At 39.7% G+C, this 72,089-nt stretch overlaps 1 protein-coding gene across 2 annotated transcripts; it reads left to right on the forward strand.

Moving 5' to 3' along the window:
- The first annotated feature begins 1,104 nt into the window (after positions 1 to 1,104).
- jag2b (jagged canonical Notch ligand 2b) lies at positions 1,105 to 52,641 on the forward strand. 2 transcript variants are annotated; one of them, XM_079584353.1, is made up of 26 exons: positions 1,105 to 1,353; positions 1,818 to 2,138; positions 19,577 to 19,631; positions 26,922 to 27,179; positions 28,481 to 28,541; positions 32,542 to 32,672; positions 33,256 to 33,375; positions 34,139 to 34,252; positions 35,912 to 36,025; positions 37,681 to 37,794; positions 38,129 to 38,175; positions 38,270 to 38,446; positions 41,812 to 41,974; positions 42,108 to 42,272; positions 42,919 to 43,032; positions 43,120 to 43,233; positions 43,317 to 43,430; positions 44,141 to 44,257; positions 44,408 to 44,435; positions 45,121 to 45,206; positions 45,567 to 45,680; positions 46,372 to 46,487; positions 46,579 to 46,830; positions 47,587 to 47,718; positions 50,109 to 50,259; positions 51,366 to 52,641. In XM_079584353.1, the coding sequence occupies exons 1-26, from the start codon at positions 1,285 to 1,287 to the stop codon at positions 51,887 to 51,889; spliced, it is 3,771 nt and encodes a 1,256-aa protein (XP_079440479.1). In that variant the 5' UTR covers positions 1,105 to 1,284; the 3' UTR covers positions 51,890 to 52,641. The 2 variants fall into 2 exon arrangements, with proteins under 2 accessions (XP_079440479.1, XP_079440480.1); XM_079584354.1 differs by lacking the exon at positions 37,681 to 37,794 and having other exon boundaries at positions 1,128 to 1,353.
- The last annotated feature ends 19,448 nt before the right edge of the window (positions 52,642 to 72,089 follow it).

Raw genomic sequence — 72,089 nt, forward strand, 5'->3', positions numbered from 1 at the left:
AATTCCTTTATCTGACACACACAATCCAGGTCTTTCAGCTCTTTATTAATGAGCTGATTATATAAATCAGGGGTGATGTATAGGGTAGGGGAGACACACAGCATGTTGGAGTCTGGCCAAGCTGGTGTTCAGCTGGTTTAGCTGGTCTCCCGGTTAGACCAGCTGAAAAGTGTCTATAATAAACTCCTCTAAAACCAGCTTAGGCTGGTTTAAAAAAGGGTTTTAATCTTTCTTTCCAGCAAGGATGACTGATAACCTCTGCCTTTAAGGTAATTAGACCTTTAGATTACCCAGTTATATCTATAAACTAGTTCAATATATTTTTTTAAATGTTCAGATTAAGATGTTTTTCAACGTTTGTCTTCTCTCTTTTGGGGGTCTCTCTTTTCAGGTTAAAGCACACATGAACAGTAGAGGGCGCTCTCACCTGTGTCAAACCACACTAGCAGGCTGAGCACGCATCAAACTGCAGCGAGGAGAGACAGCGTGCCTGAGGATCGGACTACTTTACGTGGGTTTTCGCATACTAAATTGAATTTGTGAATTCAAGTTGAGTTTTAAAGCACTTTATTGACTTGATTGTTTGGTTTATAACATTGCCAAATCACACAAATACACACAATAATAAAATTAAGTGCTAGTAATGTTAATGACTATGATCTTGCAAATAGAAAATAAAACAAGATAAGGAATACGAATAATCAAACGTTAACTTGGTACTGTGTCAATTTAATTGTAGCCTAAGCCTACACATATATCACAGTAGTTGAATCGAATAGCCATGGTTTGATAAATGCAGATGGATACATTTGTGTCATGTGTTCGCACTCTGTCACATTTGAGGTGTGATTGTCACTAAATGTATTTAGGAAGCATTCAAGTAATGTATTACAAATTCTGCATTGTAAGAATAACAAAAATGTACAAATTCTTGATGAAAAAAAAAAGAACATGCGTTGTATTGCTCGTTGTGAAACAGGGGAATCGACAGCGTAAGTTTTGGTAATGCTCCGCCCTCGAGTGGCGGTTGGCCAAGCGAATCAGCAGGAGGCTTTGTGATTGGTTCAACCAGCTGTCAATCACGCGAGATCTCCTCAGGCGTGTGGTAGCTGTGAAACATATCATTTGCTGTGTGAAGTGATCAGACCGAGGGAGAAAGATCAGCCTAGACCATCACCGCGCAAACACACCACGCTTGTGAATTTTTGCATGTCAGGAACGGAGGATCCTGTCGCCGGTCAACGGCCGTTTCCATCTTGTATTCATAACGCATAAATCAGCGGCATGTGGAATTGTATCAGGATTAGGAATTGGCTCCCAATCGCGTGCCTGCTGTTAACGATATGGACGAAGGTGAGAGCGCTGATTGTTTCTAGTCTTGCAGATCGATTTAATTGCCATAGCAGTGATCGGCAGGCAAAAGTTGATGGGTGTGGGCTGATGATTTCAATGAATTCTGCTCAATGTAATCGATATTTGAATTACGCAGCCACATGTGCTCATGCAATTGGAAATGTCATGTGTAAGAAATGTTAACTTGCACCACGATTCCCCGTCAAAAACGATAAAATGAAGGGTGGATCAGTTAGAGGGTTTTTTAAAAATATAGCTACATTTCTCTCTGATACGCACTAACAGGTTAGCAAATTGTAGACTTATTCTCTGGAGACTTGGATGCACAAGCACACGCTACACATTCCCTCAAATAATATTACCTCAGTTTTGCAAGCACGATCTGCATTTTACTAATGAACAACTAAGCATTATGGCTCCTATGTTTATTTATTTATCTATTTGTATTCAAATGTTGTTTTTAGGTGTCCCATTCCTCTGGCTATTTTGAGCTGCAGCTGATTGCTGTAGAAAATGTGAACGGTGAGTTGTGGGACGGGGAATGTTGCGACGGCACGCGGAACTCCCAAGACCAGCGCTGCGTCCGGGACGAGTGCGATACTTACTTTAAAGTGTGTCTGAAGGAGTACCAGTCTGAAGTCACCACCACTGGCCCGTGCACCTTTGGCTCTGGATCTACTGACGTTCTCGGTGGAAATATATTTTCTTTAAAGACTGCAAAGAACAACCCCAGCAAAACGAGCGATGTGGGAAAGATCATCATCCCCTTTCACTTTGCTTGGCCGGTAAGTGCGCGTCTTTTCATGAGCTATATTAATAATAATGCGCCGCGGTGAGCTGTCACTGCTCGGAAGTTGAGTGCACTATATTGTTACAGTGATGACAGGGTCTCTTTTTTTAATCATGGTTGCTGTGTCCTAACGACTTTTTATTGTTTAGGGGAAAAAAGGTTATTTGTTACAATGATGAAGAACGCTCAAATGTATAGCCTACATTCACTTTGCAGTGCGTGTTTGAAACTGGCTTCTTTAAGGTGAAACACACATGCACACTACTTAAATCGTTCGCGCACTCTTAAATTACCGTTCTGTTATGTGCTCACACTCATCCTATTGTTTTAAGCCTTGCATTAGGCTACTTTTTTTCTTCCGTGAGCAAGAGATGTTAGACAGTCACCATTCGCTTACATTGAATGGAAAAAAGATTCAATGTGAGTCAATGGTGACTGATTAGGCCCATGGCATTCTGCCTAACGGAAGAAAGTCCATAAGTTTTGAAACAACATGAGAGAATATCTGGCTGTCTCAAATTGTGAGCTTTACTATACTAGACATCAATTCTGGATATCATATGCGCGTGCATCACGATCTTGGTAGGCATGCAGCTCTATAGAACTGACACAGCTTGTGCGTTGGTTTCAGTTGGCTTTTCATTGCGACTGATGCGAATCTTTCCCAAAGCTTCAAGTGTAGGTAGGCTACTGTTGTTCAAATATGACGCACAAACCAGCAGCGACAGTTATTGTGTCGTTACTGGTCTGCGTGATTTAGTTAAATCGCTCTTTAGTTGCTTATTAGCCTACCACTAAAAAAAATATATGCCACGGTAAAACGTTTCCGTTAAAATACCATAGTTACTTATTGTTGGGGGTTAAGGGAGTGTTGTTAACACCATTCAACGTCTGACGCATTGGTTTAGTCTCAAACTTTGTTTATTTAGTTAATGCTAACTTGGTTGAAACGTTTATTAATAATAAATTATCACAAATTCAGTTGTGAAATTACATATTAAAATAATGGCGTTTGTTTTAAGAGGTTAAACTGACAATGTTACAACCTTCACAGACTCCCCTTGCTCTGCCCCAACTGTACAACGCTAACAAATGAAAATGGAATCTCCTTTTTAAACCATGTTAGAAGCTTCTAGATTTTTTATATATTATAAAAAAAATGTGTCAGTGTTGGCCAATATCATACTTTTATAGTAGTTTAGCAACACTAACTTTTGGGATTTTAGTGGAAAAGTATAGTTACCATGGAAATTAGTTGTAAGGGTAGCTGTGTACTGGTTGTCTCCCTTGTGTTAATGTGAAAAACTTATCAAGTGTCTTTCCAGACACGCAGGTACATTACTGATGCTGATATCAGGTGGCAAATCGCTGCAATGTTTTATGCAGTTCAGTGTCACACCCGCAAACAACAACAGCAACAACAAAAAAAGAGATATTGCATAGTATTGTCTGTCAGCTTTGGACGACAGCCCAGTTAGGCACACACTCACCTGTGCTTGATGGCAAACCTGCCCTTCTGTAGGCATGAGACCCCCTCCCACCCCAACAATACTCAAACAATCAACCGTTTAAGTTAATGTGTAACATGCTATCAAACTGACCCTTTTGGGGCCGGCTTTGATGCTACACCTGCTTCTCTTCTGACCCCGGCTTGAAATTTCACCTAGATATGTCCCTATATAACTCTGATCACATGATCTGTGGCTCTAGACTCGCGTCTCTGAAAGCCTGTGATTGAGTTTGAATTTCCAATGCCATGTGTTTGCAGTTTCTTAGTGTCCCATGGAAGCTAATGAAATTGCTAGAGGAATGTGTTCCTGAATGCCTCTGCATCCGGACATCTGTTTGATGTGCTCAGTGTAACATCATCTAGGGTGTATTGTATCTAGCACCTCATCCAGCGTCTTGGAGATGGAGTCCGCCACCTTTCGGTGTAATTATTAGTTTTTTTCTCTCAGTTTTTTCTTGTTTGGTTGTTGATGTCTGAGATACTGTATCAATACAGATTTCCCGATTTGATTAGATAAAAGTTTTTGATTCTATTTGCTACTTCATATCGAATTAAAGTAAACTTTAAAATGCATTTTTTGTGTAAATCTTTTTTTTATAACAATATCTAAAATCATCATAAAATCACACTTAAGTTTAAACTCTTGTGAAAAAGAATGACAAGTCTTGTTGAATGATTCATTAGAAGGACCCGTTCAAAAGAATCATTTGTTGTTTGAATCAGACCGCACTAGATGCGCTGTTTGTTTTGATTCACTATGAAGAACTAGTTCATAAGAGTTGTTTATTCGTGAAGCACACCACACTGGTTATTGCATGCAAATACATTTTTGGCCAATATTTTGTTCTACTTGGCTTTTTTTTTTTTTTTTTTACCATATTGCATTTAATTCAGACCGCAAACTAGGGTAAAATGCTTTCTTTTGCTGTGTGGTTGGAGATTCAGTGGCGTTGATGCAGGAAACACTTGCATATCCTTATCAAGATTAATGAAATCCTTATCAAGATTGTTCTAATGTAGATTGTGATTAATCCCAGCCCTACTTATTATGTGCTTTAACTTATCATTTTTAGAAGTTAATAGAAAGCCAAGCTCTCAGTTCCTTGTTTAAAGTATGAAACTGTCTTTTTGTGGTAATTTTTTTTTTTATGCAGACTTGGATCTAGTAGGTTAGTAATATCCTCACCTGTCAGTTCTAGTCCCTTGCAGTTGTTTAACATAGATTTGTTTTACAATTTTAGTGGCTGTGTAACTCCACAGCGCACGAGTGTAAGAGACGGTACCCACGAGAGCCTCTGTGGTGGCACAGTGAATGTTTTCGATAGAGACGGCAGCTGTATCCGTCCGTCAGAGTGGAGGACCACTACGCTTCAAGGCTAAACCGGCAGCGTCAGCCACACCTGATTGGGAGCTTGCTGGGCAGTTGCTAGGAGACTGTTACATGGGCCTTTAGTAAACAATTATCTATTGCCCTCCGAGTTCCCTTCCCCCTTAACTGATCTTTCAGTGGAGCCACTCGTTCTCATCTCACCTGGGAAAGGAGTGCTAGAGCCTCACAACTGATTACACTATTGACTGCGTAATTAGCCAGTCACAGCTGGCTGCGTCTCCGGTCAACAAAAGCAGTAATTGTCCAGTTCAGCTTTAGAGCAGGTGGCTGCTGATTGGGACTGATTATAGATCGCTGCTCCCCCAAGGCCCCAAAATGTCCAAGTAAGCAATGTCCATCTTTTGTTGTTGTTGTTGTCTTTTATGGGGGTTGACCAGAAGCCAGTAAAGTTGTGGGTGTCACGTCTTCACATGCTGCATTGTGAAAACGGTGCCAAATTAGTAATAAATAAAGAAGGGTATGACCGGTACAAATTAGATGTATGCAGTTGGATGTGTTTTTTAGGGAGCATTTACGTGAAATAAGTTCAAAAACAGCTAGAAAGAGTGTGACTGTTAATGTTACTATTGTATTTTTAACATGATGGCTTCTTAAACATAATGCTTGTGGTGGGACACTTAAAAAAACAGCACAAAAAGCTATACAATAGCCAAAGATATCCGTTGTTGCGATGTTGCAGTGGTCCCCCTTAAATGGTTGAGTTTAAACACCCTTATGAGAATTGTATTAGCTATTAGCATGCTAATTAATGCATCACACATATCAAAACGATGACCGCACTTTACATTAAGGTTCTATACAATAACATTGGTAATAGTGATGGCTATCATGGACAATAAACAAAACATTAATCTAATTAATAAATGCTGTAACAGTTACCAAAAACATATAAACCCTCACTAGAAGACTAGTCAGTTATTGGATGACTGGTTGACCGCTGTGACACATCCCTAGCTCGAATAAATGGGTCAAGGCAGAGTCGCTATTGTTTTAACTGGCTGCAGTATTCGCAGTCATCTGCAGTGGTTGTGATGTTACAGGAAGAGCCAGTATTGATTCCTCTCTCTCCATGGAGACCCGCTGTGGTGATTCACCAGGAAGTTTAAGATCATGAGGAATCTCTAGCTGGATGTGAGATGCTCTTTCTCTCTCTCTCTTTCTATCTCTCTTCCTCTCTCTCTTCCTGACCCTGAAATAGCTTTTTGTTCTGCCACAACAATAAACATTTTCTTTCTTGTGACCTGGGGCAGAGCAGGGCTTTTTGAACCAATGTCTTCCCATTAAATGAAGGGAAAGGCTGCATTTTTCCCTCTATTGAATGTAGCAGTCATGGTAGAGGTATTTTTAGCAGCAGAGAGACCGGACCAATTAAGAGGCGATGTGCCCGAGGTGACTTTATGAAGCAACCTCTTATGGTACAACGTTGTTTGGAAGAGTTTGTCTTAGGATATTTTGCAGTCTGTGAACACAGACTAGTTTTCACCAGGCGTTTAAATTGTGATGAAGCATATAAAGAGAGAACATCTTTGTGAGGCATACAGGCACTTCCTACTCCATCACTCCTACACGATGGACTCCTTAAAAACCATAAAAACAGTCTACTTGGAATAGAGATTGCAGAAGCGCCTCTGCCAAAATGCTGCTAATCCATTAATGAATAAAACGGTTGAACTGGAAATACACTTCATGTTAACATGACTACAATGGTTGGGTTCTTCTGACGAGGTTTAAGGCCCATTCACACTGACGTTGATATCTATACCGATACCTATGACAAAAAAAGTTTCAATAATTGTGAGAAATTACATTACGACAGCAAATTAGAATCCACACAGCTTTAAAAAGCTTGTGAGCATTTGAGGTGGGAGAATGACATGGTTTTCATTATCGTTCTTGGTGTGAACAAGCCTTTAGCCCTGGCATCGGGAGGGAAAGCTGAAGGTAAAGCACTCTTCTTTTGTGCAGTACTTCAGCTGAGTGCCCAAGAAAGCATGTGGGTGCTGCTTTTAGTCTATGTTGAGATCTTGAGCGTCGCCCTCATGAAGAAGTGCAAGATAAACAGGTTCCCAACAGAAGAGCTTCCATTAGGTTGAATGTACCAAGCCACCAGTGGTGGACATGATTGTATTAGGCAGTGCAATTATAATGGACTTTCTGTCTCCCCTGAGAAGGGTCATAGAAAACATGGGGTCCTTTCAGTGAGAAGAGGTGGGAGTTAGCGAGCTTAACCCTGATGTCCCTTTCCAATAACACTGGAAGCTAGTGTGTGTGTGTGTTTCTATTGTTAGCTCCTGGTGCTCAACTAATTGTTTTCAACTACCCATGATGCTCTACCTCCCTTGTACTGGGTTCCTCCTTTGCTTCAGCACAGTTTCACAATTCACAGTGTGATTGATGACTTGCAACTACATGAAGTGTGTGTTTGTTCTTTCTGCCTGTATGGATTTGTTCAGGAAGAGCCTGATTGTTTTTGCCATGTTGGTGTACGTGGATGTGGTGCATGTGCGATTGTGTCTGACTAATGCATGCGCACCTTCCTGAGAGAGCCAGTGGACTAATGAATTGCGAGCAGGTGTGCTGCAGTGATTAAAGTGCATTACCACACAGCAAGTTTAATTCCCGCTTGACCCCTGACCTTGTTCAAAATGATAATGATTGTAATGGAGTGGGAGCTCATGTGGCCGTTACCTCGCTGGAGAGACCGGCGCCATACTAGCTTGCTATACTGCAACTAGGTCTTTTCACTGAGACATGAAGCTACTTAGCAATGGAGTAATAGGCAGTACAGTAACTGGACAAGACAGACAGAGAGACAACTGGCTTGTCAGATGGTTTGATGATGAGCTAGCAGTCTAGGGTGTCAAATGGCCGTCTCACTGTAGTAACCGAGGGACTGCTTGCCAAATGGGTGGATGCCCATGTGCAGTTTGATTATGGAGTAGTGTTATTCCATATTCGGGCTCATAACACTAGTGTAAGAGCAGCTATCAGGTGCAATAGTTTCACAGATGTGGTTGATGTTTAGATAAAAAAATTTTGGACGCTTGCTTTAGATTAGTATGGCTGGGCAACTGTGCAATACACATTTTGGAAGGACTGAGAGCTGTGAGAATTGATCCAGGCCGGCGTCTTTGGGAGATCTGTGAGCTGTGCCCACTGGGATATGGCAGCTTCCAACCTCACAGCCTGTTTCTGTTGCTGCCAAGCAGCCATGCTAGTCTCCGTTTCTACAAATGCTGCAGTTAAACCGAATCTGAAATTGAGAAGATCTGAATGGTCACTGCTGTGCATATTGGTGATTGATGTAACTTGCCTTTTTTGTCTATGCTATGCTGGGCTGTTCTATACTACACATCTTAAAATATATATTTTTACACTCTTTGTACAGTCAAGTACATTATAAGAGTATATTGAAATTCCTTGCTTAAATCTTTTTATCCAAAGTTTTAAGTCGAATATTATATGATTATATGATCTTCGATAACATCAGAAAAATAGGGATGTCCTGAGTTGATCTCATGGGTCGCTATCGGGGCCGATTAAGCATTTTTTAAAAACTGATCTGTATCTGTGATCCAAGCCCAATCCTTTATTTTACGTCAGCTGTCACACGTGTCGTGCAGTAGATGGCGGAAAATACACCTTCAAGTGGGTTTAAAAAGAAACCTTTAAAATGAAAAGAAGCTCGAATGTGCGTGAGGTCTGCTCGAGCGGCTCACACACGCTTGTTCGAGCTTCCGTGTTTCGTGCACACTTAAATAAATAAATGACTTTTACTAATGCAGTCTGAGACATCATTGCAATTATTCTGATTATTGTACATACAAGAAGTTTATATCAGTAGAGTAGCCCCATGTTCATGATAATTGTGACCATTGATAGACCGTTGATAATTGTTCATAAGCCGTTTACCTTCTCTACTTTTGTAGCAGATGTTTACAATGTCTTCAGGGGCACACAAAAAAAACGTGATCGGGACATCCCTATCAGGAGAATTTATATATATATATATATATATTAGGGGTGTAACGATACCTTCATTTCACGATTCGATATATATCACGATAGTGTTGTCACGATACTAGAATTTCTAACTTCGATACGATACCTTGAAAAATATCGATATTCGATACCATTTTCGATACCACAGAGAAAAAAACTGCCACAATATTAAGGGGGTATTTTTTTTTTAATTTAAAGCTAAATATAAGTCTAGAACATGACAATGAGGTATATTTTACAGGAACAAAAATGTCCTGAGTTCTATCTGTTAATATTTTTTAATTGGACCAGGGCTAACATGACCCGTTGTATTTTTATAACCTACTGTTATCAAAGATTAAAATATAGCCTGCTGTAACAAAAAAGCACGTAACAGTATCAAATTGGAGGATAGAGTGTCAGTAATTTATAATAATAAGATTAAACATTCAATTTTCAGTTAAAGGCATTTCATTATTGAATTCAGAGATGCCATTGTCTAGCTGTTTAGTTTAATTAATATCTGTGTAATCAAATTGATGATAATCGCTAATGAAGGCAAATTGCAGAATTAAATAATAATTTTCTGAATAAAGTTAAATAGGCACAAGTTAATTTACATTTGACCACAGTTAAAATATTTACTTGTCTAAGATTCCTCAGTCAGATTATGTTAACTTTAAGAATTACGGTGAAAAAACGAGACAACACTCATATCAACAACAATACTAGGCCATCTTGGTTAATGTTTCAGAAAAGTTAAAATGAGAAGAGTTACAGTGTTTCCTTTAGGATTTTTTTAGCAGTGGGGAAAGGTCTGTCCAAACAACAAACACCCCTGATGCTGAGCGTAGCCTATGCTTGCTAAATGGTACCCCTGGAGCCTGTTCCTTAAGTCTGTTTTCACCTATAAAATAATTTAAAAAATGAGTGATGTGAGGGATTATTGATTGTCAAACAATCTTTTGGGTGCCCGCAGCCCGCTCGCAGTGTGAAGCGCGTGTCTGCGCTATTCTCTGACATACCCGCTCGCAGTGTGAAGCGCGTGTCCGCGCTATTCTCCGACATGCCCGCTCGCGGTGTGTAGCGCGTGTCCACGCTATTCTCCGACTCCGATATGCCCACTCGCGGTGTGTTTTTACGCGTGTCCGCGCTATTCTCCGACATGCCCGCTCGCGGTGTTTTTTATCAATCAACCAAAGCCGGTCGCGGGGGCGCCGCCCTCGCCATCTTTCCATTCACTTCACTTTTGCTATTTAACCAGAGCGAATGAGACGAGTGCGTCACGTGTGGTGTTTGTCAACGCGCCTTTGGAGAGTGAAAGTGAAAGTGACCGCTCGGCTAGTATCGATACTTCGGGAAATTAGTATTGGTACCGTTCAGATATTTCAGTATCGATATTTATCGAAATATCGATATTTTTGACAACACTATATCACGATACTGAACTCACGATACGATATTATTGCGATACGAAGACATATGATAAAAGGTTAACAAAAAATGTACTGTTGATTAAAATGCTAACTTTGATATTACATTGTGGGTTTAAATGAACAGGTTTGGACTTGGTGCTTGTAATTCAAGGACAATGGTGACACCAGAATAAAAATATTCATGATTCTGAAGCTGACCATTGCATTATTATACATTATAATCAACATTATATAGTAGTTTAATGTAGTACTGACACTAAAACTCTGAAAACATGGTTTTTTTCTTATACAGTAATTTCTATTTTGGGTGAACTATCCACGATACATATTGTCACTATCCACGATACGTATTGTTGCATTTTTGTATTGCGATATATTGTGGCACGATATATTGTTACACCCCTAATATATATATATATATATATATATATATATATATATATATATATATATATATAAATAGATACTGTACATGTTTGATGGACATAATAGTGAGTTTGCCTGTAATTTCAATTGATTTTGTCCACAAAATGAGCTACTACAAGGTGTGACAAATTTTACATTTTAAACCGTTATATGCATATCTTTGTGGTTAAGCGATTTTAGCTCAGCCAGGGAGACTAACAAATAATTTCCATGAAGAATTTAGGAAGTAGAGCTTAAAATTGTATTAATTTATTAATATGAAGTATGTTTGTTTATTATACAGTATATAGATTAGGTTTGCTGCGATAGTCTGTGTTGACTGTTACCGGTGTTCACTGTTCAGCCACAACACGTCACATCCCTAATATAGATTAATTTATAATTTATAGTATTTTTCTTTCTATATCTTTATTTCTTTCTTAATTTCTTATTATTAATCTATATTTTTCTAGAATGGTTAAAACGATCTGTGACATCCCAAAACATTTTTTATTTAAGCTGTAATGTCAACCACTTTTAATTAGTACTTTACAGGTTACATGTTTTAAAAATACTTTTGCATATGATCTTATATTTTTTATAAAAAATATAATAATTAGTAGTTTAATGTTTGGGTTCTGGCTCATTTATGTAGTAGCTACATCTGGTAGGAAACTTAGTTTTGTGTGTGTGTGTGTGTATGTGTGTGTCCTCTGCCTTCCCTTTCTGCTTAATTGGCACCCAGAGGGGAGGGGTTTGTTGTATTGTCATTGCTAATGATCTTGTTGGCATAGCAGCGGAATGCTAAATGGGTCGTGTGTGTACACTCACCCAGAGCGTGCCCTGCGTTGGCCAAGTCCACTGCGTTGGCCAAGTCCATGCAAGCATAAATCTGCATCTCTCTTAATGCTCCTGCCTTTTAGACTCACTGTCCAACTTGCACAGTGTCTCATGGGTATGCAAGGTTAACTAGACGCCTTGTAGTCGATGATGGTGTTTTATTATTGTGTCTGTAGGAACTCAACCCCCGTGTGGGAGTTTGCTGAAAGAGGGGAGGTTACCGAACGCAGAATATCATTTACTGGCTCCAGGGCCCACAGTGCACGCCGGGCTGCATCTTCCTGTCCTCCCAGGGCCATAATACCACTTAAACAAAGCTGTTGTCTGCTTTTGTGCTCTGGAAGCCTGGTGGAAAATGACAATTGACTGAGTCGAAACAAGTCGTGTCATATGGACGTTGTTGTGTGGAGAGGTCACTGCTGCAGTGTAAGAGGGATTTCTGGGTTGGAATAGCCAGGGATTGCTTATACAAGGTGACGATGGGTGGAAATACCTTTCACGTTGGTCTCTGGAAGAGGGACTAACAAAGCCACCTAGAAATCCCTTTTCAGCTTTTTGTTTGTGGCTGAAGGTAGGGTTGCCTCTAGTCGAGGGTGGATGGGAAAGATTTTCCACATTGTTCTCGGAATGAGAGACCATCAAAGCCACCCAGAATCCCTCTTGAGCTACAGGTTGAGTTAGGGTGTTCCACCAGGTTCTTCCCCAGCAATTTCTGCTAGCCCGTTTCTTTGATCATGTCCCCTCCCCACCCTGCTCTCCTGTCATTACCCAGATCCAAGGAGCTGTTTCCTTTACTTTAATTAGACTGCAAGCTCAACGTTGTTTTCCTCAGAGAGTTGTTGTGGCTGGTCTTGTGAAAAAAGCTGGATACTTGCAACAAATAAATGGGTTTGTGTGGGTTTGGAATTTGATCGATAAAAGGTTGACCGACAAGGAGAGGGCGAGAAAAAGAGCACAAATGAAACGACCTGGTCACCCCCTATCCGCAGTGTGGCCGAAACCCCTGTGTATCGGTGATGGAGTAGGGGACACCTTTCTCTTGTGGGTGATTGATTACAGAGCTGGCTTTTCAACTTCCACTTCCCACCGTTGAGGGCGTGATGTGGACCCTGTGAGGTGACTGGACCTCCCTTACACCCCCGAACACTCCCAGACCAAGTCTAGACTTGGTTGACACAAACATGACCTTGTCATGGTGGGGTGGGTAACAGCCATCACATCGCTCATCGCCTGCTCTAGAGGGCTGGTGAGAACAAAGTACTCTCGTTTGTGATCAAATCTATGCTGCAGGACCCTGGGGATGAACTCGAATCAACACTGCCTTAATAAATTGATCTATACTGCGGAATTGCACTGTACTTCCCTAAAGGGGGATGGGCTTTCTTGGGCTCTAATGTGCTGAATTTAGGTTTTATCCAACATTATGCTTCCAACACCAGCTACCTCACAATACAATCTCATTGGGGGCTGCACTGATTAACACTGGTTTCAGAGTTTATGCTTATTTATCTGGCCAATTGTATACTTTCCTACAATTCTAGGATATTATTGCTTTAAAAGGACCTGAAGTATCTTTGAAAAAGTTTTCTTTAAATAAATTACAAATAAAACAATAAATAAAATCAATAATTTTAAATGCTACAAGTTAATCTAGGCATCACAACATTTAACGGTGTTTAGATTAACTTTTTAGTGAGCGTTAGATGATGACAGGCAATTTTAATGTAAAAATAGAGACCGTGAACATGCGCAATTTAATAAACAATATCAGCTGCTACCAGTGAATTACTTGTTTATTATTGATCTATCATTGCCATACAATGTATTGTGATTAGAAAATGAAATGCACTTGGATTAAATATGTAGAATTTATGTTTAGCTAATTCAATCAGTCATTTTCCAAACTGGAATGAGGATTTCCTTATTGCGTCAAAAAAATCCTGAGGACACGTTCTGATCTAAAACTAACAGACAGGAAACCGTCGTCTCTTGTTTCATCCTGATGATACCAAAAAAAGAAGCCTTTAATTGGCCTGGTTGTGTCTTACATTTTGTGGTAATTGAAGGTTGTGGTCAGTATTATCCACTGCCTCTCCTCCACCCTCAGTTTGGCCCAAATCTCTGTCAGTCAACAGTTCAGCTAAAAAGATGGGATTGACATCCCAGATTAATGGAGATTATATGCTGCAGTCGTTTGCCGTGGAATGAATAAATGACCTGCGGGTCCCCTGAGGACAATCAATCAAAGTCTGGAACGGGTGCGACTGCCGCTTAGACTTTAGGTGGAGGGTTTTGTTTGTTTGCGAACGTGTAACTGAATACAGCGTATTAAATATATTGTTTTAACTTGACGTTTAAAAAAATTACAAGTTGTGGTGGGTAACTTGTTCACTTAAAATAACCCTGTATTATTAGTTTCAAGTTAATCTGACCTTGATCTCTGCGTTTCTCGGGGGCATTTACATAATATATAGCTATTACATCATCAATGGGCTCCATCTACCGGTAACTGTTTTTGAACGCAAATACGGCAAGTAAACCATTCGATGGAGCCAAAATGAACAACATGTATGAATCTCTATGTGCATTAAGTTGGACTATTACAAAAAAAGACCAAAAAAAATAAAATAAACCATGGGACATGATGCTGTGGCTAAAGATGTCCTGCTGAATGTGAATGGATGTAGCAAAAGTTGCAGTTTTGCTAATGCTAATTACAGCTAATCGCAATATCCATAAGTTAAATATTTGTTTTTTAAACTGCTGTGAACCTAGTAACGTGTCAGTCGGCACTCGGCGGAGAGGGTGGGGATTGTATCTTCCTGCCAGGTCAGAAAAGGGAAGTTTGCCTCTCTTGGCAGTTCCTCCTCCAAAAGCAGATGAGGAAATGAAGTACTCGTTTTCTCACTGAGGTCACAAAGGAGCGGAGACCCATATTTTTCAAGGTTTCTGTGTTGATCTCTTTTGGACTCTCCTCCACAGTCTAGATTAAGTTGTCTAATTCTTTCTTCTTTCGTTCACTCTCTTTGCAGGATATTCAGCGGCACTGAAGGCTTTGGTACTTTTAGATAAGGCGTGTGAAAGCTCTCAGACTGCCTCGCCGTGCACTCTGTCATCTGGACGTCACTTGTTCGTGACTGCCGGTGGAAAACACTTTACCCTCTAAGCTAGATCCCGATATCATCTAGTCATGTGATCATCAGATGATTAAACGTAACATTTTTTTAATGTAAAAATCATATGGCTTGCACTCAGTAGGACCTTGTGTGTGTGTGAGAAGCGCTGCAGCCGATTGTGTGTGTGCTGCTACCAATTGAAACTGTGGCGTGGGAGCCTTTTGAAGCTGATGAGAAGCCTGATGAAAGGTCTCCAGGGTCAGTCTTAGCTTCTCTCACTTCAGCCCCCTCTAATTTCAGCCCTGCCCCTCTTTAAACTGCCCCATCCACTGACTGTGGGAACCTGCACCTGTGGCTCCCTCCACCACCACCCCATTAGCCACCCACCTACTTTACACACAAACACTGAGGGTGTTTACAGGCTTAACGTCCCAACAAGACTCCAAGTATGCGATCGGCCAAAGGTTTGCTTGTGATGCGTACCGGCCCAAGTACGTCCATGCCAGGCGTTCTGCGTTCGCTTGTTCACAGCCTGCTATAAATATCCTTGCTATCAGTGAAAGTAGTCGACGATAAGGAGGGAAGAATTACTTTTAGTGAATCGACAACATGTATCTCCAAGGGAGCTTGTTTGGGTGCGCTTGTGCCGCCGTTGTGTGTTGGACCACTTCTAGGGGTCGGAGCGTGTGTGTGTGGCCAGAGGAATGTTCTCGGAGTGTCACGAGACTCAGGTTGATGGTGTCTTGCAGTGATGGGTTTTAGATGGAGGTCTTTGTTCACTGGTCACCTCCCCCACTAGTCTTTATCCCCATCTAGCCCTTTGGGCAGCTGTCACATAATCCAGCTAATCAGAGACCAAGTGTGTGGGAACAGGGCCGTCCCCATGTTACCGTGTCTCTCTCTCACACACGCGCGCACACACCCTGACATTCTGACCTTTCTCCTTGGGTACGCGCATACCATGCTCTAGTACGCATGACCGCATGTGCGCGGCCAACCAGATCAATCCAGCATATTCATTTACTGATGGAGCTTTGGAGCAAATCCACATTTACAGATAAGAGTGCGCACACAAACATGCGCACTTCGTGTCCACGCAGATGCTCGCTACCACGAGACCCCACTAATACGCTCTCTCACGCTGACCGCCCCCTGTGTTGGGGGATGGGAGGAGGGGTCAGAAGCCCTGCAGCATGTCGTGGGATGATCCACGTTCATGTCAAATAATCCATCTTTTTAAGACGCATCTGTTGTACGTCTGCATGGTTATGTGGCCCACCCACTCCAGCCCATCCAGACAGACCTGGTGCTGCTGCTAATCCCTGACTGCATCCACCAGACCGGCCCACAGCCCCCAACCTCTCCAACACACACATCCACGCCATCTGGCTCCGCCCCTCTCACTCCACCTCTGGAGACGAACAAGATGGGTGTCTAAATCTAGCAGTTCGCATCGCTCTGTGCGTTTACGTGCGATTTTAAACTCTGCTTTCAGTCGGACTAAAGCAGTATTCAGTCTTTTTAAAATGACATGGTTTTTGTCAAGTTGGACTAACAGATCTATATATTGTGATGTATCTTGTAGGGGGGTTGCACAGACTAGTCGATTAGTTTACGTAAATACTCTGACATGCCGCTTTAAGCTTGATGTTGACTAGTTGCTGATCATGGCCTATAGAGGGCGCAACAGGATAAGAAATCTTTTAAAGTCCACTTTTACGCTCTTGTTTCCAAAAGTTAAAATGACATAAATGCATACTCCGAGATCGCTCCACAAGATATGTTTGATTATACCATCTGGATGCTTAAATTTGGTCAGGTGAATTGACGTTTTAAACAGCTTATTGTACACGTAAGTTAATGGCCGCTCTAAACTAGTGCGCCGCTGCATTGTAACACACACACAGTAGCTTGCACGCGTTCAAAACACACGCACAGTAACATTCAGGAGCGCAGAAATGTATTGTCAAAACTGTTCTGTGATTTATCAGTAAAATAGCTTAGAAACTGAAAAGTTGTTGCATATATTTCTTAGGAACTAAAACCCACAGCTTCATTATTAGTAGAGACGCTGCCAGGTATAATTAATTCACATGCAATCGCTCTCTCACTAATGCATATATATATATGTAATCTTTACTGTGCTACTTTATCTGTATCTGATTTAGAACATGCAGAAATTCGTGAGAAATATAACGACCCAAAGACAAAAGAACTGATAAAAATAAGCTGTCTCAGCTCGTGGTTCAGGCTTATTTGTTCATTAGTGACGTCATAAAAAAATCTGCAGTCGTTTAAACCCCCTAGTTGCTTGGCTTCGTCCAGCATGTATACACATAATTGGACTATCAATTCAACCTTGCTGGTATTTTTCAACAACTTTGTTGTTTAACATGTGAACGTGTATCTTTGAGCTCGTAAAAGTCAATGAAGTAAATACAATGCTCAGCCAATGGAAATATTTCCACTGGTTTGATTTGATTAGTGTTCACATAAAGGATGACAACTATAGCGTAAACTGTAACTATATAAAGTTTTAGTATTTGTTCTAACTCTAAGAGAATAACACTTTTCAGTATGTATTTGCACAGCTAAAAGTTTAAGACCGGAGATGTAGCTTTAGCGGTTGGCACATGACCTTTTTTCGTTCCATCATTTTGTGTAATTTTTCAACATTCCCTGTCAATATAAATGATATAATTGACCAAAAACACTTTCAGCATAGTATTTTGCTCATCATTGAGGTTGTTTTTGTTTGTGTACGTGCACAAGCATTCAGTTTATTAACAATAGAGAACCATAGTGGCATTTTAAACCTTTGGCTCATCTCTTAAAACAGATCTCCAGCACCTTATCTCTTGTTTTTATGCATGACCATAAGACTTAAACCATGTCCTAACTACACACAACGCCGCGACAAACGATAAAAGGTATCTTTTCTAGGTTAATCAGAGTTTTTGTCCTAACAAAGAGCAACACGTGACGATTCTAGAAATGATTTCCATTTTTTTTTCGATGTCGCGGCTAGTACAACAAACTCAAAGTGTGGCAATAATCATCTCAGGTACTGTTTATGTGCTTTATTTATTGTTAAAAGCGTGTAATGTGACTTTGAATTTCATTTAGTGCTCCCAGCTTTGTAGCCGTAAAAACAACGATGGATAATCCACCTCAGATCTTGAAATTAAACAAATGGAAACAAGATCTTTCAAACTGTGAACAAACAAGTGTATTCTTTGACAAAGATTATAAAAAATACATACAGAGTTACTAAAACAATGTTTAAATGGTGTAATATTTGATTATGTACTTAACCATCTTCTTGCGAGTGCCGTCAACATTAATAGCGGGTGCTGTGCACCTGCCGCGAGAGCTCTGATTGGTCTTCTGATTGGTTGTAGGTTTTGATTGATTTTGACGCATCTCGTAGTCGCGTCGCGTCGCAATTTTCTTGTCTGGTTAGGACACGGTGTCATGTTTGCAGTATTTTGAATGCTGTGAGCTAGAGAATTGGAGTATGAAAAGATACATTTTTAAGAAAATCAGTGAAGATCTAAAAGTGGTGTCATGTACCTGTCTTGAATCGGGAATGAGAACAAGGTGTGAATGAACTTGTCGCATCAGTTAAATGTTTCTTTACTGTCCTTTTTTGATTTCATGAAAGCTTAAAAATTATGGCTTGGTCAGGTAGGGACTGTAGGTGATATTCTAGTAGATGGTCTCTCAGATATCAGAGAAGCATCAAGAATGCTTCCAATTTTAGTTTGAAGATCCAAGGTGTGGCTGAAAACATCTCCCTCCCTCCATCTCATGTGTAACCTAACTCAACTCTTATAAATGCTACCTCCTGTCATGAGAGAGGACTGTAATGGAGCTTTAGTATCTATGTCGTTTTATTAGCACTGCTTGCTAAGGCGAACATCTCTATTTCTATTGCTCATACTTGTGGTTAGGGATTTGAATAAACCTCTAACCCTCAGTATTACATTTACATTTAGCAGACGCTTTTAATCTAGTGCGCATTAAAACTGTGTAAATCATCTGACACTGTTTCTACTAACTCAGATTTTTCTGTTTGCTTAGAGTTGTGCTATTTCTTTTTTGATTTGTCACCTGGAGGATATAAAACAGGTCATTTATATTTGGAAAAGGTACCTGACCCATATCTTTTGACCTGGGTCATTTAGCAAACACCTAAAATACCCTATTAGCCACACAACAATGCACTACATCAATTGGAAACACTTAGACACAAACTTGTATCCGTCCATAACACTCATCATAGAAATGTAATATATATATCGGTACCATTGGTTATCAGGCTATGGCAGAGTTTCCCCAACTGGGGCTCATGAGGGACCTGCAGAGGGTTTGGGAGTTGCTGAAAAGCCAATAAGTCATTAATCATAAATAATTATAAATGCAATCAAATGTGAATGTGTTGTTAAATTAGAAATATTAAATTAAAATCTTCAATTAAATATTTTAGGTCAAAAGGGTTTGGCTGACAAAAAAGTTGCTGGATCCCTGAATTATAGTATCAGTTGATATTATTGGATATTTCATTGTCTATGCTCATCTCCTATATTTTTATCAGCATAAAGGCATCAAATACTTTCTAAATCTACCATATCAGTGCAGCTACTTTTGCACCACTGATATTTTACTAAGAAAATGTAAAAATCTACTCGTTTCTTCTTCAATAGTATTTTAATATTTCATCTCATAATGATATTCTCTCTCTTTCTCCCTCAGCGATCCTACACACTCATCCTGGAAGCCTGGGACTGGGATAACTCCACTCAAAACAGTGAGTATTCCTCTGTAATCCCAATTTGATTCTCTCCTGCAGGCTGCCGAAGCCTCTCTGGGTTGGGTTTGTTGCTCATAATGACCGCTGAGCATTGTTAGTCTGTAGTTTGGCGCTGTAAGGGATAGCTTCATTTGTGGAGATTGAGTCTGATCCTTGATGGTGAGATGAAAGTGTTAAATCTACCCCACTGATGTGTCGTAATGTTAGCGCAGGGAATTCGTTGGGTCGTGTCAGGGTTTTATTGGGCACGAATGGGGTTATTTAAGGACTTTGTGGTGTGCATTATTTGTGAAAGTTTTTCATGTAGGCACTGATATAGGGGGTTGGAGGTACGCATTGAGTTTGATATTTTTAACCGCACTAAGGAGAGGCTCATAATTTTCGACAGATATATTGACGGGATTTGTTGCTTACACAAGAACCATTACCTCAGCTTTCAAAGCATTCCAAAGCAGGGAACCTAACACAAATGTGTAGAACAAGACTCAAACAAGCACAATCTTGCATCTTCCACACATGCTTTAGTATTGCACGCAAGTCCACTAAGATTTTCCAATGAACCTGATCATCTGGAGACCTCTGTTAACTGTAACCGCTGGGTGAAATCTCCTGAGGATATTGAGTATTGAGTCATACACGTACACATAAGTTGTAGCAACAACGTGTTTGTTTTCATGATGCTTGAATAATAATCTCAATTGACTGTGAGATCTTGGGTTGTAATCTCCCTAAGCCTGGTTCTTCGGGGCTTCCAGTTAGGGGTGGCATGAATAGTCGAATATTTTATCTGTAATTACTATTCGAAAAACAAAAATACGATTAGTTTTAAATGTCGCAAAATCCTAAGCACGCAAACTAAAACTCACAATTATAATTAAATGCACTGGGTGGCACTGTGGAGCCTGTTAACAAGAAGATTGTATTTGATCACCGAATGTCATCGTCTGCCTCTAGGCGGAGCGAAGTTTGGAATTACTTTGATAATTTTTTTTACTTTTGATCATTGATTCATTGTTAGGTGAAACTGAGCTTTCAAATATCACCACCATGAAATCACATGAAATCCAAACACCAGTCAAATGAGGAAAGACAGCTGTCCATCACTTCATTCATGACTGCAGGTAATCGCAGCTGTACCCCCCCAAGTGAGACAAAAAGAAGATAAATTATTTGATAGCAAAATTATCTCGAGACATGCTTCTTTTAAGTTTCGTTGAGATCGACCTGTTTAAGAATAGAACACACAAAACGTTGTAAGCAACTTTGCTTAGCACACCGCTATCTGTGTCCCTAAAACTTCTGTCGGCGGAATGCGTATTTTTTATTTTTTTTTTACGCATGGTTTAATGTTTTCAACTAAAAGAAAATCTCAAGGTATAATGTAAGCTTGTTGTGTATATTTGCTAACCATAAGCTTGTTTAGAATTGCTGACAAAAAGGTGTCAAACTTAATTTACATGAATTACATATTTTAATATTCAATTATGAGCCCAAATATTCTAAAACAATATTTTTGGAAAATGCCTATCCTACTTCCGGCATGTATGGATCTTGGGGAATCATCATGGGCACCATAATTCCACAGCTGTATCCTGTTTTCTCCCGCCGCCTTTTGTCTGGCTTGAGGAATTGTCGGTAGGGAAGGGTCAGGCGGAGGAATTCGACGTATGCGAAAGAAAGGTGAACGCTGGTAAAATGGGAGAAACATTGGGGGGCATGGCTTTGATCTGCGGATGTGATCTGTAGAATCACTGTATATCCCAGCGTCTGTAAAACTCTAAAATCAAACATGCGCCTCTCCCTCTGCTTGAAGTCATTACGTCCTGTTTTTCGTTTTCATCTTTGCATGCACTTCAGCCTGAAACAATGGTCCAGAGGAAGCTTGTTTGACTCACTGCATTGAGTCCAGGCATCTTGTAGGCCTCTTCTCCGTGGAGTTTGCCCATCAGGGTTGGGCTGCACCAGCCGTTCGTAAGTTCGTTCTTAAATTGGAAAGTAAAGTCCACACTAGAGGCTTGTTCGGAGATTGACTACTTTTGACTGACGACATTCCAGCTTTCCGTGTTTTCACTGTTATATGGTAGGGGGGCGATATTACGCAACTTCTGAAAGTGTAGAGAGTCTCCGGTTCAAAACACAGGAAAAAAAGGAACAGAAACAAGTAGGGCTGGGCGATAAAACGATAACGATAATTATCGCGATATAATTTTTCTCGATAAAACGATATCAAGAGTTCGATAAATGTTCGATAATGTTTTTGCGCCAAAAGCGGAACGAATCTCATTTGAACCGCGCGCACACGGACCGTTTATCCGCTCGGCGCAAAGTCCAGACGGCAGCGCAGCGCGAGCTCACTAGAGCAGATGCGTTTACTCTGATCGGCCTCTTTCACGAGATCCAGTGAGAAGCGCTTGAATTCAGCGAAGAACACAAATCATGTCTCAGTGATTTAAACCAGTTTAAAGGCAGATGAAACCGCGCTGACGAACATGAGAAACACTGTGCGCAACGATACAGTCAGAAGCTTCTCCGTCTACACATTCCCATCATTTACCACGGATTTACTGTAACGTTAGCCTAGTAATATTAACTGCACCATGAAATGTGGGATATATATATTGAATTGTATAATATTATTAATGTAGACAATGTATTAAAGGACTAATGGAATATAATTACAGGTTTAATAATGTATTTAGGCTACTGGTTTTCATAAATACCATAGAAACCATAAAGTTACATTTTATCTGTGGTTATCATGATCTTAATGCATGATGCTGGATGACCAATGGTTAATTTTAATAAAACTAAAGAATATTACATTTTACCAATTAAAAATAATGTTACTTTTTTTTAACAGATGTTACTGTTTTTGTTAATGAACATAAATTGTATATAGTAAATCTGCATCCTAACTCAAGCTAATACTACTGAAATAAAGATATTTATTTTGTTAAGGAAAAATTACAAATGTTTGAATGTTCTACCTCGGATTTGTGAAATATTCACCTGTTTGGCAAGTGTTTGTCATGATATGTTCTGACAATAAAGAGTAGTTTAAAAACACAACGCTCTGGTTTCTACAGCTTTCACTTAGGAGTAAAAATCTGTCTTTAAACTTGAAATAAATAAAGATTTGATATTTATCGATAATTATCGATATCGACTGATATAAAAAAAAATATCGTGATATTTTTTTTTGGCCATATCGCCCAGCCCTAGAAACAAGCAATAAAAGCATTGCGTATGCACGTTGTAGTCTTTGAAGTTTTTATTTTTATGGAACTTACCCACATTCTAGTGTTGATAAAAAAATAATGTATGAAGCTAAAATAAAACCTTTTTGTTTGTTTGTTGTTGTTTTAAACCAGATGCTCTGCTCTTTCTTTTAATATATTGCATGTTCAAATATTCATACAACAAAATATTCTTGAGGCCATGACATTTTTTATTCAATTATTTGTTTTGTTACTTGTTTTTGTTTAGTAGTCTCACAATAACTGCCTACATAATTTTTTTCTACTTTTTAATTGAATTTTAAAGCCGCAGTCCATAACCTTTTTCATTTAAAATTTATATAAGCGAGTACGTCATGAATACATTTTCCAAACTGCGTTTTTGTCTTATCCTGAATCACTATGATGTTCTGGATGTTTTGTCCTGAATCGCTATGGTGCACCTATAATAAGTGTTCATATTCTGACTATTTTTTTAGACTGGTCGGGTCGTACCACTGTGGAGTAGCCCAGTACCTGCATGACTCATCATAGACCTAAAAAGAGAGAAGTAGCTCCGGCTACAATGTTCTTCCTCAACACGCATGCAGTTCTGTTTATTCACCGCTTGAGCGCCAAAAGTTACGGACTGCAGCTTTAAGTATAGATTTTTTTTTTTTACATTTTACCCTTATACCAGAGCCATAATATGTGTAAAATAATATGCAAACTTAATGCATATTTTATGATGGGTTTTTATAGTTTATTACTTTTAAAGCTAATCTAAAGAAAGATTGAAATATGCATAGACAATTTCAATATGCTTCAACAGCCGTCCCATCATTTCCATCACAGAACAGATGTTATTGTGCTTGTTTAAAACAGCTGTTTGAAATTAAATATGAGATATGTGATGTGTGCGCAAAACTTGATAGCAGAATATTAATAATTGTTTTATAAAATATGATATAATTAATTATTTAGGATAAATGCTAGCTATGAAATACGCTTTAGAGTTAAAGTAGTGTTCACCAGAACACCTGTAAGCTGTAGTGACCATTGATTAGAAATGCTTGAGATTGACCTCCTCTCTTTGATGATCTGGAGCACTCTCAATGATTTGGCAGGGCGCTGTTTGAGACAGTGGCTTCATTTATCACACAAGCCCATAGTAGAGAGGCGTGCCAGACATTAATGATCTTGTCATAGAGAGAGAACGCTGCCAAGGTCTGTCTGATGTGACTCTCTGCAGTCTGTACTCACGCAAGGCTTGGCAACAAAAGCGGCAGTGCATCCTCCTCTCTCCAGTGCCGTTTGATACTACTCGTTTAGTATGCAGTGTGAACGCTCAGAGCTGCCGCACCTCTTTTCTTAAACCGGACACGTCCTAACGCCTCCTTGTCTGTCTGTCAGAAACCCAAGGGTAAAAATGTCTTTCTCTCGGTTGAATAAAGTTTAGCTTGCACAATGCGTCATGTCATCTCAGGACTTTCCAGGGACGATGGGACGTTGTTCTAGTCGTACTGACGGAATTAGCCACCATGCATTTTTCATAGATGCTTTAAATAATTCTGTTACATCTGTCAGAACTGTTCGTAATGTGTACGTGTGCATCGTAGGGCCCTACAGGCCTCAGGAAAAGTTCTGTAGCATTGTGTTTACTCTGCAGGAAGGGCTCTGGACTGCCCAGTGTTTAGACGTTGGGCAGAACGGGCCGGCAAAAGCTCACTCCATTGTTCTTTATCTGGAAGCGCCAGGGCTATTTCTGTTTTTGTTGCTTAATTCGGTCGACATTGTCAGAGGACGGAGAGGAAGGCATGTGTATGTGCGGCCCCGTATGTGTGTTTGCAAGAGGAGAAAGACGTGGACGCGCTCTGCGCGTCGGGACAGAGGAAATCGCAGGCCCCCCGTTTCCACCGTGATTGTTTGCGGTCTCCGATCCCACTGCGATAAAGATTGCTTTCTTTGCAGAGAGGCTGGGAAAGCTTGGGAAAATGGAGCTCTTAATGTGAGTGCTGCTAAACACTCTCGCCAGGAGGAGGGATTCGTATTGAGGGTCCGTGTCCTGGTGGATCTGGACGATGTGATTGATTAGGATTAGGGTGGGATCCAGGTCCTTCAAGGACGGCTATGGCTAAGAGCTGAAAGTCGCCGGCTATGGACACCAGTGGCTTCCTCTGCCTGCCGCTCTTGCCCAGATCTCCCCGGTAACAGCAGTCAAACTCACTCCCCTCCCTCCAGACATCAACATTTTCATTAGAAGAACTAGGTTTTAACTGAAACTCACTAAATGTGAACGAATGAACGAGTCACTGTCATGATGCTAAGGCATGTTTATGCAGTTGCTGCAGTGTTTAGAGTGGTTTTTAGGGGATTTTGATGGAGTTTTCTGGATGTTTGCTTGGTAGTTACTGGTCCAACCCTAAGTTTATATAAAATTCTGGTCCCTAGATATGACTGCTATTTTTATTGTCTGCTCACTAAAAATCGTAAGTCTGATCACACCTCTCCTCGCATAAGCCGCATTTGAGTTATTATCATGTCCATGGTACAAAGGACACTTAGAGTTGAGGGATGTTCGAATGAATATGAGCGGTAACAATCACCAATAAAGTACTTGATTTGGGATGGTTAACTGAGAGCCAATTCAAAACCCTTTGTTTTTGCAATGGTGTCATTCATGTGTGAGTGTCTTTGTTGTGCAGTGATTTGTCTGAATGGATTTGTGAGGCAGGAAGTTGGCAGGGACAGGATAGTCTGAGTCACTAGCGAGTTTTTAAATCAGGGTCTGTCCTGTCTGTTGACTTGCAGCTGATCTACACGCCCGTTCGATATCATATTGTACTGGTTGTGCGGATATGTTTTAGCTCCATCTTAGACGTGTATTATTGGAATGAATGTTGTATTTTTTTTTTAGTATTATATTAATTATAATATTTATTATGTAAAAAATATTATTTATTATTATATAGTACATTACAAATTAGCAAACAAAAAAATAAAGGCCTTATATGTTATTAGTTAATATAGGCCTTTAAGTAAATTGTCATAATTATCACTAGTAGTGTTGCTGTATAATATAGTTTTTTAGGGGAAACAAAGAAATGAACTAATAGATATCAGCATGAAACTCAGCTGACTCCCCAGTTGATTACTGACAATAAGACAAATATCTTTTGTATTACAAGTTTTTGGAATATTTGTTTAATTATGCAAATTAGGTATTATCTCATTAAATATGTGGTAATTTGCATATATTTCCAGAAGAGAAATCTGAATCTGGCTTTATCCAAATGTTCAAAGTTCTTGTTTAATTTTGTTGACATATTAGAGTCAAAGGTTTTTACTGAGTGGATTTTGGAGATCTCTTTTTATCACTCAATTAATCAGAAAAAACTGTCAACAGCCATAAAATCCATTTCGCCCCGTTTTAGGTATAAAATGTTGTATAAATTAGAATCTGAATGATATATGAAAAACCTCTGTAAAACCCTTAAGAATATAGATAGGAGTACAACTGGAAAGTTTGGCATATGTAAGTGCTGCTAAAGTGGAGATGTCTGGCTCAGACTCAGAGTATGAGAAGAAAAACATTTTGAGACAACGGCCTTTAAAGATTGACATCAGCCAATGAGATTTCGCTTTTAGAGTTAAATGCCTCATTGTACTTTTACGATTGGTTGCTGATAAAAAAGGAAATTACCATATTTGGATCCGACCACATTGTACAGGAGAGAGAGAGCTTTCCAACGGTATGTGATGACAGGGTGCAGACAGCGATCACGGAGCAACATGTTGATTTAGAACGCCAACTTTTGTTGAATTTAGGACAAATCTACAGACCCAAATAGACAAAGTGTAGTAAAATAAAGACCCAAATGTGTATTTTGGACTTTTTTTTTCACCACAAGTCTGAAAGAAGACATGCTATTGAAGACAAATAATAGCCCAAAATCTCTGAATTGACCTGTAAAAAAATGAAAAAAATAAAATGTTTGCCTGCCGTGTGTCCCCTTAATTCTGATTATTAACAAAGCACATGATCTCTGTTTCTACTTTTCTTTTCTTTTAGCTGGTGAGGATAATTTGATTGAACGCCACACACACGTTGGCATGGTGAATCCCGGCGACCACTGGCAGCCCATCCGGCACACCAGCACCACGGCCCACATCGAGTACCGACTCCGGGTCAGGTGTGACGAGAACTACTATGGGAGTAAGTGCAACAAGCAGTGCCGGCCCCGCGACGACTACTTCGGCCACTACCGCTGCGATCCAACGGGAAATATTGTATGTCTAGATGGCTGGATGGGAGTGGACTGCCGGACGGGTTAGTGCTGTTGACCATCTGTATTTTGTACTTAGCATTTCAGTTTAATATCATGACCAATAAATGGCCAATATTAAATATTATACATAAGTGTTATTTTAGTATGATTTTACACTATTATATAAGGCTGTAAACGATTAATCGCGATTAATCGAATCCAAAATAAAAGTTTGTTTACATAATATATGTGTGTGTATTGTGTATAATTACTTTGTATATATATATATAAATACACACACATGCATGTATATATTTGAGAAATATTTGGATTTATATACTGCATATATATTTTTTATATGATTTATATTATGTATAAATAGAACTATTTTATATATAAATAAATAAAAATCTTAAATATATACATGCATGTGTGTGTATTTATATATACAAAATAATTCTACACAATACACACACATATATTATGTAAACACAAACTTTTATTTTGGATTCGATTAATTGCGATTAATCGTTTACAACCCTACTATTATATTGTTTATTAGCTTTTTATCATTTACTAGAATTGAATTGGCTTTTATTTGTACATTTTCAAATTGATTTTAATTAAAAATTGTGTAGTTTTGTAATTTTCTTTTGTCAATTTCATTAGTTTTAGTAAACAATTCCAATACTGCACTAAACTTAATTGTTTTAAAAGCCACAATTTAGGCATCACAACATAACATATTTTTAAATAAAGATAATAACTGTAACAATATATCGTCTATCCCCAATATGTAGCTAAGTATTATTAGCCACATTGCCCTCGATAAAGGATGAACTAGCGCTGGCTGGTGTCTTGAAGCATATAGAGAGGAACCCTGTTAAATCTTGCCCTTTACAACCCTGTAAAGAGACCTGCTGCTATCAGTGTTTTCACAGCCCTGCGATCTTTGCTCCTCTGCCTGGAGGTGAGATTGTGTTGTAAACAACACCTCTGCAGCCCTGGAGTCACACTTTCCATTAGCTCAATTAATTTGGGTGATGCTGGTGTTTTTGATGTCTTTAACCCAGAACTGCAGACAACCTAAACGCCTCTGTTCCAAAGCTGTGAGTGCGTGTGTGTGTATATATTGCACTAAAGAAAGGCAGTAAATCACCAGGCACTGTCCTAATGAGCATGGGGTACGAGTAGGTGGCTGTAATGGGGGTGGATAAGGGCAAACGTATGTGTGTGTTCAGGCCATAAAGTTGTCTTCTGTCACAGCGAGCGTGATGAATTTATCTTGTCGCACTTGTAAGGCAACACAAACAAACAAGACTAACTCTCCTCCCTCTCTCCCTCTCTCCCTCTCCTCTCTCAGCGATCTGCAAGCAGGGTTGTAATCTGATTCACGGAGGCTGTATGGTGCCTGGAGAATGCAAGTAAGTGTTTGAGCATCATTTCATGCTCGGTTGGTCGGGTTAATCTGGCTCCTTAATTTCAGCAGGGCCATATGTGCTCATGCTGATAAGGTCTTTTCATTTGTTTACCTTACCATTAATTAATTAATTAGTGCAGTGAAGCCTTTGTTTGTGCAAGCTGTTTTTGTTTTATATGCTTTTTTAATCACGCTATATTTTCTCAAGTGTGTTTAAAAGTTGTGATCGATTATCATTTGATGGGCTGAAATACTTTAAGGCGTCACTATTACTTTTGTTTATATTCTATGGGATAGTTCACCCAAAAAGGAAAACTGTAATTTAATAATCTACTCTCGTCCATGTCGCCTCAACCATAATACTGAATGAAGATATTAATGAAGCGGAGTTGTTTCCTCCATTGAAAGTACATTCACACAAAACAAGCAAGCATGTCTGGGCTGCCGCGAGAACCATTGAGGTTTTGTTTTCGCATGTCACGCAAGTGCGGTTGAGCTTCCGTTTGCCATATTTGATGACCTCGATGTTGTTTATTCAATCTTTATATGTAAACAAATTAAATCTGTTCAACATTTAAAGCAATCATGTCTAATCAGAAGACTTGGATTTAACAGCGTGATTCGTATAGATTTATTTTATGATCTTTTCTCTTTTTTTTTCTCTTTGTTTTTGTTGCGTGGACTTTCAATGGAGGGGCATAAATATTAAAATATTAGTTTTTTGAAGATAAAGGAAAGCAGTTTAATATGACATGAGGGTGTAATGTAATTAAATAATTACCGGTACATGATTAATTGACAGAATTGTAATTTTTGGGTGAACTAACCCTTAAGGGTTTTAAAACTCTTTGACGTAACACCTGTTACACTAATTTGTTGATGTACAACTTTCGCCTGAGTCATTTCAAGGGACCTTCAGATTGGGGTCTTTTGAGTTGGGACCTTTAAGCCACCCAGAACACTGTAGCAACCTTAAAAACGGTCAGACCACCTTAGTTGTTCATGGGCAAACTGAAAGAACTTTTATAAACTATGTAAACTATAAAAAATCTAGTGGCAATTTGACTTTTTGGAAAGTTACCCAAATCAGTGTCACGCATTCCTTGTGTTTTGGAGGTTATCATCAAAAGATAATTAAATCAAATGGTGGTATGCACTTACTGTCACAGGAAACTCTGACGCTTCCTGTGGAACTCGGTGTGAAATCCACCTCACCGTCCCACATCATGTTCTCCTTTTAGTTGTCTTCCTGTAGCTTAGCTCTGCCCTCTTCCTTTGCCACAGGAAAAGCTCTTAGTCTTTGGGAGGAGAAAAGCCTTTTTTTGTCCATTCCACCTTCAACCTCACTCGGTCTAAGGGCAGGGAATGAGTAGATCCAGAGGTGTCTAAACCAGGAAGTCACTCTAGACGATGATGACATACTGGAATCTTTTGGCAACAAATCATTCAGACATTCTCTTTTAAAAACATCTCACGCTTCAATTTTCCAGATATACCTGCCCTCATTCTGCTGCTCTCCTTTACCTGCTACTAGACTTGAACAGTTTAAAAGGGACAAGGCTATTTTGAAGCCTCTGGCATCATAAAGGCCAAGTGTGGCGCCTCAAGGGACATGGGGGGCCAAAAACATGCTTTAGGACATCATGTACCAAGCTTCTCGATGGCCTGGACGAAAGAGCTTCTGGAACCGGGCTAGGAAACAGAGGCCAATATGTTATTTTAGAATTTGAATATTTGGGAAGTTCTGTGAGTTCTTGCAGGATATGGTGACTTGATTCCCTGCCGTCACTAGCTTGATAGTCCTGGGAAGGAAGAAGGTGGAGACTAGAGGACTAAGTTTGCCACAGACATAACATTTTTAATTAACCAGTAGATTCAGTAGTGGGCCACAAATCTTTGCCACACTTAAAATTGAATTACTTCCAGTAAGTTTTGTTTTGTGATAAAGGGATAGTTCATCCAAAAAATGAACAAAGAAAAATCTATATTTTAAATTCAGTTGTTTTCATCAACACAGTTATAGTCAATGGGGTCCAATAGAGTGATGCAAGGATGGCAGATGTTTTTTTAACTTTCAACCCGAACGTTATCATCCGTATCACTGTAAACTAAAGTATATTAAATTGGGCTTGGAACTATACTCTTAATTACTATTTTGAAAATAACGCGTTAATTACTCTGTCGCTAAAAAGAAATCAAATTACAGTAACACGCTACCAAGTAATGCGTTACTGCCCAACACCGGCTATAAATGAACTACACCACGGTCGCATGACTTTACCGTCACCATCACTAAGTTTCTGATAACTCTTTCAGTCTTTGTTTAAAAAGATTTTCCCTGAACGTTTGAGTTATAATAGTTTGTAATTGCGAATTTAAAAACACAACGAAGCTGAGAAAACAGACTAGCAAGTAGATGAGTTTACCTGTTCGGCTGATGGCGTTTAATGTCCCTGCCAACCGTTGTAGTCCTATTTAGCCACTTATTAGCGTTTTACAAGATAAGTAAAAGTCTTAAAAATCACAAGAGGGTATTACTAATGTGTTTTATATTGTAGGATAAAATGTGAAAATATCTTGAGCTTGTGCTCACTACAGACCATATTTCAAGCATTTCACCAAAACCCAACCAAAAACCCTAATGACGTCAGGACGTTGGAATTGGCCTTCAAAAAATATGTCATCCCTACACCACTCTATAAGTTTCGATCAATATTTTTTGGGTGAACTCTTACTTTAACTGGCCAAACACATTTTGGAGGCACTGCAAACCCTTGCTGCAAATCAAATGCGAAAGACAAAAATGCGAGAGATGCATTTATGATTTAAGTTTAAGGTATTTTTTTTCATGGCTGCTGTGGCCATGTCCTGACACAGAAAGTAAATGCAATGCAACTTTCTCGTTGGAGTGAGTTAGTTAGCAAGCTTATGTTTGGCAGTGCTCAGCAGAGCTGAACGCCCCCGTGAACAGGCAGGGTTCACACTCACCCCACACACTCTGCTGCCTACATGCTCTTTCATACAATACTAAGGTTGTTACTGGGCAGTGCGAGGCTGTGTGTGCTCTGGTGTAAGTAATCCAGCCTCTGGCCTGCCCCTTGGGCACAGATCTAGGGGGCTATTTCAGAGACCTCACTGGAGATGTTATAAGTGGATTTGGATCAAGGCCTCCACGCAGAGAATGTGCCAGGTGTGTACCTCTTCAAAGAGCACATTTGCCTGTTATTGTAAGCTGATGTGATCCCAATCGTGGGCCTGAATTTTATTTCTTAATGCATTATCACCACATGTAGTGTGCAGTATATTTATAATTTATCCTATATTCAATTATTACAGCATTTAACCATGTTACCCATGGTTTCATATCATAAAAATGTTAACATGTTAATAGATAAACATGTTGTTGTTGTTGTTATTAGGAGTACTATGTCAACCCAATGGTAAATTCAGATCTTAATTCTTTGCTGTCTATTTCTCAAAGTACTGTGGTATTTCCATCTGAACCCATCACTGTACCATGGTACCACCACAGTACTTCTTTGTAAGGCTAGTAAGCGTTAGCTCTGTGGTTGAGATATGCAGACAGCGTCTCTCCACTCGGCAGCTGGAGTTAGTCCATACCTCTTCTGCAGGAGAGCTGTCTTAAAATAGCCTGCTCAGAAATGACAAGACAGCTGGGTGAGGGGTGTGGTGGGGATGAAGAGAGCGCACTACAGGCCTTGGAATAGCGGAGTGTTGCTGTAAACCAATAATTTGTTAACCCCTCTGCAGCATTTCCCTCTGTGCCGCCGGGCTACGACCAAACCGCCCGGGGTGGGGGGCGGAGTGTGCGTCTGTGCGCAGTTGTGAAAGTGTTCTTAACCTTTGTCGCCCGGAATGTCGCCTTATCCTAAGATTAGGTGTCAGGGCAGTGATGTGCATCTGTATGTTTGTTTCTTGTCTGTCGTTAAGATATTTCAACCTCCGTGGCATTTTAAGTGTTAACACGCTTATGTGATTTTCAGGTGCAACTACGGCTGGCAGGGCCAGTTCTGTGACGAGTGTCTGCCTTACCCTGGCTGCTTGCACGGGACCTGTGTTATACCCTGGCAGTGCACTTGCGACAAGAACTGGGGCGGCCTCCTCTGCGATAAAGGTAAGGGTCCGAAATGCATCACACACGCTGATGCTGATGATTTGGCCTAGTTAGTTTTGAGAAATTGAGGTCAACCTGGAATTGACCCATAAAATGGTCAGCAGTAGATCAGAATGAATTTAAGCCCGCGAATATCCAGCCACGGAGGTGCCAGGGCAGCAAATTCATATCATGGTGTTAAATGGAACTACAGCATCCTACACTGAGCTGGTTTGTTGGCTGCGATGTCAGCACAGGCTGTGCATCATGTGACAATGCGCGCACAAACACACACTTTGGATATTGTGGTTGTGATTGGAGTGGCGCTCGGATATCTGATCTGTTGGTCAGCGTGCGTCCTGGAAGGTGGTTAGGAATGAGAAGCAGCTGAGATGTGCCTACAGTTCTCTTTATTTATTTACCAGCTTTTATGAGCCTCGCCTTACAAGGTCTGCTGGGAGTCCAGCAATAGTTTGCCAAGTGTAGTCATTCAAATAGAAAATGTTAGCAGGCTTAAAAAAAATCTGAATTCATTGTTAGTATTCCTTCCCCCATAGTCTCAAGAACAAGCACCCTAGTTCATTGTTTTTATGTGTCCTTGAAGATCTGAACTACTGCGGCACACACCATCCCTGCGTCAATGGCGGGACCTGCATGAACTCTGAACCGGATGAATATAACTGTGCCTGTCCTGAAGGATACTCTGGCAAGAACTGTGAAATTGGTAAGTCTCTACAGATGGAGGGGGGAATTTGGTAAATGAAAGTGCTGTCTGGATGAATGGGTGGGTGGGTGGATTGGATGGATGGACGGATTGATAGAAGGAGGGAGGGATGGATGGGTGGGTGGGTGGATTGATAAAAGGAGGGAGGGATGGGTGGGTGGGTGGATTGATAAAAGAAGGAATGGCTGAATGGATAAAAAGGGGTTGATTGGATGGATAGGTGGATGGATGGATAAAAGAAGGGTTGGATGGATTGATAGAAGGGATAGATTAATAAAATAAGGGATGGATGGATGGATGGATGGGTAAAAGAAGGGATGGATGGGTAAAAGAAGGTATGGATGGATGGATGGATGGATGGATGGATAAAAGATAAAAGAATGAATGAATGGATGGATGGATGGATGGTTGGGTAAAAGAAGGTATGGATGGATGTATGGATAAAAGAATGAATGGATGGATAAAAGATAAAATAATGAATGGATGGATAAAAGAATGAATGGATGGATAAAAGATGGGATGCATGTATGGATAAATGGATTACATGGATGGATGCATTAATGGATTGGTAAATAAAGGAATGGATGGATAAATGGATGCAAGGATGGATAAATAAATGAATGGATGGATCCATAGATAGATGTATGAATGGATAGATAATATTTCTCACCCAAGACTGGATGATTGAAGCTGTGCCAGTTGGTGTGCTTTATATGAGATGTATCCGTCTATATTAATGACACATACCATTGTGTTTTTGCAGCCGAACATGCTTGTGTATCCAACCCCTGTGCGAACGGAGGTACATGTCACGAAGTCCCAACTGGATTTGAATGCCAGTGTCCACCAGGCTGGGAGGGACCCACTTGTGCTAAAGGTATGTAAATCTTTCGTGCACCTTCCTCTCTGACTCTCACTATGGCCCGATCTGTTCTGTCTGGAGACCTGGTTATAGACTTAGACGAGCACAGACACCCGCCCCCTCCCCAACATGTGTCCAGATGCTGTGGCCAGTGTGCCGCTTGGCTGTTTGTCATGCTGGGATTTGTCAGGTATCTGGCAGAGGAAGCCGGTCCTGGATCTTGGCAGCACAGCGGGGTCTCTTTGCATGGCGAGCGGAGCTTGAGCTCTTACTGGTCCCGGATTAGAGCCTGGTGATACCCATCACTGAGACAGGGTGGATTTGCATAATCTGTCTTCACTTTGAACCAGCATTTGGCTTCACAAATTGTGAATGCAGTGTGTCATGGTCTTCCCTTCCTTCTCCACTCCTCCGGTGCCTCAAAGCATCCCTCTTTTAGTGCCACAGGGCTCAAAATGGATCAGTTGCAAATGTGGTTCTCACTTTTAGTGTTTTAATTATTGGTATTTCTGACACTCTTCATCACTCCCTCCACATCCTACCTCCTCTGTTTCCTCCATCGCACATATGGGCCTGTGTTTCCATCGTCATAGCAACAGCAGGGTCCCTGCTGGAATTTGGGAATCCCCCCCCCCCCCACCCACCCACCATTTCACCCATAAAGGTTTTCCCCCCACCTTTCCCTCTTCACTTGCCTGTCTGACCCTTTTACACACCCCGCTCCACCCCATTCACCACAATATATGTATAAGGCTAAAGGGAGAAGAAAGGAGGGAGGAATTTCTCTTGTTTTTGTTTCCTCCCATTTTCTTCCAGATTTCGAATAGCTGCTGCTCGGTTCTTTGTGCCTTTTGTGCCCGTATTAAAACTGTAATGATTTGTGCTCTAATAGCAGCTAATCTGGCGACCTGGATTATATCAAGCTGTAATCGCTTTACTGTCTTGCATAAAGAAAAGCTCTCTCTGATGAACGCACTGACACTTTCTCCCGCCTTTTCTCCAACTCTACCATCACTATTATATTATATTATATTATATTATATTATATTATATTATATTATATTATATTATATTATATTATATTATATTATATTTGATGGATGCAAACCAGAAGATAACATTAATAATAACAAAATAATAATGTCTAGTATCAGTGCAAAATCTGCAAACACAGCTTCACATTACGCACAGTAACATAAGTCTAATGTGTGAAGCTATTGTAAAATACACTTAAACTCATGTGACTGTACGTCAGTTGAATTAGTTACACCTTGTTGACATAGGAATTGATTGCACATTATATTCACTTAGGAGTGCATAATATAGTTTTCAGCTTGCTGTTGGATTTTTTTGTTTGTTTTTAATGTTGCTCTGAAAATTCTGCAATAGATTAACGATTAAGACGGGTTGGCACAGCAGCACTGATCCTGTGTGTGTGTGTGTGTGTGTGTGTAGTGGGCATTGAATAACCCACACAGCACACACCCATGCTGGGTGTAAAATTGCCCAGTTTGAATGTTTATATGGATAAAACTGAAAACATCCCATAATAGTATGTGATGCATATCCTATAATATCTCAATATGGTCTCAAGGAGCTTTTTTTAAAGCACAGTTTCAGTTGATCATTTTTCATATCTGCAGAACGTAACATGATTTTGTGTTGATGTTGCAGACATGGATGAATGTGCCTCCAGCCCGTGTGCGCAAGGCGGAACATGTATCGACCTGGAAAATGGCTTTGAGTGTGTCTGCCCTCCTCAGTGGGTTGGGAAGACCTGTCAAATCGGTAAGATTGAGATTCCCCCTTTATTGCAAGCGTGTTTTGAACTACAGCATTCATGCACGTTTTTAATATACTATTCATTGGACCATCCACTCACGCCATATTAATTTTTTCTCTTTGCCAAAAAATCGATCCATTTTGCATCCGAATGGTTGAATATGGTGTGTTAGTTCTAAATTACATGCACTTTATACAAGCGTGCATGTTTTTTAGGCAAAGCAAGACAAGTGATTTGATTAGTCTACATGAGAAACTGGTAATAGCGGGAACCTGATCCTTGTTGCTTGTAAGACAGCTATATATGCATATGTTACATGGAGGGTCAGCCTTAGACCTGGATCTAAGGCTAGATTAGATGGCACATCGCAGGCGCCACAGGATTTTCCATCATCCTTCTGCTCACAATAGTGTGCAGCTCTTGTCAGGGGAAGTGATGAATGTGAAAGGAAGTGGATTGTGACCTGTAAACAAGCGTGGGGTGGGAACAGGAGTTGGTCTGCTCGTCTTACGCTTCGAACCTTAGCCTCCAGCTTGGGTTTCTCTCACAAGAGCCAGGCCTGAGCACAGTGGGGAGTCGTGTTTCTCAGAGGACAGGTGCGCAGGGGAGTGGAGCGCACCTCACTAGGGGCCCCTGATGAATATTTAAACGCCTAATAAGCACTAGTTTTTTCATGGCAAAGTCAAAAGAGTCATAGCCCCCTGAACTGGCTGGTCACCTGCTGTAGGCTAATTGGGGAGAGACTAGCAGAAGGAGGGGTGATTACGAGTGGACCCTTAGTTTACAATAAAAAAATTTGTAGCTATATATATATATATATACCTAGATTTTTTTTCAGAGAACTTTTTGTCTTTTGAACTTTTCTTTTTTTAAACAGATTTTTTAAAAATAAAATCTACATTTGATTCAACAAGGACACATTAAATTGATCAAGTGACAGTAAAGACATTTAGAATGTTAAATATATTTTTATTTCAGATAAATGCTGTTCTTTTGAACTTTATATACATCAAAGAATAAAAAAATGTATCATGGTTTCTACAAAAACAACAGTTTTCAACATTGATAATAAAAAGAAATGCAAATCAGCATATTATAATTATTTCTGACGGATCATGTGACTGAAGACTTGAGTAATGATGCTGAAAATTCAGCCATCGCAGGAATTAATAACATTTTAATATTAAAATGCAATATAAAAAAAGAAAAGTTATTGTATTTTTGATCAAATAAATGCAGCTTTGGTGGTGTGAGAACTTTTATATAAGTATATAATTATTAAAAATTGTATATATGCTATAATTAAGGTCATTTAAGTCATAATGTCTATTTGTGCTTTTCGAGTAAAATTTTGTTTAAGAGTGTTGTGATATTTTTATTAGAACACAATCTAAATATACTGATTTAAAGTTGTTGTTTTTTTTTTGCTGTGTAATGGTCATTGATCAGGAAGTCAAGTAGACTGGCATCGTTGTGACTGTTAGAGTTTCAAGCCAACAGATTTTCAATGGGCTTAATGGTGGTGGGGTTACACAACAAGATCTCAGATTTCTCTGCCTCTCTCTTGCTACTCTACACTTCCCATCTCCTCTTCAATCTCTCAATCTACCAATTGTCTACAAAAAAATCTCCCAACTCTTTCTGTCCCTCAATTTCACAGATGCAAATGAGTGTATGGGGAAGCCTTGTGTAAATGCTCACTCTTGCAAAAACATGATTGGTGGATATCACTGTGACTGCTTTCAAGGATGGGCCGGACAGAACTGTGACATCAGTCAGTATCTCCTAATGCTCCTCTCCTCTCCTTTCCCTCATCTTTGAACACGTACTCTATGGTGGCGGCCAGGCTTTCCTCTTCGGACACTTGATACCCTTTGGGGTTCTGCACACTGTGTATTTTGTCTTAGGCTTCACCTATTGTTGCATGCTGGGTCATTGGCTTTACCTCACGTTTGTGTTGTTTGAACTAACATTTCCATCTTCAGCGCACTTACAGAGCTCATCTAATTCGAGTTAATCGCATGTCTTCAGTCTCTCCTAACTGCTGTCCTGATTTCCTCCACTTAGCCATTGATTAATTGCTTCATTTACTTTGCCCATGACTGTAGATCTCAATGGCTGCCACGGACAGTGCCAGAATGGAGCAACTTGCAAGGTATAACCTTTAGGATTCAAAACAATTCCTGGTTTACTTTAGCTTCTCAGTTAATTGTTCGTTATTAAGTGTCCTTTTATTTGTGTGTGTGCAGGAGCTGGTTCATGGAGGTTACCACTGCCAGTGCCCTCCAGGCTTTGTGGGCTTGCACTGTGAAGTCTCAAGGAATAAATGTGCCAGCGGTCCGTGTCAGAACGCCGGCCGCTGCCATGTCATTCTGGACAGCTTTGTTTGTGAATGCCCTTCAAACTATGCAGGGATGCTCTGTGAGGTGAGAATCTTAACTGTAGTGTGAAAGACACTTTTTTACAGAAAGCCTTTTGTCAGTGTTTTTCAGCATGATGGATTTTATTTTATGCTGATATACTTGTTTTGTTCAACGATTTTTGGCCATTTTGCCATTTTTATATAGGCTATATTAAATATTAGGGATGCACCGAAATGAAAATTCTTGGCCGAAGCTGAAACCGAATATAATGAAACGCACGAATACCGAACACGGTTTTTCTGTTTGTTTTTTTCTCCCATTTATTTTGACAATTTTTCCACCATTGCATAAATGAAATGGTCAAAATGTGCTTTTTACTATTTTGTCTTGCTTTTCAAAGAAAAAATCAATTACAAAACTACAATTTAAAAATGTGTATTTAACAATGAACATGTTGTTTACAATCCAGCAGACATTATACTAACAAAGCACAATATAACTTAAAATAAATACATTTTTAAACTAATCGTATTTTTATTTGACCATATTTGAGCTTATATTAGGCCCATAACTACTGCTGAAAGAATGTAACGTTTGTATGCCTACAACAAAAAATAGCATCTTTTGTTGTTTGATTAACATTAAAATGACACGGACAGGCTGCTTTCATTTTAAGACCAAATACTTGGATCAACCAGTAATGCAGTATGCTGACGCATATCCGGTTTTCACCGAGCGGTTAAGCCATAACCGACTGTATACGTAAGATACTCCACATGATGGGCAGTTTGACTGACACCTGTGTGTGTCAATATTTCACCATTCAGGCGCAAAGAGAAGTGAATTTGGGATCGCTTGCTGTCTGAGAGCGCTTCTGGTGCGCATAATTTATAACTTTATACTCTTTTTGAAGATTCGCGTTAGACGTGTCTCTGACTTGATCTCCGCGTTGACTTGAATTACAATAAGTAGTGCTGCAGCCTAAGTTTTTGCAGATGTCAATTTTTGCGTCTTTCTCGGACACTTTATGCTTCCACACTGACGACATGTTTGCTGGATTCATAAAGTGTGAGCTGCGCGCCGCTGCCTCTCACTCTATGCTGGTTGCCATTTGATCGCGTCATCAAAAACGCCATTGTTCGGTAAAATTTATTCCGTCTTTTCACTTATTTCGGTTACCGAACATTCGGTGCATCCCTATTAAATATAGTAGATGTCGATGAGCAAGATAGGAAATGAGAGCAATTTTAGTCAGGTTCAGGGTATATCTTCATCATATCTCTTTCAATGATCAGTAGATGGAAATTGTGGGGCTTGGTCTTGATTAATTGATGACATTTAGTAATGCAGATGGTGTCACTTCTCCATTCATACTTTCCCCACCATTGCGTGTGTGTTATTAAAGCCTTGGTGTAAGGCAGATCAAGCCTGCTATTTGGCCACAGGTGCGCCAGGGTAACTAGAGCAGGGTTTGGGTGGAGGGCGGGCGGGAGTATTTTTTCATGTTGCCATCATTGCTGTTTTGGAGCCAGTGTTAGTCTAGTGGCAGGCTAAAGATGGACTTCCATAGAGTTGCTGGAAGCTGGTCCTGAGCCAGTCTCATCTTACCATGTACACTAAAAATAAGCTGTAGTGAATGAGGCAACTCTTCTCTTGGCCTCCTGGCCGCCCGCCCACAATCAGCCCGGGAAAGAGAAGGCCTTGATTTTTACGTTATATTCATGCCTAGCGTGCCATGCGCTTACATTAGACCATACCGTCTGTTGGAGAAGTGAGCCTATACTAGGAAAGGTTTTGATCCGGTGGGACTGTTTTCCATGCAGGTGCACATGAGGTTACATATAAAGCCTTGGTCCAGTATTGACACAGAATCAGACACGTTTTGATATGGGATCAAATCCGTTTAACTGAACTAAAAAAGTAATTGCAATAAAGCTGCAATACTACATTTATATGTAGTGATTTACTACATTTATATGTAGTGAAATATGCAAACCACTATCCAAAATGTTCTGAGACCTGTTTGCTTGGGATTTTCGCCTACATATATATATCTTTTTTATTATTATGTGTCAACCGATTTTGCCCGCCAATATACAACTGTTTGAAACGTGTCCAACTGGATTGTTCTTCAGATCCAGTACAGATGGGTGATTATCTCTTATATCTGTCTGCTTTAGCAGTTTTATGTAGCTCTGTTTGATACAGTCTCGTTCGCAGACATTCCTCTTACATCACTGCCTGTGAAAAAGTGCTCTGTGCAGGCCTTCGGCTTCCAGTATATACAATGTATATCCCTACTAAAATAAATTCAGCAGACTTGGAGAACAGAGTTTTGGTCTGAACTAACACCTTACATGGCAGCTGGCATGATGTGTACTTGAGAGAGGTTGTTTAAATTCCCCTGAGGATCATCTCTAGAAAAGGCTTTTTTGAGAAAAACGGTGGGGACATTGAGAAGGTCTTGGAAAGCTGCAGAAACCCACATTAATTAGTAAACAGTTTGTAGTTGAGTTTATTATATTGTACACTGTTATACATGAAATGCATTGTTTGTTTTAATTTTCTAAATGAATCTTGCCCCTTGGCCCATAGAGAATTTGACACAGCATTCTAAAAATGTGGCACTCATGGCGAGAGACATGATGCAATGGGCAAGACGTCCGTCTGCATGTCATCCTAGACTGTAGTTAACAAATAGCGCAGAACATGTGAACGTGTCCTAAGTCTACCTCAGACTGATTGACAAACTCCGTTGCAAAATGATGGATTGCTGTGTGGATTGTAGGCCAGTGGTAGACTTATGGTAAAAAAAAAAAGCCATTTCTAAAGCCACTTTGTCTTATTAGCTTAATTATAAATGATTAAAGCAATAATTATTACTTCAAATAATACAACAATTTATATGAGTGTGAAGTTGTAATACTGTTTTTTTTTTTTTTTTTTTTTTTGTCATTTATAGTAATAATTATTTTAATAATTGTATAATTACATGGTATATTTTGAAATCCATTTGTCATGACCATATAAACTTAAAAATATATATATTAAATAATATGCAGTTTATATTAAATATATGAAGATATAGAATATAGTAAGCATTATGAGTTTCTGTGGAAAAGATTAATTTCTAAGACTATTTACCAGAACAAGGCCAAGTCGAGGTAGAAGGAGAACTAGATGTGCAAAAGTGTTCCTCGTCCCAGTTGAATATGCTCGGTAAGAGCGGAAGGATGTCTAAATTTAGCTGCACAGTTTGTTTTGATTGGTCTCTTGTGTGATTGTAATGGTGCTGTCTTGCTAGCTTTAGGCTTATGGGAGCCTTCCATAGCTTACCTGACTGTTTATCTCTAGTTTAAGTTTGGACTTGCAGTACAAAGCTTAGGCCTAACTCATTCACTAAATCATTCTCCCTGTCTCGTATGAAGGTGGAGAGTCTGTCTCACTCAAACCCCTGTGAGTCGAACCCCTGTGAGAATAAGGCTTCGTGCTACAGCCTGCCGGGTGACTTCTACTGTGCCTGTCCTGAAGACTATGAGGGCAAGACCTGTGAAAACCGCAAGGACCACTGCAAGACAACTCCTTGCCAAGGTACTGCCCGTCCTGTTCTCCCGCGAACCAAAATGCAACAGCCAAAGATGTTTATCTGCATGTGTACATTGATCATCAATTGAAAAATTGTGCGCAATAGTTCACTTATTCCCGCTTGTTTTTTCATTCTCAGTGATTGACAGCTGTACGATTGCTGTGGCGAGTAACAGCTCAGATGGGGGTGTGAGACACATCAACTCTAATGTGTGTGGTCCCCGTGGCCGCTGTATCAGCCTGCCAGCCGGCAACTTCACCTGCACCTGTGAGCCTGGCTTTACAGGAGCCTACTGCCACGAGAGTGAGTCATCCTTACAGTTTCATCCTTACCTTTTCCTTTTCGAAACGTAATCCATTCCTCCTCGTTTGTTCACTTCTTCATCAATTTACTTTATCCTTACATAGTAGATGGGTAATATAATTAAGCTCATATTAGTCATTTGTCATAGGTACTTCTGGGCCAATTAAGTATTAATTATGTCATAAATAATATTATAAATATTACAGAAAAATTTAGTTTTATTAATAAAATGTTTAAAGAAATTGAGACAAATGACACTTACAGTGAGAATTAAAAAATCACTTGTGAATTTTTTTTTTTTTACTTTAGTTTGTTCCAAATGATATTATCAGCAGCATATATCTAAATGAAAATGTTACTGAAAAATTTAAATTAATTTGAGAATGTATTAGTATTTGGTTTGTCACCCCATTTACTGTAATTTGCCTCCAGAAATTGATGATGATCATCAGAATCATACATTTTTCTTATTCATTTTACATAATACGGTTTCATTTCATTTAGTTTAAACCCTTTTTACAATTTTTTTTTTTTTCAATGTTTAAATTACATTTTGAACTCATGATGTTTAGTGTAGTCTTTTGAGCACCAATGTATTTTATCCTAAAATCTTGATATTCATGAGAATTATATATCAACTACCCAGATATAAATGACTGCGTGAGCAACCCGTGTCGAAACGGAGGCACCTGTATCGACGGGATCAGCTCTTTCCAGTGTTTCTGTCCGGATGGCTGGGAGGGTGACCTCTGTAACCTCAGTGAGTGTCTTTCTTCATCTGCCTCCTCATCTTGACCTTCTTTACATTCATAGTCTTACCTTTTGTTACTTGCGTTTCTGCACTCAGATGTGAACGAGTGCAGTCGGAGCCCTTGTAAGAATGGCGGTCACTGTGTGGACCTGGTCAACGACTTCTACTGTGAATGTGCCAATGGCTGGAAAGGAAAGACCTGTCATTCACGTAAGTTACATCTCCCTGTTTTATGTCAAAGTACTTCCTCTTTTCCTATTGTATAGCTAAACTGTAATTTTGTGTCTTTTTAGGTGAAAGTCAATGTGATGCCACCACATGCAGTAATGGAGGGACCTGCTATGACCACGGAGACACTTTCCGCTGTGCCTGCCTTTCTGGATGGGGAGGGAGTACATGCAACACAGGTGAGTACACCTCTGGGAATCTGAGTGCAGTTTTTATACTCGCCTCATGCACAGCAGGGTTTCTCAACTTTCTGAAAGAAAAATGCCTTTCAAAGCCTTAAACTATTTATAGACTCCCCTCACAAATTATATAATCAAATCAGTCTCTCTTAATACTCACAATCAACTTTGGAATTCTGCAACACTCTTACAAAAACACACTTATAAATGTAGTGTTATATTGTGGTTTAATTTATATAAATGGTCCTCCATTTGTCTTTCTTTTTTTTTAACCTCTTAATTTAGGTCAGAGCTTTAAAATATTTTCAATAATTTTGACAATTTTATTTACCTTTTTTTTTTTAATGCCTACACAAAAATATTTATCCAAATAAATAAATGTTTGTTCCCAAACACTTCCTGCATTCTTAACAAAAGCTTTTGTTTTTCTTATTTTTAGTTTTTATATTGTATCTTGGTTGAACAGAATGAATGCTTTTATTTATCATTTATAATTAAGAATGTAATTTTAGTTGAGAATCAAAAAAAATAAAAAAATTATAAACAGAAAATTGGTGTAAAATAATTTATTTATTTAGAAACATATTCTGATATTTTCTGCAGACCCCTAGCAATCGGCGACAGACCCCTGGGGGACCCTAGTTTGAGATCTAAAGGTCTGAAGAAAGGTTCACTTCCTGTAACTTTTCCATTTCGTTTTTCTACTTCAGCAAAGAACAGCACTTGTGCGTCCAGTCCCTGCCTGAACGGAGGAACGTGCGTGGGTGGTGGTGACACGTTCACCTGCATCTGTAAAGACGGCTGGGAAGGGCCCACCTGCGCTCAGAGTGAGTGAATTCCCCATTCACAATTCAGCTGCCAGTGCATGTCTGCATACCAGTAAAAGCAAACATCACAATCCATAAGTGTTAAATTACATTCGATCAATGCGCAAATGTCTCGCATTGACTCTTTCTTCCTCTCTTTTGGTTCCACAGACATCAACGACTGCAACCCTCACCCCTGGTAAGAAGACCTATGTGGCTCTGCAGTTGTTCCCCCTCTTGTTTACTCTATGCTGCCTGGGGCCGCCTGTTTGTGCCGACCCTCCCCTTCCCTGTACAACATAGACGGCTTGGAATAACCCTTCTTACATGGCTTTCTGCCCTATTCCACCATGTTGTTCCTGCCCCGCTAACCCCCATTCTCTGAGCGGATGCACCGAAGGGGGGTTCAAGGGGGGATGCTGGTTGTAAAGACGGGAAAAGATGTCCTTAAATCACCCCTAAATCCGACAGCTCAGGAGACCCTGGGCTGGTTTTAATGGGGACCACAATAGAGCCGATGGCCCTAAAAGAGCACCCCCAGCGGTGAGGGGAGGAGGGGATGGACAGGCTCTTTTTCTCCCAGTCCACTCTGTCCTCTTGCCTTTCTTCATCGCTGACCTGGGAGCAAGGGATTTGGGAGTTGGGGTGGGAGTAGGGGGTGGGGATCCCAGCAAGGAGCCACTGGGGGGATTTGCATCTGAAAGGTGCTGGTATTGATAAACGCAGTTAGGCACTCTCGCATCCCTCTTCGTCCATGTCTTTTCTTCCCCCGTTTTTCCTGCCTTTCCCCTTCCACGCATGCATGTTGGAAGTATTATGTCAATCACTGGGCTGAAGGTGTCTCTTTCAGCCAATAACCTCATTGTTCTCACATCTCCTTGCAGCTACAATGGAGGAATCTGTGTGGACGGGGTGAACTGGTTCCGCTGTGAATGCGCCCCTGGATTCGCTGGACCCGACTGCCGTATCAGTGAGTATCTCGAGGAGGAAAGAATGGGGATGTATAGAAAGAGGGTGTTGGAGGATTACCGAGCATCCAGTGGCCTTTGACCTCTTTTGGGGTTAAAGGTTAGCCCTGGCTCTCAGACAGACAGAGGAGATAAATTATTCAACCAGTGGAAAAAAAATTCCTCTCCTTGTGTCTATTGATGGCTCTGACATAGAAAATAGTCCTTAAAGATTCCATGCATTTCCCGGCCTCATTTTCTGAGGTGCAGCCATGGTCCTGGTGCTTTATAAATGTGTATTGACTTCAAATGGCAGTTTTCCCGACCACATCTTCTAAGGCGGTAGCCGTATTGATGAATGTATATTTTCTTTCCTTCACCAGATATTGATGAGTGCCAGTCGTCACCCTGCGCCTACGGTGCCACCTGTGTGGATGAGATCAATGGCTTCCGATGTGTCTGCCCACTCGGTCGCACCGGACCTCAATGCCAAGAGTGTAAGAGTTATTGTGTAATAATTGAAACAATCAATCTCTTTTCTCTTATCTCTCAGCTTGTCCATATTGAGAGATAGACCTTAAAGACCCCAAGGAATCAATTGACTTTTGCATTGATGCTGCAAAAAGGCTCCATAAACATTATTTATATTTGTTAATTGGAGGCAGGTGGAATTTGTGGGAGGGATATTCTCACTCTAGAGAGCGTTTAATTGGACAAAAATCTCTCTAGTGAGTCGTCAATATTTTTTAGTTTAAATATATATACAGCTGTTCACATTTGGGGTCGGTAAGAATTTAAATATTTTTTGAAAGAAGTCTCTTTTGCCTTCCAAGGCTGCATTTATTTGATCTAAAATAAAGTAAAACTGTAAAATTGAAAACAGTTATTTTAAATGGTAATTGTATTTTACAATGTAATTTAGCCCAGCGTCACACAATCCTTCAGAAATCATTCTAAGATGCTGATTTGCCACACTAGTACACTAGTGTAGATGAGCTAAAAGCTAACAAAAAGCTAAACGCGGAGTATGGTTCCTAAGGAGTGAACAACATGAAAGGTGGGCGGTGTCTGCATTGGAGCACTGACCTGGCATCATGTGACTTGGATCATTCCAGAGAGGAAAGGGATCTGCTCCTAAATTAGAATTGGCCCCAGTCTTACGGTGTTTGTGTTTGTGTTGTGGCGCAGTTATTGGCATTGGGAAGACGTGTCACTATGCTGGACTTCAGTTTCCGCATGGCAGCCGCTGGGAGGAAGAATGCAACACTTGTCAATGTGTCAACGGCAAAGTGGAGTGCACCAAGGTAAGTGTCTGAAGAACAAGTGTTTTTCTTTTTTTCTCTCTTTTTATTTATATAAATAAATAATGCATGTGTTCATGACCCTCTTTCTCAGGTGGTGTGTGGCCGGCAGCCTTGCCTGTTGCCAGGGACGCCAGGGCGAGAGCTTCACTCCTGTCCAGGAGGTCGTGAATGCCTGGAGCACAACTTCCTGACGTGCCTCTCTCCCCCTTGCCACCAGTGGGGGTTTTGCTCAAGCCCTGAAGCCACCCCAACCCTCCAAACCAAATGTGAGCCCAACTCAGTCTATCTGGACAAGAGCTGTGCTCGCATCACCCTTATATTCAATAGGGACAAACTACCCACAGTAAGTATTCATATAGCAAGTTGGTGTTTTGTTTCATTATACAAAAGCCCTATGATGGTACTGTGGCAGAGGGATGGTTTCAGATGGTAGTTCCATGGCATTGTCATTGTCTTTGAGATTTAATGAAAATGTCTTGGTTATAATACTTGGTTAGTGCCATTGTCTGAAGGATCATGCAACACTGAAATTTGGCTCTGAAAATTCAGCTTTACCATCGCGCTAATACATTGCATTTGAAAACATATTCAAACAGACGTCGTTTTAAATTAATAACATTTCCAAATATAAATGTTTCACTGTATTTTTGATCAAATAAATGCAGCCTTGGTGAACAGTCTTTCAAAAACATAAAAAAACTTACCAACCCCTAAACTTTTGAACAGTATTTTGTCAAGAAAAATGTGGTACCTATCAGCCATAGCAGTGCATTGTACTTTAATATTGCCAGAGTCTACTTCCAAAAACTGTCTAAAACAAATCCAGAAAAAAGGGTATTACTAGGGTACCATGTCCACAAAGCAATGATGGTAATGTAGTACATTGGTATTCCCAGTAATATGTACAAAATCCATGATATATGTCCAATAAAAACATTGTATTACCAGGACACTTTATCCAAACCATGTGGTAATGTTATGTCATGCCTTTTTCTCTGACAAGTCAATGATGTATTTGATCCTCTTAATGTAATTCCACTATGATCCAGAATAGTGCTGTTTCTTAAATATTGGTCTGAATGCACCGTGTACTTTCTAGGGAACGACAGTGGAGAATGTCTGCTCAGAGCTGAGGTATATGCCTGCCACGCGGAGCCTGGCAAAAGATCACACGCTGTTGGTTCTTTGTGACCTCTCCTACAAAAACCAGGACGCAGTAGAGGTGGCCATCGTAAGTACATTTTGAAGACTCACCCTTTGTGCACAGGGAGCGCTTTCTATACTCGCACATTTTATATTCATGAGTCCTCTGCACGTCTTTACCCTTCACACAGCGGTGTTGTGTGGGCCCCTAAGATCTATTATGAGTGGAATAGAAAGTCAAAACCATAGGGGTCCTGGATATTCGTTGCACAGTTCTGTTAATGGATGCAAATTTGATTTCCTCACCCAGTCGAGTGCGATTCCTCGAAATGCCCGGATGCCCAGAGCAATACCAACCGGCCCCCTCTTCAAACCAGCCCATTATATTGTAATGAGATTCAGTTGACTGACCAGCAGCGGGCCGTACTGCATTGCAGTATTCCCTCCACCCACACAGAGAGCACTGGAACCGGGCTCCAGCACATCTTACACTTAGCTTTAGGATCTACACTATTGTCTTTAGACAAAAAAAAGCTTGCAAAACCAAATAAGCTTGAAATAATCTCTTGAGATAACAAAAACTCCATACTTGGGTAATGATATGAATATATTTGTGCTGCCAGGCGAGTTTTGTGCAATTTGAAGCCACATTTCCTGCGTTCAATGAAACATTCTGCCTCACGGAAGTTACTTACAAATAGTGGTTACCTACAAATGCATCCTTTATACTCAGTCAGATTATACTAAATCCCTGCGGTGTTGTAACAAGTCACTAACCGAAGCGAAGGCCCGTCTTTAAATGTCCTGACTCATTAAAATGGAACCTGTAGGCAGGAACTTTGAACAGCTGCAGGTTTTTGCATGTTGACAACAGAATGGAGTTGAAATGATTGAGTCGACAACTGCTTTTTTAAATAAAGACTGCTCTAACTTTAGTTATTTTGCTGAGCGTATCGTCATAAGTTAAAGTCCCTGTAAAGTCAAAATTAAGTATGTGTTTTGAGTTTGTCACACCACAGAAAAATGTGTTATTAGCCACCCAGCCAAATTTGAATGATAAAAAAAGCCGGCAAGTACATAAAATAAGCTATCAAAATCTTGAAAAAATGAGCAGTAGTCTCAGCTCTCAAACGCTGGGGGCGTGTCCACTGGCTGCGCTAAAACCACGCCCACTCGCGGGAAAGCTGCAGTCGCCACACTCAACTGTGGAGTTACTGTGGACTGCCTACTGTAATTATAACATAATAAGCACACAAGGCAACTTGCACTCATTGGTGGGCACGCACTGCCGATGATGGCACAGTTGTCGGCGCGACAGGGGGATGAAGGCTGAGGCGGGAGATAGACGGTTCGGCCCCATTCACCAGTAACAGCGGATTATCAGTGAATCCCAGTTGTCTCCGACGAAAGTTTATAAATCTATCCCATGTAAAATGATCATTACAGAGGCAGGTTTTGGCGGCGATCCTCAGCTCTCCATCAAGGTGGCTCTTCACAAAATGAATCCACCTCTTCTTGATCTGATAGTTTTTCGGAAATTTAAATAAGGACACGATCTGTTTTGTATGTGATCTCATCCAGCTAGTACGCATTGACGAAGGCATAGCTAGCTAGCAAACTGTAGGCTGTAACTAATAGTACTGACAGTAACTTGCGAACTGATGCGAATGTGCTCTATTGTTAGGGGAGGGGCCAGCGTCAGGGGCTCTAGTGCATCATCGACAGTAGTGAGCCACCGTTTTTAGCCCCGCCCAAAAAATCCAGAACACAGCAATGGTGAAAAACTGTTTAACGGTCTAACTCCACCATTCTGTACTTCACAGTTCAGTCTTTATAAATGTTAGAAATGTATTGCTAAAACATTACAGTGTTTAGAATTTTTTCTAATTTTTTTTAGAATTGCTTTAATAAGGGACTTTAATATCAAATCTTTTTTTTTTTTTTGGTTCTGTACCGCAATACTGGTATGATGTAAACATGATGGATCAGTGTGCTTTTTATTAAATGTATACTCTATCCTTGGATTTTTAACTTATTTTCAATTTTCTTCTAGAGATGCATTTCTCTACACTACAGAGTACAGTAGTGTCTGATCCATTCACACATTTTTTACTATATGAACTGACAATATGCAGCATGTTTTACAAAAAGAAATCTTCAAATCTGATAAAACTTAATCTATGTTTGCTAGCTTGAAAACATTATCTTGGTGACAAATGAGCGAAATTTTCAACAACAATGGAGAAAACTTCACAGAAAACCAAACCAAGTTTACAAGACATAAAATTGGATGTAGAGGATCAACATATATAGGATTTTAAGTGGCAACGCAGCAGAGCCCCAAAATCTCACACTTTAGTGAATAATTCCATATTCTTTGTAGGTGTTTTTCATTCTTTCTTGGAATCTGTGCTTCCACATACATCTACATGTTTGGGATATATATAATATATATAAACCCCATTATTTCTCCTGCAGTCGTTCCAGCAGGATGAGCAGCCTAATCACAGTCAGATCCAGGAGGCTGCGAGTACCATAGTCAGCATGCTGTCCAAGCGGCACAACAGCACCGTCATGCTTGCCGTCATCGAGGTCAAAGTGGAGATGCCGGTCATGTCCCAGCCAGTGGGTGAGTGGAACAGGGGCCAACTGGCCTCAAGGCTAAAGCCAACCTTCAACTCCCGACCGAGTGTCAATTCCCCTTCTCCATCAATTAGTGCAGTCTTTGTGAGTCACAGGAGGAAAGGGTACTGAGAGGCTCAGAGGATTCAACAGTTGTGGGCAGGAAGCCATAGACCTGTGTGACAGTCATTCAAGTCCTCCACAGTCATCGCCTCAGCAATATATTAAAGAGAATGATGGGACAAAAGTAATGTCTGAAAAGGTGTTTTTAGGTTGAGGAAATTAGAAATGGGTTAAAACAAATAATATCAATGTGTATTTGTAAATGAAGGGTATTGAAACAACTTTACTTTACAAACCTTAGACTTTTTCTCTGATTCTGTTTTTTAAAGTTCTGGCCAATAAAAGTTATTTCTGTTTAACCTTTTGGCCGATAACATGAAAGAAAGAAATTTACTATTTTGTCTAATTTTAGAAAAATGTATAAAAAAAAATTCAATAGAACATTAATGTTTAGGTGGATTTTGATCTTAAAAATAATGGTAACACTTTACAAGTTTAATTTGTTAATATTAGTTAACTACTTTAACACAAAATAAGAAAGAACAATACTTCTACAGCATTTATTAATCATAGTTAATGTTAATTTCCACATTTATTAATGCATCATTAAAATCAAAAGTCGTATAACTATTAACATTAGTTAATGCAGTGTGAACAAACCATGAACGACTGTATTTTTATGAACTAACATGAACAGATTAATAAATACTGTAACAAACGTATTGCTCATTATTAGTTCAAATGAGACCATATTGTAAAGTGTTACCAAAATAATTTATACATTTAATTTATATAATTATAATATATTATATATTTATTATATAATTATTTTAGTTTTTATTGCTATTTTTATTAGACATTATTATATTGTGTTAATAAAAAAAATTGGCTGAATGAGTGTCTGCAATGAAATATCCAATGCTGGCCAATCAAAATCTCCATTCTCGACCAATTTTTTTTTGTCATAGATCTCTTTTTGTAAAAAAAAAATGTCCTCCTTGGCATGAATCCCAGATGGTCCATGTCTGACTTGACTCTCTTTTCACGCAGACTACCTGGTGCCCGTGCTGTGCGTTGTTTTGTGCGTTCTCTGGGTCTTCTGTGTCATTGTCTGCGTCTGGTGGACCCGCAAGCGGCGAAAAGAGCGTGAGAGGCGAGAGCGTGTGCCTGTGGAGGATAGCGTCAACAACCAGTGGGAGCCACTGAGGCCAGTGACGCGGCCGCAGCACAAAGACAACCGGGACGTCCAGTACGAGCGCACCAAGCTCATGGGCTCCCCGGATCGGACCTGCAACAGCGGGGAAGATGAGGAGATCGAGGAGGAGGAGGAGGAGGAAGAGCTGGAGCTGGTGGAAGAGTGGTGCGGGATGGAGGGGGGCAAGCGTTCCATCCAAAAGTACTCTAAACCTGAAGCGCGGACCAAGAACGGGCTGATCTGCACCATGCAGAGCAGCGGCAGTGGCGGCCCTTCCCTCAAAGCACCCTACTGGACAGGCTTCAGCCCAAAGGATAACAACTGTAAAAATGTCAATAATGCCACCATCGGCCAAGAGCACAAAGAACATTGCGTATGAGCTCTGATGAGCAGGACGAGGAGACCAAGGCCATCTCAGAAACAAAGACTGAGTTTTTCCCCATGTGTTATTTTTATTTTCGACTTCTTCGAGATGTTTTGAGGCTGATAAAGTGGCAAATTTCTTTCTTTCCTTTTTTTTTTTTTTTTTTTTATGTACAGAGGAAGCATATTATATTACTTAATGAGGAGGCGGCGAGAAGCCTCGCTTTGTTTTCGGGAAAGAAAAAAAAACAGCTGGAATAGGTGCAGGACTAAGGAACTCATAAGGAACTTGAGAGAGAAACCATATAAAGACTTTTATGTTGTTGTTTACAAATGGCTGTGCTTTTGGTTTTGTTTCGAGTGGCCCAATTTCGGTGCAGACCACGAGCGGGGGGGGGGGGGGGAGGACACTGGCTTCGGGGGATCCCCCCCCCCCCCCCCCCCCTCAAACGTTCATCTGTTCTCCTTCCACGCCTGCCTTACCGAGCTCGTCGTCCATGAGGAGGGCTGCAGTGCCTATAAAGTGGCCTTGTTTTTCTGTCCTTTCTGTCGTCTTGGCTGAACGCTCTTTACAAAACGGATTGCAGTATCGCAAGTGCCTTCAGACAAGCCCCTCGGTTTTAGGGTCTCCTGACCCGATAGATCACAACAAAGCGGAGAGGCTGGTCTTAAGAGCAGCTCCCATATCACCATCAAGGTATTTGTTTAAACAAAGACAAGAGATCTGTACATACGTGTATATAATAAAGGAGTCGCTGTGTATATTTGAATTTAGTAACTTAAGTCACTTTTTTATTATTATTATTATTTTATTATTATGATTTAAATATTATGATTATTATTGTTTTTTTTTTACACCATTCCTTTTATTTATGCCAGTTGATATGGCAGGTTTTGTAAGATGTATACAGCGTCCCACAGTCAGAACAGAAATATAATCAGAGATCATCTTATGTTGTTGGTTTTTGTTTTCAGTAGACACCTATACGATCGTGTGCTGTATTGTGGCGTGTGTTCGCCTCCTTGAAGACCCCTGTTCCCTTTCCACCCCTATTCCCTTTCCACACCTTTCCTCTCTTGCTGATCATAAAATCATGGTTTTTGGCAAGGCCTGTTGGTCCATGCTGCTTGTTGCTTGTAAAGATGCTGATATGTCAAAATAATGTCCAAAAATGTTTTCTCCTGCTTTTCCTTTTCGTTTGTTTGTTTGGATCGAAACTTCATGAAGGGAACAATTATGTTGTAAAGCCTTTGTACTTGAGAAAACGGCTGGCTATGATTTGATTTCTTTCATCATGATGTTCAATATAAGACTTTGTTTTGTTTTTTTGGTTATGGGAAGATGACAAACATTTAAAACTTTAACTGCTCTGAATTGGTTCAAGTGCAAGTAAACAATTCTATTTAAGCAAGTTAAGCTCAATGTCCGTTATGGAAGGGAAACGGGGTGGAGCTGGAGGAGATTTCTTTTTCTTTTCTGTTTTATTTTGTTTTTTAAGATGTTTTTGTACAGAAGAATTGCTCTGAAAAAAGTTATTTGGTTCATTTAGTGGAATTTATGTTTGTTCTTAGAAATAAATCAAACTATTTATTAAAGCATTTTATAACAATGTGCTCAAGAGAACCACTGTCTGCTGGTGTTTAGTACGCTACTGAAAGCGCACGTCTGAGTTTGTGGTAAGTCTTTTCATCATATCGTATGACCAATACAAAGAAAAAAATCCCCCTTTCCTTGCCAGAGGTGAGGACGACGCCGGATCGATACAGGAACTCTGGCTTCCAGTCGAGATGCTACCGTCAGGAATCAGCCAATGGTAACGGCTCTCCTGTTCTCGGCTGACTGCTGGCTGGCCAATGGACGATGGGTTTCTCGTGGCTTCATCTGGTGTGAATGTTTTATGAGGATGCTTATGATGATGCAGTGAGTTTGTTATGGTTTTCTCCCATAAGCAACCGGCTCTAATGGGACGGAGGGCTGGAGTCATGTTTCACTTCACTCAGAATACCATAGTGTTGGGGATTAGGTGTCTATGATGGTGTAATTGAACTTGGTCATGGAAGTAAAGTGGGGAAATAGTACTTTGTGAGATAAGGAAAACCCAAAGAAGAAAATGAAACCAGTGCTGCTGGGAGCCGTAACTAATGATGTTCCGGTAAATGTTTTAGGCCTCAAGCAACCTTGTTCCTTGTTGTGATGTAATTATATCATTCAATGCTTTCATATACCGTCAAATATTTTTGTGTGAATAATGCCACACCACAAGAAAATAAAAATTAACTGTTAGTCTTTTTTTAACTAAAATCATTTTTTAATATATTATTGCAAAGAAGAACATCAAATGAAAAGGACTTTAAACCTAGGCAAAGTGTTAAGAGATGTGTACTTGTGAATAATAAAAATATGCTATGCAAAACAAAACAATGAAATTAAGTTCAACAGCATGGTTATTGCCGAGAAAGTCAAGTCAAGTTTGAAGAACTTTTTATAGCTAACTTAAATTCTCCCAAAGGAAATGAGGGAGTTAATTTGATAGATATTATACAGTAGCTTAAAATGTTGTACTCTTATTTTGTTAGAAGTGCAGTAGTTTTCATACTAAAATCCCTTTAATTGCAAAAGTTACCAAATGACATGATCTTCCTGGAAATGACATTATTTTAGAGGGAAATCAACGGCACAAACATCAGTATGTCTCACTCTTAATCCTTAATTTCAATCCTTTCTTTCTAAAAGATGCTGGGTTGTTTTAACCCATTTTTGGGTCAAGCATGGACAAACCCAAACATTGGATTAAAAAAGCAATTTAAAAATTTAACCCAACGGCTGGGTTTGTCCATATTTGACCCAAACTTGGGTTAAAATAACCCAGCATTTTTTAGAGTGTGGGTGATGGATAACCTTAGCTTTTTATTTATATCATCTTAGGAATCCTGTTAATGTACACAACAAATGGATAATATGCAAATTCTTAACCTTGATCAGAGTATATTTCTGAAAGTCTGATGTACTATGTTATAGAAATATTACAACTGAAGGCTTGTTGCAAGTTACAGTTCAAAGGGAATTCCATAACAGCAATGACCCAAATATAACTTAATATACAGTCACACTCATTTTTTGACAAAGTCTGGAGATGAATGCACTACAAATATACTTTAATACTTAATCATTTAAAAATCTAAATTTTATTGTATATCCCAGAAAGTCTAACAATAACTTGCAGGGTGTAAATATAAGGCACATTTGGTGCTCAAGAAACATTTCTTATCAATATTGAAAACAGTTGTGCAACTTAATATTTTTGTGGAAACCGTGATTTAAAAAAATAATAATTTTTTCAGGATTCTTGGATCAATAGAATGTAATATATTTATATATGTATCTTGCAGAGGACAGTAAAATAAAAGGTTGGCTTTGTTTTATATAAAGTAGAATCTTGCTTGATAATATCTCATTAGTTGAAACATGCATACATTAACATTTGGTACATCATTCATAGTAGTATAGTATATAGTATCCCTACTGTAGTATATTATAGTTCATGTAAAGCACCTTTAAACATGTTTTTCTCAGGCATGAGTGACCTACATGTGGGATGGAGCCTATAAAGTCACTGCGCGTCACCCTGTACAAGACAGTTGCATGTGGCTGAAAGTTGATACCAGATTCCTGGAGTGTTTCCCTGCAGTCAAGGACGTCTGGCCAACACCACACCTGACCCACGTCAATTGTAGATTTTTCCATTGTTTTTAATTCTATCACATTATTCCCAGTGCTTCGTGGATAGTTAACTCCTTTAGTAAAACTGTTAAGTACAGTTTTGTCCAACTTTCAAATACGTTTTTTGTGCTTCAAATCAAAGTCTGTAATGTTGCAATTCACTTCAGACCTTTTGGTTCATGTCTTAGACCTTTTTGATAAATATTTAAGTTGTCATCATGTGACTGAAGTAATGACTTTGTATTTTTCTTCTATTGTGGCGTGAATTAGATTACCCGAAGAAAAAATGTAGGGCGTGGACTTGATTTTATACATCAGTTATTGATTGGATGGAGGCAGAGTGGCTGAATGCGAGCTTGCAGTTGATAAGAGTTGTAAGAAAGAGGTGGAATTTTGTCCGGCATACATCAAGTCTGTTGTGTTACAGAAAAATAGAGTTATATTTTAATTAAGAATTACAAGCTTTTTTAAAAACAAAAAAGTAATATATGCTTGGATGAATACATTGGCATTACGATGTAGAAAATATTGGGAAATTTAATTTGGTGCTGACTTTCATCCCGAAAACAACAAATCTGGAAAACACTTCCACAACCGGGAAGATTAAAAAAGTATAGGCAATCACCGTTGCTCTATATACAACTGTCTCCTTCATCCACTGATGGACACAATCATTTCCTTGACTTCTTTCTGGTGGGTCTGGTCATTAGGATTCAATCTTAGGTTGTCACTCATCCTTTTGCTACTGCTTTGACCTTTAGACGAGTGAGATTGGGATGTCAATGCAATGGTATATCCACCAAACCCCTGGAGAGCAAGAACTGCTCATCGCTTCAGATAACATGCAGCCAGCACAGTAGCGTCAGTGAGGCACATCATCATTCCCAGCAATGACACATTTCCCTATATCCTTGCACATGCAGGAAAGAAAGAATATTCATGCATTTGTTGGTGGGACAACTTTTGCCAAAGCTGTATAACAACATGTATATCTTTAGGCCTTTCCTTACTGCATTTGTGACCTGAGGCAGTCTGGAGCTAGAGCTGTCAGGGCTCAACAAACAAGCATGCGTGTTCTGGCCTGAAACCAGTGGTGCCAATTCACAGAACGAGAGTAAAGGTGCAGTCGCATTTGCCATTGCTCAGTGAAATGTTACACATAAAATCTGTGAAATCTGGAGTTTCGCATGAGGGTGAAAAAAGTTTCCCAGATTTCTCTCATTTTCAAGTTGGTCACTTGAATTCACCACAATGACCAACAGAAAGCTGCTTTGTTTGAAAGTGATTTCTTTGTGAGCAGTTATTCATGTGTGGCAACGCTATTGACAAGAGACATTTAAAAATTTAAATATTGCTAATTTGACCACAACCTAATGGGGGTTTGTGTTTGTGTACCTCTTTTGGATTTAAAGGGTTAGTTCACCCAAAAAATTTAAATTATCCCATAATTTACTCACCCTCACGCAATAGTGAGGTTGTACATTAATTTCTTCTTTCAGCCAATCACAAACAGAGTTATATATAAAAAATATATATCCTGGCTCTTCCCAACTTTATAATGGGAGTGAATATTAACTTTTTTAAGATGTTGCACTTTCATCAATGCGTCATACCTCAAAACATGACTCGCATACGGAAGCCAGTGATTCTATTTTATAAATATGATATTGTTCTTATAAAAACGCATCGCTTCGCTTCAGAAGGCCTTTTCTAACCCCCTGGAGCCGTATGGGTAACTTTTATGATGGGTGGATGCGCTTTTGGGGCTTAAAAATCTAAGGTACCATTCACTCCCATTGTAAAGCTTGAAAGAGCAATGATATTTTTTCATTTATTTCTGACTGTGTTCATTTGAAAGAAGAAAGTCATAAACACCTACTGTAGGATGGCTTGAGTGTGAGTAAATTATGGGATAATTTACATTTTTGGGTGAACTAATCCTTTAAACAGTTGTGTTGGTGCAATGTTTTAAAGTAGTGTTCCTGCTTAATAAGTGCTAGTTCTTGAGATCAGATGTTCTTGAATAAAACTGACATTATGAGATGATATTTCAGCAAATACATCAAATATCATCCATCGGTGTGCATATTCCACATAACCTCCATCTAGATATAGGATGGAGCAGATGAACTCCACCCAGGGGCCTTTATTCCAGCAATGAGGCATGGATTATGCGGCAAGGTCTCATGGGTAAGTCTTTGGCAGCACGATAAAGGTCATGAGCCCCCATGCAAGCATCACAACCTCCATACAAGAACAAGAATTACTCCCATGGCAGGAACTGTCATCGTGTGTCTATGTTCAGATTCATCTAGTGCAGCTCAAGATGGCGGTGCTGTGTGTCTTGTTTTTCTGCTCCAGTCCAGTGAAATTGTGTAGGCTCTCGTGCTAAGACGTATCGCCGGCCCAGTTTGCTTGTGTCCCACAGTATTATAGGCTACTGGGAAATTCATCATGTTGCTAAGGAGCAGCTGAAATGTTATTGTTGCAGAAGAAGGTGAATTTAAAAAGGAAGACGAGTGCAGGCCGAATGCCCTATTCCTGAAAACATGCTGAGTTGATCTGTTGACTTTGGGGCGGCTTTGCTTCCTCGAACTCAAAGCCAGATCTTCCTATTTTCATAGTCAGCTGACATTCAAATAATGCTTTTCTCAGCTTGGATGGAATAACTGTTGACCACTGTCTTGGTGACCTAGAAACCAAAAAATTCCCACTGACATCAAAGAGAGGGCCTTCCAAAATATACACATTCATACAGATTCACCCTCTCAAATATCCACAGGCCCTTGCTGCCCATGGACATCAAACAGACTTGAAAGAGACTTCCTGACCCTGATGTGACTTATTCATTGGTCAAGTTCCCATTGCTGATTCTGTTTTCCTTCAGTTTTGTGTCTCTTTGCCTGTACTGTCAGTTTCTTCATTGAGTAGACTTCAATAACATAACATTGTGAATGTGATGATAATAGAGTGATTAAATTATGTGGTACCAAATACCGCAACTTGGTAAGATTGCATTATACTTTCATCAGGTGCTCATTAAAGGAGAACTCCGGTCAATTTTAACATTGAGCTAATTTTTTTGTAAATTTGGAGTGCTGTCAATACAGAGAACAACGACAAAAATCGGTGTTGCCTACACTGTGTTATCCTCTTTTTAAAGGATTTTGTTCTCCTTTAACAAAAGTTATGGTATTGAGCATCAATTTATGTCTGTCATTACGGTTACCTCTTCATTAGGATTGCAGAGAAAGTTTAAAAAATAAAGCATTTTAAAAAAAAAATCTTTATTTTACATTTGCTTGTATATCGCATCCAAGTTGCCTATTTTCTTTTTCAGATTACTTTTTCATTAACTATTAATGAGCAATACATTTGTTAAAGTATTTATTAATCTTTCTTAACGTTAGTTAATAAAAATGTCTGCTAATAAACAGATACAACTTTTGATTTTAATAATGCATTAGTAAATGTTGAAATCAAGTATGTTAGAAGGCTATTTAGATGCATTTTGTTAACAAATGGAACCTTCTTTGAAAGTGTTACCAATATTTTTATGTGTCATTTTTTCAATCAAGCTGTAATTTTCAAATAATGCATGTGTATAGGGTACATTAATTAGCTCTGCTAATGTTACACGTAATGCAAAAATAGGATGCATAAAAAGTTTTTTTTTTTTTTTTTACTTTTTTCCCCCCAACACAATAATTTCCACAGAATCACACTGAATCGTTTCAGATGTGCTGAGAATTACAAATAAATCAAGACGAGAGAACTAATGAGAGTGATTTTCCCCCCCCCCCACTGGACCAAAAGTGCTCATAGCTGAAGAAACCCACTTATACAGGCTTATATATTTTTCCTATCTCCCTGCGGATCTTTTTTTTTTTTTTTTTTTTTTTTTTTTTTTTCTGCCAGATGTAGTTCAACGAACAAATCTGATAAAAATTATTTTGTAATATCACATTCCAATGTCAGTTCAGGCTTGTCTTAAGCACCCTCAACTTGCGTGTAAAGTTACTTTCAAAAAAATGATTCCACATACTTGACAGCGCTGAATATCGAAAGGTATGAAAACAATCAGGGCCATCAAATAAAATGTTGACCATTGAATAAAGAGATATCGTGTCTCAGTGTAATAACTGTCATAATCATAACCATGCTCTTTCTCAGACCTTATTGTCTCGTGTCCATTAGAGCGGGCAGAGCTCTGCGTGGGGTGAGATAAGCCCAAGGAGTTGGTCACATGCCGCAGTGGGGTTGGGTCCTGCTGCTCTGGACTGCAGATGTTGTGCTCTTCAGCAGCTGCCTCTACAAAAGCTTGGGGAGTGGTGGCCTTCATTGGAATTGTGTCTGAAAAGGAACATAGATCCACCAAGCATTACTTTAGCCAATATTTTTCACAAGCCCGAACAGGAAACGGGCACTAATTCGTCAAATGCGTTGGTTAAAAGGACATGCTGGGGTTATAATGTAATTTCGATGTTTGGCATAAGGGAGAGGACGAGGAGGGACCTCCCCACGAAGCTGTAGCTTGTTATGTAAAAGGTCAGGTTTGAACACGATAGACGCGGGCATGGCAGGAACAGCTGGGGTTGGCAGGTCACCATGTATGCTGGCACGCTGCCCTGCTGGCTCGGATGCTGCTCTTTGATCTTTCGCACAACATGTGGGGTTGATGGTACCCAGAATTCCCCTGGGAATGTTGTGTGCTGGTGGAAATATGGACTAGCATCTGATTCCAGGACGCTGCACTCGCACTATTAGATCTGATTGTTGCACGGGTCTCTGGAATACTTGATTATGATTGGTCAATTGTGACGTGCAGTGGTGGGATATTTCCGAATAGAGTGCAACCGTTGGGTTCCGGAAGTAAAAACTCATTTCATTTTCTCCATAGAGAAATACATTTTTAAAGATAATTTACAGTTAAAGACATCCTTACTGTGAGCTACGAGGAAGAGGCCCGCATCATTTCAACATTTTGTAATAAGATGCTGCTCACAATGCTTCATGGAATTTCCAACATTAAAGCCAAGTATACACAGTCTTGCACCTTTGTATTTTTGTGCAATTTTCAAATACTTTTTGTTTCAAATCAAAGATTGTAATGTTATGATTCACCTCATAGGCGACTGGTTTGGTTCATTCATGGCTTATAAGAAGACCTTAAGTGAAAAGTGAATGGAAAAAGTACTTCCCGATGAAAAAGGGTGCAACATATATGTCCTAATGGAATCCCATTCATTTTCTCTGGGTAAAGGATTTTGAACGATAATATATAAAACATTGTAGACAGACCTGCAGTGAGATATTATGTTGTGAATTGGTATATGCTTTTGTTGAAGCCATCAGCCTGTATTATTTCAACCTATTTTTTAAATAAGCATGTTCAACAGCAATATTCCTGGTGGAAAAACAACATTACCCATCTCCAGAAATCTCTACCAATCAGAGAAGCAAACGCTCATGCCAAAAGATCATTGCATTTCCCGCTTTCAAAGACGTATGAATGGAATTAAATGGAGCAAAAATTGTGTGACCGCCCCTTTACTTTAGATTATCTTTTACTTATTGATGTAGACATATCATGTCATAGAAAATAAACTCTCAGTTACTCTGTCCAACTGGGTCAATGAGATGTGAGTAGTTTCGGAAGGGCCGTATTACTACCTCAAAGGGGCCAGCACGAGGATCTGACCAGCACTGCCAAAGAGAATGCAAATATAGGTAGCGGGGAAGGGAGGGTGACTTACTACAGAGAGAGAGAGAGAGCTGTAAAGTCATTAAGCTGTAGCTTTGTATTTTCAAATCAGACTAGTGTAGGGTCCTCCGTCGGTTTTAGGGTTGCTGCGATAGCTGAGATCATGAGAAATGCTGTTATCCTGTACGGCTGAAAGAGCCATCGGCTACGGATTCGGCTGCCTTCCTTCCTGTGTCTGTCCAGTCAGTGCCACACTCAAACAGAGGCTGATAGCGCTCTCTTGACAAGGTGCCTGATTTGATACCTCGAGCCCTTAACTTATCACACACACTGCGATATGACCCAGGCAAGCACTGCTGCTGTCTGCTGTCCAGACATCATGGGCTTCTATGTGTCACAGGAGGGCACGGTCATAGACCCCATTTCAACAACAGACAACAATCAGGAAACTTTCTTTCATACAGTAAATTAATTGTAATATTGATTGACTGTTGTAGTGACGTATACTCTTCGCTTGTACTAAAATATATTTCACATCAATCACATGTATGTATGAGTTGTGGAGTAGCTTGCTAAAAGTGGTATGACTTTTTATTCCTCATGTATACTGATTTTATTCCTCATATTTTGTTTTATACATGTTTGACATAAGCCATGCATTATGTTGCAGTTCCTTTTAACATTAGCTACTGTTGAACCAGTTTTTACATGCATTTGTTGCTTGGTGAGTGTTAATTTTTCACCATTGTTGTGTATATGCCATTGTCTATTTTGCAATTGTAAACAGATTTTATGAAATATTTTTAATAAAACATTTTTTTACTATAGGCCTAAGTATCACTTGTATCTGATAAGCAGATTCACATATGGGAATTAAAAATGAGTTATTTCAGCCAGCGCAAATACCGGTCGAAGTCCAAAGTAGTCGATTGTCAAGTTCACGCGCGTGATCATAAACTAAACCTATGCGCGTGAACAAGACAATCGACTACTTTGGACTTCACCCGAAAACAGGATGTAAATACATGTATTTGCGCTGGCTGAAATAACTCATTTTTATTCATATCTTTCACATCTACTGTCAGATTCACTCGTGTTCACTCTGAAGGAATCATCTATGTGCTCAATGTTAAAATTGACCGGAGTTCTCCTTTAAGCACACTTTTAAAAGTCATCATTTAAAGTAGCCTACACTTATTTGAATGTGGTGACTAACATACTAAAAGCAGATTTAAAGTGATTTTGACTATAGTGTGTTATTCAATATTACATTTTTACAAGTTTATATATTTTTTAATTGGTTTAAAATACAAGCAATTTAAATGCATGACACAAGTTTCAATAGAAGTTATATTACAGTAAAATATGTTACATATAAGACAGGGTTACATAAAGGGTTAGTTCACCCAAAAATGAAATTTCTGTCATTAATTACTCACCCTTATGTCATTTTAAACAAATAAGTCCTTCGGAACACAAATTAAGATATTTTTGATGAAATCCGAGAGCTTTCTGACCCCCCATAGACTGCAACATAACAAAAACTTTTAACATGTCAGCTCCGTGTCATGACAACTTCCATGTCAGACTCTGACACATGTTCACGTTGTAAACAGTGCCGTGCTTCCTGGTATAGGTCTGAATGCGACTCAGGATAGGCCAGCTCCTGCGTCACACGCATGCGTCGTGGTGCTCACCTTAAAAAAGACTCACACGGAAGAGAAGAACTTGTTGAATAAAGTCGTCTTTTTTTATAAAAAAAAATTGTGCACAAAAAGTATTGCATTGCAGCCTATCGATGGTCAGAAAGTTCTCGGATTAAAGAAACATGCCGACTTTTTGGGACTTTAGCTTATTCACCGTATCCCCCAGAGTTAGATAAGTTCATACATACCCTTTTCATCTCCGTGCGTGCCGTAACTCTACTGGGAATCATATTTTCAGAAGGCGAAGCACTGCTACTTGGGTGGAGTGATTAGCGCAACACTGAGCAAACTCTCTGCTCCTCACCACGGGCTTCTCAGGCGCTGCGAGCAAATCACTCCGCAGAAGTTACAGTGCTTCGCCTTCTGAGAATATAGTTCCCAGTATGTATATGGTTAGAAGATGGCTGTGTCTCATATGACCTTGTTATTTGTACACGCTGTGACTAATTTTTGTCTCTTATTGGGAGCAGTATGCTAGCTGGAGCCGTTTACCTCCAGTCTTTGTGCTAAGCTAGGCTAGCGGTGGGTTCGTCAGACAGAGTTACGGCACGCACGGAGATGAAAAGGGTATGTATGGACTTATCTAACTCTGGGGGATACGGTGAATAAGCTAAAGTCCCAAAAAGTTGGCGGGTTCCTTTAAATCTAAAATATCTTAATTTGTGTTCTGAAGATAAACGAAAGTCTTACGGGTTTGGAACGACATGAGGATGAGTAATTGATGACAGAATTTTTGGGTGAAATTCAATTCTCACTTAAGTATATTATTTTAACATGTATAATCTCCGTGATAAGTACTCTTTTTATTTTAAGTATACTTTTTGACAAGGAGGATTTCTGTATGTTGAACTGGCTGAACTCTTGTTCTGTATTTGGAGTCCATTGATCGGTGCTAAAGATAAATCTATTCCAGGGGCATTGTGTGGGGCTCTCCACATCAACAGCTCTCTCTGCGTCTCTCTTTCTCCCTCTGCTCAGTTCCAGCTGCAGTGCTGCACTCTCCCATGGCCAGCCTTTGCTCACAATGCTAAGACAGCTTGACATTCTAAGTACCAACGTTGACAGTTAGGGGCGTTCAAACTATAAAGAGTAAACTTCTCTCCATGTCTTTATTCAGAACTCCTCTCCAAATATCCAGTAATAGGCAAATAGCCATCCTGGTCCCTGCACCTCAACAGTCTGAGGATGTTTATGATGTATCGAATATCAGACAGAGATCCAAGTCAAGACACACTGCATCTCCACACAGTGTCAGAGTGACCTCTGTGAAAGACACAAAGTTGGTTTGTCCCAGGGTAGTTTTTGAGCTCGATGAGAAAAGAGGGGCAGACCTAAAGTACTTGTTGGTGTTTTAGGCTCTTTAGGGATTTAGAAGAATTTTCGAGGTTCCCATTGTGGTGAAGACTGGAGTTTGTGCTTAGGTTGATGAGGGGTGTGTGAAGAGTATGTTGTTATGTGCCAACACCATGATATAGCGGGTACATTTTCTGACTTGGACTATTCTTCTTATACACGACTACCCTCTTTATTTAAAGTGAAACTTCACCGATTTTCAACCTGCATTGTGTTGTTAGTATGTAAATGAACAATGTTTACTCTTTATGTGTTACCTGGACCTTTTGTCTGCAAAAGTCTTTTGACAGCTCCAGAGCTTTCGTGAAAACTAGATTGTACTTCCGCATTTTTGTACCCCAGTCCAATGGACAGTCGGATCGACAGAGAGTTATTGTAAGAGAGTTATTGTAAGAAAACTGTATGTCACAAGCTGTCTACTCATTAAACAGCTTCGGGGGGTTGGGTGGAACTCATGGAATGGCAGTTTCTTTCAGTTTTCTCCCCTCCGTTTGGCCTAAAACACGTTCGTTGTCATCTAGTTCAACATGTAAACTACAAAAAAGGATTTTTTCTCTCTCCATATTTAGGATTCTTCTTTGTAGCCTTTAGCCACTGCCTACAGATCACTAGATCCTTCACTAGAAACCAGAAATAGCTCACTCCCGCTAAACGTCTACTCTTTAAATTCTTGCACCTGGGAACAAAACAATAGCCTACTAAGAAGTATTTTCTACTAAAGCAAGGTGGTTTATGACACTGATTAAGATGATCCAATAAAACCAGACTAAGTGGCCTTGGATAGCAACGTGCCCAGTGCATTATGGGTGAATTTTTCTTACCTATTTGGCAAAAGGGAAGGCAATAGCCCTTTCTCTCTGTTTCCTCCAGTCAGGAAGCACCAATTTTAAAATAAGAAAAAGTTTTGCCTTTCCATACCGCATATAGCCACATTGTATTGAAAGCTCACTTTAAAAAAAAAAAAAAATGTACTCACATATGGCGCTTTTCCATTACCAGTACCAGCTCGACTCGACTCGACTCGCCTCACCTCGTCTCGTCTCGGCTCGCGTTTCGCTCCGTTTTCCATTGCAGATAGTACCTCCATAATAGTACCTGGTCGTCATAGCGACGCGACACACACCCGCTACCCACACACACAGGACAATGGAGGAAATCGAGTGTATGCTGTTTTACATAATATTAGTAATGGGTATATCACGCAATCTCTGGCTAAACTATTTAAAAATGCCGGGGTTATTCAGGATACTCCGTCTGGCGCGTGCAATGATGACGCAGTGAATAGTAACGATTCTCGCTGACCAATCAGCAGTCTGCCGTGTTTCACGTCACGTTTTAGTATCGCCTCAGCTCGCTTAGAACCTCGCTGAAGGTGATACGAAAAAAAGTACCTGGAAGCAGGTACCGGTACAACTTTTACACAGTGGAAAACCAAACAAAGGCGAGCTGGTACTGTGTAGTGGAAAAGCGCCATAAGAAACCCCGTTTTCGATATGTGGAGCCATTGTGCACAACTAAATTCAGTTGAATCAAACTTTTTAGTGTACTATGAGATATTCTCTTCTAATTGCTCACTGCTTAAATAATTCACTTAAAGGGAACTAGTTGGCCTTCTGAGATGTATCTATAATCCAGTCCGCCTAGGGAAAACAACAATACTGTCAAACCCCCCAGAATTCTGACAAGCCTGTTAAATCCACTTTTTGTTCTGACACACATAATTACACTAAGACAGCAGAGGAAATTCATGGAGAAAATACTTGAGGGGAGGAATGTGAAGTTTGCATGCGAGTGAAAATAATTACACAGTTGATGTAACATTGCTCCTGATAGGGAAATGTGATACATGAGTTATGAGACTTTGCAGAGCTTAAGCTGTCATAAAAGGCCTCAGTAACCAGATTAATGTTCTGACGGGGCTGTCTGATTGTCGCCATGAGGCTAATGATTAAAGGAAAGAGGATGCTGTGTGCTGTCACTAAGAACGTTCTTGTTTTGCATCTCAGCCTCGAATACAAGGTCAACTTAAGACTTCCTTTGTCCTGCTAAACATAAATAGTCGACAGGCCGACGTGGAGCATTGAACTAAAGACTGTTATTAATTTCATAAAAGGCCCTTAAATGTGTCAGGGTCTGTTTGGTGGCACAATATAACTGGTCAGTATGATGGATTGAGGATTACATTAGAGTGGGCAACCATTCAGAGTTTCCTGCTATAAGTAATATCCTGTCAAATCCATTGTTCAGGAATCTTTCTTTGGTTTGTGAAGTACACTCACTCCTTTTCTGTTTGAGCGCAGAAACGGCTCCCAGCCCCTCAGTCCCTAGAGCTGATTACAGAAAGCCCCTTAATGTGTATTGTAGGAGTCAAACAATGACATTTCCAAAGTAGGAACTGTAACTTCCTGTTGATAAGCAGCTCGCTATTCCAAGCCAACTAGTGTTTATGTGTGTTTATGCACCGGGTGAACACAATATCTCTTCGTTCGAGGAGAACAAGTGTTGGTGTAAAAATAGCAATGCGTGGTTAAACATCAAAGGCCAAAAAAATCCTTCCAATAAACAATGTTTTGCGAGAACTCAACACAAACAATTCAATCCCACACACGTATTTCTAACTCAATTGAAATCTGTCTTGGAAAAGAGTTGTTTTGGGAGCATGAATAATGCTCCTCTTTTAAAGTTTTCCATAGTGTGGACTATGGCACACTGTAGCATATGTTGTGGTTATACTGTGTAAATGCAAATTTGCTGAATTGCCTTCACAGTGTCTGAGGCACTCAATAAATCAATGTTCATTCCTATTGATAGATCAACCCCTCTTTCACAGAGAGACAATGCTTACTGTAAGATAGTCCCAGACTAAAATGCACGTTTGAGCTGTTTTAAATGAAAGCAACTTGCATTTAAAATGTCAGTGCCATTGTTTTGTCTCTAGATGCACACCAGCAATGTTTCCTTTTTTCACCAGGAAGGCAGGTTTATAAAAGCTACTCAAATGTCCCAATTAAGGCCTAATCCTTGCTTAATCTTAGCCCTGTCTGTGAAACCAGGCCCAAAGGTTGTTAATCTTGAAAAAGACGAATGAATGAAAGCAGACCAAGAAAACGATCAAAGTGAAAACAAAACAAAAATGAAAACCACACAAAACAATCATCTTGACCAAGATGTTTTGTTTATTGTTTTGTTAAATGAAAGATAAAGGAAACAAAACAAAATTAATGTGAATATTTTTTTGTTTGTTGGATTTATTTTGTATTCTATTTGTTAGTTTGATTTTGTTTTTGATTCTTTTATCTTTTGTTAATCTGACAACAAATATTTTCATTTATATTTCTAGCAGCAGAAAATATATCAGAAACGGATGATAAATGTGGCAAATGAGAGCTGATATTTTTTGACGTGTAAATGAAACTATTTTGAAAGTATTAAATTAAAATCTAATTAAACATGATATGATATTTGTGACCTCACGCCGGATTTTTTTTAATTTTTACTCCAGATAGCATTTAAAACATAACAATCCATGGGGCATAGTGAAACTCAATCGCTATTTAATATGTCACTGCTATAATGTGCTGCAGTATTGCTGGGCAGCAACAGCTGTGTTCTGCTACAGAAGTCGCAGAGAAGTGAGTCGCTTACGAGCAGCTCTTTGAACTTGATGCAGTGATTTAACCGTTGGCACCATGGAAACACCTTGGTTATCATTCCTGCCTGTTTTATGCTATAAGTCCACTGTCCATTTAATAAACACATCATAAAAGGAGATACTGAAAGAAAATGGTTATGCTGCTTGCTCCAGCAATAAATGCACCCTAATAGTTTAGGTAATGAAAGTTTTGTTGGACATTTTAATGTGGTTTTCTTAACTCTTCATATTTACAACAGTAACACTTGGCCACCAGGTGACTGTAGCTTAATGTCCTTCAGGAACTTGAAGGCCAGCGTTCCCTGAGGAGCATGTTTTAGAATGTTGACACTCTAAAAATAGACCCTGTTACCGTCTAGTCGCTCACAGCACCCCCTCATCACTTTATCAAATAACCCGAGAGACGGGACTCTGAAGAAGACGCTGGGCTTTCCGCTACAGACCTGCTCCAACTGGGTTGTCTAAAACAAGAGCAGGGTAGTTTCAGAGACGAGAGTTTGTGTACTAACGGAGTTGTTGTTGTTTTTTTCTTCACAAAACGTTTGTTTTTTGGGTTTTAGAACAAGAGAAGGTCAGTAGGGTGAGAGCACGCTTTTGACTTCAGTGAACACGACTGCAACTTGCTTATCGAGAGTTATCTGTTACCTATTGGGGTTTTCATGTTTAAAATTGTTTACCCGAAGCAATTCGACCTGAGTAAACGTAATCCTGGGTGTCTTGTTTCATGTTTCATGCTGTTCATATTTGTCTCTGAGTAAGCAATTAATCATGGTTATTCAGGTTTCAACACTTCACACTGTGCATTTGTAAACCCATGGGTTAACATTCGTATTTGCCTGGTCAATAATTATCCATATCAATAATTGGACACCCAAAAATGTCTCTTAAAAGCAAAAACTATTAAATATTTTAAGCCATTTAACATATAATATCAATACAATAAAATACAAATATTAAACTACGGGGCTGTTGAATGTTTGATTCTGATTGGTTGACTAATGTTCTATCTAAGAATTTTATCAGTAAAATTTAGCAACTTAAAAGCTACATAACGTTTCTCACACCGTAAAACCTTCGTTCATCTTCGGATTTACAAATTAAGTCATTTTTTTATGATCCGAGAGCTTTCTAAACCCTCCATAGACAGCAACGCCATTGCAAATTTCAAGCCCCAGAAATATTAGAAAAGATATCATTAAAATACTCCATGTGACTAATGGTTCAAATGTAATGTTATGAAGTGACGAGAATAGTGTTTGTAAGCCAAAAATAATAATGACTTTATTCAACAATTTCTTCTCTTCTGTGTCAGATCTCCTATGTTATTCGCGTAGTAAACACACTGCAGTGCTTCTGGGTTCTACATCAGAAAATTGAAGCTTCACCTTTAATTTCTACATTTCCATAACTGTTTATTTTACGCCGACATAATGGTTGTTCTGCAGTAAACTGTAGGCCTACAACCGTTTCTGCGGGAGTGTGGTCAGGGCCTTGATAGTCTCGCGTAGCCAGACCTTCAGACTGACGGTCTGGAATTCATAGCAGCTTTCTTTGGCCAAGGCCCGCCCATAAGGCCGTTTGACCGACATGTCAAACAACCAATTACAGTCCGTTTCGTTCAGCGTCACGTTTCGGGGTGTGGAAATGTCCCCACAACAACAGACCGGCGTGCAACAAATCTCCACTAAGTGCCTCAAACAAAACTCCTGGACATCTCTTAAAGAGTCTATGCCGTGAACCTCGCATACTTTTGAGAATTCTAAGTTTAGCTGATCTTGATAAATGCTCATTGTCACTCATGTAAACACAACAGTTTTTCTTCCGCAATCACACGTCTGTGCTTTGTTTCCCGGCGGACCGAAAATAAACGCGACACTCGCGCCCCCCGGAAATCCGATAAAATTCAACTAATCAGATGACGACTTCGACATTCCTGAAGTGTTTCCAGTTAAGTGTACCATATGCATCAGACGTTTAGCCAACGTTCCGTGGGCGTGACGTCTGAGGCTGAGACTAGGGCCTTGATAACTTCACGCTCACAACTGCGCAGACTCGTTTTTTTTTAAGTCTATGGTTTACACTACGTCAACAGCATAGGAGAATTACAAAGATTGAATAAAGTCTTTTTATTTTGCGCACATAAAGTATTCTCGTTGCTTCATAACATTTAGACCACATAGACTTAACGATGACTTTACTTTACTACCTTTCTGGGCCTTGAAAGTTGCAATGACGTTGCTGTCTCGGATCATCAAAAAATGTCTTCATTTGTGTTCCGAAGATGAACGAATGAAGGTCCGTTTGAAACGACATGAGGGTGAGTAATTAATAATTTTGGGTGAACTAACCTTTAATCTCTCACTCTCCCTCTCCCTCTCTGTCTATCTCTCTCTCTCTCTCTCTCTCTCTCTCTCTCTGACGTTATGGAATTAGCAACGGAGGCTTGTTGGGATGAGATGCGTAATAAATTAGTCCCACACATATTAGCGTTTTAAGGACAAAAACCACAAATAGATACATCATGAGATACATCATCTGAACAATGTTTTGAGGTGTGTTAACCATAAAGCGTAATAACTGAGTCTGGGCCGTCAAATTATTAGAAAAATAATGCACACCCGAGGTGTAACGCCAGCAAACACATTTACATTGTGGCAAGTGTGGATCATTATATAGGCTATAGTATTTCCTAATATTGACCTTTTATTTCTATTTAGCTTTATCTTATTTTTATTTCTGCATTATTTTTTATTAAATTTAGTTAAACTTGTCTTATTTCATTTAGATGCCAAGGCAACATGTCACATTTTTGTTTAAGTTTAAGTTAAGGATTTTATTTATTTCAAATACTGAAAATGATTTTGAATAGTTTCAGTTTTAGTTAATGGACAACACAACACTAAACTCAGTGTTGAAAAGTACTTTACACGATGTTTAAAAAGGTGTTAACCTAAGATTAAATGCTTTATGAAAAGCCTTAATGTGTTTTAACCACTGATAAGCACAGAAGAAGAAGAATAGATGAGTGTGCTGTCTCAGCACTGGAGCATGATTGGTCCTGCCAGCTGAAATACGCTCCAGTCCGAAGCATTTAAGAGTGTGTATAGCGTACACATGGCAGCATCTCTCAGTGACTGATGAGCTGATGCGGAGGCCTCAGGTTTCTCGCTTTGGCTGCCGATGGACTGAAGACTCGCTGCTCTTGCAGTCTGACATTTTAATCGGATGCTCTAATGAGTTAATGGACACCCAAGGCAGGATGTGGCCCCCAAGACCCAGGAGCACTGGAGGAGCTTTCTCTTTCATTTTGATGCATGCTTAGTCTTGATTTCAGCTGTCACAAGTTCAGAGATATTGTGCAATCATACCTTCTGCTTATAGTCATGGCTAAAAGAACCATCAAACCATTTTTAAAGAGGCCACATTATGCCCTTTTAAAAAGTCTTGATTTTGTTTTTGGGGGCCACTAGAATAGATATTCATGCTTTTATGTTAAACATTTTTATTTTTCACCTATTTTGCATTGTTGCAGCTCCTTTCGTCCCAGTCTGTTTGTAACACTCTTTTTAGTTCCGGTCTCTCTGAAGACCCTCCTTACAAAAAGCACAATGTGCTCTGATTGGTCGGCTGGATCAGTGTGCTGTGGTTGGTCAACTGCTTCGAGAGTTTTTCAGAAATTTTAAGCCCCTTACAGTAACCATGAGTTTCAACACACTACTAACGCAACTCAACCTGTCCTCGCCCCTTTTTAGTGTATGGACGTGAATTTTAAAAATGAGGAATATTGTGATGTGTACATTCCTCAAAGACTACAACTCAAGACTGCAATTGAGGCGTTTCAGGGAGTTCAGAAACAATGCTTGCTGATATAGAAAATAACTCCCTTTGGAGTGGACTTTTTTTCATGCAAACAGCAACATTACACACTAAAGAAAGTTGAAAATGTAAAAAAGCATAGTAGGTCCTCTAAAAAATTTGTGACCCAAACTGTTCATTCATTCATTCATTCATTCATTCATTCATTCATTCATTCATTCACTCACACACACACGCACACACACGCACACAGTATATACAGTG

The sequence above is a fragment of the Phoxinus phoxinus genome (genome assembly GCF_949152265.1).
Source record: "Phoxinus phoxinus genome assembly, chromosome: 16".
In the NCBI taxonomy this organism is placed as follows: domain Eukaryota; kingdom Metazoa; phylum Chordata; class Actinopteri; order Cypriniformes; family Leuciscidae; genus Phoxinus; species Phoxinus phoxinus.

Coding starts and splice junctions, on each gene's coding strand:
- jag2b (XM_079584353.1), top strand. CDS start 1,285: ATGTGGAATTGTATCAGGATTAGGAATTGGCTCCCAATCGCGTGCCTG. Junction 37,795..38,128: donor CGGACAGAACTGTGACATCA/GTCAGTATCTCC, acceptor CCATGACTGTAG/ATCTCAATGGCTGCCACGGA. Junction 45,681..46,371: donor CGGACCTCAATGCCAAGAGT/GTAAGAGTTATT, acceptor GTTGTGGCGCAG/TTATTGGCATTGGGAAGACG.